Below are 72,089 nucleotides of genomic sequence, written 5' to 3'. Positions count from 1 at the left end.
CTTGGCAATTCAAGAAAATGATGGGAACGACACAGCAAGTTCTCCTCTGCCACAGCTGTAACATTAATGAATGGGTGAGTGAGGGCTGCCTCTGATTGGTCAGGCTGTGACCATTCAGAGGCATCTTATTCAGCAGGCGGGGATTTTAAATCCCCGGCTGCTGAATACTACTCACAGCTGTTCAGAGCAGTTCAGGAGAACTGCAGCCTGCTGCGCTGAACTCCGTCTGCCGGCACCAGGTGAGTATATATATATTTTTTATTTTTACACATTTCTGGATGAATTGCAGGAAAGGGCTTATATATTTAACCCCTTTCCGACAATTCATCCCGCGATCGCCGGCAGCCCATTGCATTCAGTGGAGTCGGCTGTATTGCCGGTTCCATTGAATTCAATGGGCAAACATCGTTCTTCTCTGTCACAGCTGTTACAGCTGTGGCAGAGAAGAATGATTTGTCTTCTATATGTTCTCAATGGGGTTGGTGCTGCTGCCGCCAGCCCCATTGAGCGCATATAGAAAAGATTTCTCAGGGAAGAAAGTTAAAGTAACCCGAACATCCGAACATCATGTGGTGTTCGTTACGAATAACGAACATCCCGAACACCCTAATATTCGCCCGAGCATCAAGCTCGGACGAGTACGTTCGCTCATCTCTACTAATAAACATTGACAAAAATGAGTCTATTTTTTTCAACTTTTTCCTGTTACATTAAAAATCTCTTCACATCTGGTGTGTTTTTTAATATACATTTTTTCAAGTTAAAAAGCCTAAAACATCCTGTGAAAACTCTGCGTATGAACAGAACGCTGCTGTCTTCCTTTAATCTTGCTATATTGCGTTACACTTTAGTGGAGTGTAAAGTAGGATCATCTACAACAAAATTGGCATATGTAACCTGAATATTGTGAAATGGATCCTGTTAACTTTTTGGCTATGAAATCGGGACAGAAATCTGCAAAAGGGAAATGTGAAAATGTTCTGAATTTCTAGAATCTTCCTTTTTATTTGTTTCTAAACATAGTTTGTTAGAATGGGTTACTGTAGGTTCAGTGCAGATTCCACCAAACCGAAATGCGAGAAGACACAACATGTGAACCCACCTTGTCTCTGACAACACTTACCTCAGGCCTCTTCATGTTCTTTTTCCTTGTGATGAAAGTGAATGAGTTCTCTTTATATTATTCTGAGAAGAAGAAGGATCAGTAGAGATTTGTAGACGCTGCCCATAGAAATAAGTAAAAGACATTGCTGCTGCAGATTTTCCTTTGGAACTTTCCTATTACAGAACTATAGATCCATGATACCTTATAATAAGAGTGGTTGAAACACATTAAAGAAGCCACCTGATGAAGATGACCCCTGTCTACATTCCCTATTGGGTTATATGTATGGCAAGAGGTTTATTACTCAGCAATAACCCTTGTGAGTCACAACAGCTCTGGCAGAGATGCCCCCTGAACCATCAGCTGTTCTGATGACACAACCTCTTTAATTCAGATACATTTTTAGCTTTTATTGTTTATACAAGGATAACTACTGTTTTACCTAAAGTTACTTACGGGATTTTGCTTTCAGCATTCACTTGGCATCATAGTCTTCTAGTGAGCTCTCATGAGGCCAAGTTGTTCCATATCTATCATCTCTCAGCATGTGCATGCAGTGTATATGTGTAGTCTAGATAATGTACGGCAGTGTTTCTCAAATCCACTCCTCAAATACCCGAATAGTTCTTGATAAGAGGATTCCATAAAGAGAACATCCTGAATCCCAGAAATGAATTGTATTAAATGTGCAATAATAAGGGAGCCCTGACGACATGACCCGGGGAAGCTTGATAAATGGAGTTGGCACACATTGGGCAAATAGATGATTTTAGGTAATTTTAACATGGAAACTTAAGCAGAAGTTTCACACCTTATATGTAGCATCTTACAGATAACTCTTGGTTGGTTGATTTGTACATCTTCTGTGTTTTCGACCCACTCTAAATGTTGATGCAAAAATACTGACCAGAATACGACCGTGTAAATCAGGCCCAATGCTCACAAACTGATCCTAACTCTTCTACTGGTCTCAGCCATCTATCATGCAACTACTCCACCTCTCATCTACTATCTCCACCAGATATCTACCAGTTCATCTACCACCTCTCATCTAGATCCTCCACCACCTATCCTCTAGCTCCTCAACCACATATCCTCCAGTTCCTCTATCACATCTCATTTTACATCACCTCTTTTCTAGCCTTTCTACTTTCTATACTTCAGCTCCTTCCCCATGTCTCCTCCATATTCTCTGCCATCTATCCTGCCATCTGTACCTCCACTGAGTTCTATGTGACCACTAATACACTTTAAGGTTCATACAAAGCCCTTTATAACATGACCCCTCAGTGCACTATATTTTCTTACTCATCTCCAGAATGCAACATCAATTAATTCTTTTCTTTCCTGTAATCTATCATTAACATAACTTACTTGTATTGCTAAGCTTTAGTTTGTACATTTATCTATCAATTCTAATCATGCATAATCGCTTTTTCATAGTTTGTGTTCCAATGTTACTTATTGTGAATGTTCTCAGCAAGAGAAACCAAGTATTCTTGTAGATATGATACTCTTAATGGCTACAGCTCTCATATCTACAGGATTACATGGTTTCTCTTGCTGAGAACAATCACACTTTGCTCCCCTTCTAACACATTACTGAACATGACAGCATTAAGTGTACGCTGGTAAGAAATTAGTGGCGATCAGCATTTACCATGGTGTCACATACATGTTTCTAAAATCAGCGAGATTTCTCACAATCAATAGATAGAAATTAACTTACTCCGCATCAGATTCTTCTATTTTCCTGCCAAGTCATTTCTGTACTGATGAGAATCATTCTTCTACGTCCATGAAAATATTCTTATACGTAAATGGGAAAAAGATAAAGTAATCAGTCAGATGTGAATGCGATGCAGCAGTCTGGCAAGGCAGAGGTCCTCTGTGAGGTGATCAGGCACACAATAACTGCAGGTATATATACTGTATACACACAGTAAAGTGAATGGGCTTTGGAAACTAACCAGATTAGAAACTTTGTGATTACCTCATGTGTCCCCTGACGATTATCTGATGTAAACTTATCACAAACATTGTCAAAGTAAAAAAAAGGAAACTTTATGAAAAAAAAAAAAGTTTTAAGCCTCCTAAACACTTAAATGAGTTTTCCAGTTGTAGACTATTAACACAGCCTATCCTTAGGTTAGGCCAGCATTAGAAAATGGGTGGTGGTCCACCACTTGGGACCCCCACTGATTAGCTGTCCTCCATCCTGGTGTGTCTTGTGCACTGAGCTGATCTCTGCAGGTAGCAGAAAGCTCCATTCCCACTGCAGTGGCCAGTCTTGGTACTACATGCAAAGTTCCCATTCATGTCATTGGGAACTTTACCTGCAATATTAAGCTTGGCCACTGCAATGGGAACTGAGCTGTCTGCTTCCTGTAGAAATCAGCTCAGTGCACAAGTGCTTTGGCCTGGTGAACAGCTGATCAGTGGGGATGGTGGGCAGCATAACCTCACTGATATATTACTGATGGCCATCCTGCGAATACATCATCAGTAATTTACAACTGAACAGCCCCTTTAAAATAATAAATGACCTATACTTACACCTTGTTGCCGGCTGCAGTCCCAGTGATTGTTGTGACAGATAATGTCACAGGAGATGAGATGACTGCTACAGCTAATGAGAGGCTGCAGTGTCACATTATTGAACTTGTGGCAAACTCTACTACATCTGTAGCATGTTAGTTGGTGGTCATTAAAATATGTTTATATATTAGTATTACGCGATCATCATTGGTATAGTCATTCATCCCTAACCAGACTACATCCAAAAGAATTGCTGACTTGTAGGGACCTGTGCTGAAGAAAGAAGATCTGGCCATTACGGAGGAGACCCACACGGCAGCCGAAGGGGTAAGAACCTATCTTTTAATGCCCATGTCTGCGGGCACAAGCGGATTCCACTGCAGGATTCAGGATGTGCATGAGGCCTTATCGTGTCCAGCAGAAAGAAACAAAAACGCTGTCCGTGATTTTTTTTTTCCTGGAATTCGTACAGTGCATCCCCCAAGACATGATGACATGCTCAGCACAACAGAGAGAGGCAACCAAGCATCGCCTGTGGGAGAGGAAGGGCTAACAATGCCACAACAAGAGAGAGGCAACCAAGCATCGCCTGCGGTAGAGGGAGGGCTAACAGTGCCACAACAAGAGAGAGGCAACCAAGCATCGCCTGCGGGAGAGGAAGGGCTAACAACATCACAACAAGAGAGAGGCTACCAAGCACCGTGTGCAGGAGGGGGAGGGCTAACAGTGCCACAACAAGAGAGAGGCAACCAAGCATCACCTGCGGGAGAGGAAGGGCTAACAGTGCCACAACAAGAGAGAGGCAACCAAGCATCACCTGCGGAAGAGGGAGGGCTAACGACGCCACAACAAGAGAGAGGCAACCAAGCACCGTGTGCAGGAGGGGGAGGGCTAACAGTGCCACAACAAGAGAGAGGCAACCAAGCATCGCCTGCGGGAGAGGAAGGGCTAACAGTGCCACAACAAGAGAGAGGCAACCAAGCATCGCCTGCGGGAGAGGAAGGGCTAACAGTGCCACAACAAGAGAGAGGCAACCAAGCATCACCTGCGGAAGAGGGAGGGCTAACGACGCCACAACAAGAGAGAGGCAACCAAGCATCACCTGCGGAAGAGGAAGGGCTAACGACGCCACAACAAGAGAGAGGCAACCAAGCATCGCCTGTGGGAGAGGAAGGGCTAACGACATCACAACAAGAGAGAGGCAACCAAGCATCGCCTGTGGGAGAGGAAGGGCTAACGACATCACAACAAGAGAGAGGCAACCAAGCATCGCCTGCGGAAGAGGGAGGGCTAACAACGCCACAACAAGAGAGAGGCAACCAAGCATCGCCTGCGGAAGAGGGAGGGCTAACAACGCCACAACAAGAATGAGGCTACCAAGCATCGCCTGCGGGAGAGGAAGGGCTACCGACATCACAACAAGAGAGAGGCAACCAAGCATCGCCTGTGAAAGAGGGAGGGCTAACAACGCCACAACAAGAGAGAGGCAACCAAGCATCGCCTGCGGAAGAGCGAGGGCTAACAACGCCACAACAAGAGAGAGGCAACCAAGCATCGCCTGCGGAAGAGGGAGAGCTAACAACGCCACAACAAGAGAGAGGCAACCAAGCATCGCCTGCGGAAGAGGGAGGGCTAACAACGCCACAACAAGAGAGAGGCAACCAAGCATCGCCTGCGGAAGAGGGAGGGCTAACAACGCCACAACAAGAGAGAGGCAACCAAACATCACCTGCGGAAGAGGGAGGGCTAACAACGCCACAACAAGAGAGGCTACCAAGCACTGCCTACAGGAGAGGGAGGGCTAACAACGCCACAACAAGAGAGAGGCAACCAAGCATCGTCTGCGGAAGAGGGAGGGCTAACAACGCCACAACAAGAGAGGCTACCAAGCACTGCCTACAGGAGAGGGAGGGCTAACAACGCCACAACAAGAGAGAGGCAACCAAGCATCGCCTGCAGGAGAGGGAGGGCTAACAACGCCACAACAAGAGAGAGGCAACCAAGCACCACCTGTGGAAGAGGAAGGGCTAACGACGCCACAACAAGAGAGAGGCAACCTAGCATCGCCTGTGGGAGAGGAAGGGCTAACGACATCACAACAAGAGAGAGGCAACCAAGCATCGCCTGCGGAAGAGGGAGGGCTAACAGCGCCACAACAAGAGAGAGGCTACCAAGCATCGCCTGCAGGAGAGGGAGGGCTAACAGCGCCACAACAAGAGAGAGGCAACCAAGCAACGCCTGTGGAAGAGGGAGGGCTAACAACGCCACAACAAGAGAGAGGCTACCAAGCATCGCCTGCAGGAGAGGGAGGGCCAACGACGCCACAACAAGAGAGAGGCAACCAAGCACCACCTGCGGAAGAGGGAGGGCTAACAGCGCCACAACAAGAGAGAGGCTACCAAGCATCGCCTGCAGGAGAGGGAGGGCTAACAGCGCCACAACAAGAGAGAGGCTACCAAGCATCGCCTGCAGGAGAGGGAGGGCTAACAGCGCCACAACAAGAGAGAGGCAACCAAGCATCGCCTGCAGGAGAGGGAGGGCTAACAGCGCCACAACAAGAGAGAGGCAACCAAGCATCGCCTGCAGGAGAGGGAGGGCTAACAACACCACAACAAGAGAGAAGCTACCAAGCACCGCCTGCGGGAGAGGGAGGGCTAACAACATCATAACAAGAGGGAGGCAACCAAGCAACGTGTGCAGGAGGGGGAGGGCTAACAACACCACAACAAGAGAGAGGGAATTTCACTCAACCAATTCCACCCTCATTACAACATCTCCACTGCCAGTCTAGGTCCCCTCGCATCCTTAAAGGAGATGTCCCGCGCCGAAACGGGTTTTTTTTTTTTTAACCCCCCCCCCCGTTCGGCGCGAGACAACCCCGATGCAGGGGTTAAAAAAACCACCCGCACAGCGCTTACCTGAATCCCGGCGGTCCGGCGTCTTCAATACTTACCGCTGAAGATGGCCGCCGGGATCTTCTACCTTCGTGGACCGCAGCTCTTCTGTGCGGTCCACTGCCGATTCCAGCCTCCTGATTGGCTGGAATCGGCACGTGACGGGGCGGAGCTACACGGAGCTACACGGAGCCCCATAGAGAACAGCAGAAGACCCGGACTGCGCAAGCGCGGCTAATTTGGCCATCGGAGGCCAAAAATTAGTCGGCACCATGGAGACCAGGACGCTAGCAACGGAGCAGGTAAGTAAAAAACTTTTTATAACTTCTGTATGGCTCATAATTAATGCACAATGTATATTACAAAGTGCATTAATATGGCCATACAGAAGTGTATAGACCCACTTGCTGCCTCGGGACATCTCCTTTAAGTACAGCTTTGTGGCTATCTGTAAATAGGCTTTTGACTATAGAATGACTATTAACCATATGAGTACGGAGGGGAGAGAGTTAAGGTATATGGCCGTTGGTAAATTCTGAGCGATGGTACAATTTAAAAATGCCAACATTATATTATACTTATTTTTTATTTTTTTTTGCATTGCCGCATTCAAAATTGCATACCCTCTTAATTTTTCTATTGATGGAGCTCTATGTTGGCTTTTTTTGCATGACAAGCTGTATATTACATAGGGGGTCACTTTCTTTTGCACTTAGAATTGAATAATCAAGTTGTGGCCACTTTACATTTCCTACTTACAACCTAAAGAAAAAAGATAATATCTGAAACATACATACATGGGACGGGTTCCCCCATATTATGGTTTTTATACCTCAATGTCCATATTCACATGAAACCCTCACAAGAGCAAAACCCTATTTGTAACGGAACAGGCTTTAGAGACTGTGATAAAAATATACCCTTGCATCCTCCCATTCAGAACCAGGAGGGGATTCGCACATATGGGGTGCTTATAACTGAAAGGCTAGACCAGGCAATACAGCCGCAGTCACTTCCCAAAAAAGAGATCCCCTCCATCTAAAACAGGATCAATAAATCGCATACATGTAATAGCTGGATAAACAAAAGTCAGCAAGAAAAAAAGCTAACAAATTGCAACATAGGGTGTTGTAGGGTTAATTAGGGCACTGATAGGGTTAACCTGGAATGCTTTCAATTATTTCCAGTCCAAAATGCCATACTCAATACAACCCCATATCAAGCTAGCAAGTAAAAACTGGCTATGTGATCTAATATGCGACCCAAAAGCCCAGCTAGCAGCCCTGATAGTTGCTGGACAAGGTTGTGTTACTAGCCAGTTACACATCGGTCTAATTACTGACTGTCCCTATATAAAACACAGTCGCATTCTAAGGCCTCGGTCAGACGACCGTTTTTTGCCGCAATTTGTGGATCGCATGACGGATGCGCATCCGCAAATCGCGTGACCGGGCCGACGATTTGCCGAAAAATCTGCAGCTAGCAGCGTTTTCGGCGAAACGGGCCCGATCAAAGGAGCGCTGTCCAACCCATTGAAATTCAATGGAGCCAGCAATACAGCCATTAATTTTCGAGAGAGCTGCCTCTGATTGGTGAGGGCTGTGACCAATCAGAGGCAGCCCATTCAGCAGGCGGGGATTTTAAATCCCCGCCTGCTGAATACTACACAGAGCAGTTCAGGAGAACTGCTGGCCTGACGCGGCTGAACTCCGGCTGCAGGGGCAAGGTGAGTATATACATTTTTTTTATTTTTACACATTTTTGGATGTTTTTCAGGGAAGGGCTTATATTTTAAAGCCCTTCCCGAAAATTCATGCCGCGCTCGCCGGCAGCCCATTGCTTTCAATGGAGCCGGCTGTATTGCCGCCTCCATTGAATTCAATGGGCGAACATCGTTCTTCTCTGCCACAGCTGTTACAGCTGTGGCAGAGGAGAATGATCTTTGTAGTATATGTTCTCAATGGGGTCGGCGCTGCTGCCGCCGGCCCCATTGAGCGCATATATAGAACACAAGGAATCGCAGAACGCAGATAGGCGCGATCTGCGATCTGCGATTCCTCGTGTCCTATAATTTATCGGACATCTGCATAAAAAGCGGCCATGTGACCGATCCCATTGCAAAGCAATGATTCTATATATGCGCAGATCGCATGCGCAAATCGCGCGAAAAAACGCCCGTCTGACCGAGGCCTAAATAGTCACTTCATCAGGAGACAGTTTTTCAACATCTAAACTATAAAAATAATAAACACCAGACTGCCATGATGCTTGACAGCCGTCTTCCATGATGACGCTGGGTGCCCCAGCCCTGCTGGGTTTAAATGTTCCAGACCCCGCCTCCCTTATGTGGGGGCGTGGCACTGCTCACCAATGGGATGGCAATCAGAGGGCTGAGACCTGCCCCCTCTCCTGCAAATCCTCAAGTGAGACAACTGAGCCATATTCAGCTGCAAAGGCAGCCAGGGAAGGCGCAGTAGTGAAGGGGATGGGGGGACCCCAAGCCCTTCTAAAAGCTGGTTTCCCTAACGCTGAGGGCTCAACAGGGAGTTCTTAAATTATCCCAAATGAAATCTCACACACAGTAATGATTGTGTGACTAATATGCGGTTCACCTTATGTCACAAAGGGGTTAATCAAAGGGGTTAATTATATGGCTGTCATCTCCAGGCCAAAGGTGCATAAAATATGGAGTACTTATAGGCGCAGGTATGCATGTAGTCTTGTATATGAAAGGTTTAATCCACACCCATAGTGATGGTTATTTGGCAAGTATGTGGTTAACCTTATGTCATAGCAAAAAAAAAAATCATTCTTTCCAGGTCAGAGATGTTTGCAGGAGAACATAGGCCCATAAGGGCATATACGCATAGGGACAGGTATACATACCATCATGCACCATGGTGATGATTGTGCGGCAGATGTGCAGTTAGGCCTTTTTCACACGGGCAACGGCGATATCACCACTACAAAATAGTGCAATATCACAGCTCTGTATCTGTGATTTTGTAGCAGCAGTGATGAATTTTTCTTGTGAAAAGTCGCGCATCACATCACTACTGCCCGCAATAAAATCGCGTCATTTTATTGCGAGAAGGTTAAGCCCTCCCCCTGAACTAAGCTCTAGCTGCATTTGCTTAAAAAAAGGCATACTATCTAGCAGGCTCGGTCCAGGTCCTTCGCCATGCGCTCTGCAGTCTTTGTTCACAGAAGATCCCTTCCATTGATTGGTTCATCTAGCGCTACTCAGCCAATCAGAGCCATCGCTTCCTGGAGGCAGGATTTATGAAGCCCGTAACCAAGATGTGATCTTCTTTGGCCCAACAAAAACTGCAGGATGCACAGTGGAGCTCCAGACAGCAGTAGGAGGACCCGGATCGGTAAGTATTCATTTTTTTAAGGGAGTGCAGCTAGAGCTTAGTTTAGGGGTGGGGAATGGGGTAGGAATCTTGAACTGAGCAATTTGACCCACTTCAACTAAGGAACATCCTTTGTCCCCACAACCAAATATAACTCTTTCAATTAGGTGAAGGATATAGTGTTATTTACCTGCAAACTATAATGGTCTAAGTTTTTTAGTTCAGATGACCGTAGTCATGGACAGATTAACGTACCCAATGTGGTGTCAGGCGTCCATTGACTCCCATTGGGCTCCTTCCCATTTGCCCACTCTAGCAGGGGGCTAGTCCTTCTTGCCACCACCTTCTTTGTACTGGTGACGTAGCCATCTTGGGCTGGTCGCACTGCCTGGAGTTGCAAGAGTGCCCTATCTGTGTCTTCTGGTTAGGCACCTGTGGAACTTTTGTGTTCATGCTTCTCCCTAGCGTGGGGTGCTGCACTCAGGCTGAGAGTCGCTGCATGGAGGCTCACTAAAACTGCTTGCTGGCACCTGTGTGAATATGGCCTCGGGTGCGCTGCGGCTCCTGGAATCTATAGCCCTGCAATGCACAAAGAGAATGGAGAGATAAGAGACTATTACCCCCAGCAGTTTGAAACGTGGAGCTCTAGGTAAAAGTAGCTTAGGTGCTGCAGAGAAATCATTTTTCCCGGTCTTATTCTGCCTTATTCTTCCTCAGGGCTCAGTCACACGGGCGCCCGTACACGGCCGCCGATGCACCCCTTCAGGAACGACGACTCCTTGCAGTGCCGAAGAAAGAGCACATGACTGGCAATGGAGCTGGTCACATGTTCTTTCTTCCGGCGGTGCAGAGAGACGTCTTTTAGTGCAGGAACACGGGCACATTGACAAGCCCCTATGCACATTTAGATGCCATATTGAATATTGATTACACTAGGCAATGCGATTTTTGTGTCTAAGAAAAGTTTATTTGTTCCTGTTGGCTTATTGTAAAATATAATGGAAAATAACTTTCATTTAAAAAAAATATATGATTTTGAATTTTGAATGTTTCAAGGTCATACACAGTGAGACAAGAAATGACTTCCAATCATGAGCCATTAAAGTCGTTATACAATGCAGAGTATGTCCTTACAGTTCATAATTAATAAAAATTCTGGTTTATTTTGTTTGACGATTGTGTATTTGGTCACTCTCATGGACCGGCCCCCAGATGTAGTCACCCATCATATTCTCGTTGTATTGTCCTTGATAGAAATACTCAAACTGCTGCATATCTTGGTGGAAGCCTTCTCCTTGTTCCTCTGAGTATGCTGCCATATTCTGCTTAAATGTATGTAGATGAGAATCCAGGATATGAACCTTGAGTGATATCCTGCAGCCCATAGCGGGGTATTACTTCTCCATCGTTTCCACCAACTCCACATAGTTATCTGCTTTGTGATTGCCCAAGAACCCCTGAACCACGGCAAACTGTTCCAAGCTGCTCTCTGTACTTCTGTGAGCATGTCAGGACATTTCGGACATTTTATGATCCACTTGATTTGTGGTCCCACAAATATGCCAATTTTTACCTTGGCCTCAGTCAGCTTTGGGAAGAAGTTTAGTAGATGTTTGGGGGGTATGGCTTGGAGAGACACTGAGATGGCGGCAGCAGAGTGAGCTCCTCTCGGCTGAGGCACTGCATTAGCCATCCTAAGTGATCTGCAGGTGACAACGTAACACAACGAGGCTTAACACTCATCCAGGACAGCGGAGATGACTAGGACAAGGATTTCTAAAGCAAATCTAAGGAGGTTAAGCATTCTTTATGGCGTGCAGGTCCCCTCCAGCAATGGCCATGAAAGACACAGCCACTGCCGTCTCCCCGTTGGGAAGACAGCATCGTGGTGCAGAAAGGAGAGGAAAAGGGAACTCCAACAGTGCTAATAAGGTGGGTGCAAGCACTCGATCAGCTTTTTTGGCAGCAGATGGAGAGATGTGGAAGTGGAGGAGGCTGCATCAGCAAGGTATGAAAAAAAGAAAATGGCAGCGGCCACACTGGCACATGACAGTACCTCCCCCACTAGCAGCCCAGAGAAGCAGAAGGCAAGTGTAGAAAATGACACTGATGAGTCTGGGAGAGAAGGGGAAGGTTGCATTGATAACCGCTCCTCATTAGATAATAGTAATATATACAGGAGAGCACCAAATGGATTATTTTCATATAGCAGAATCTTACTAGAAATAAAAGTGACCCACCTGGCACCGAGCAGGGACCCCCAATGGAGGGATTTGCCCTCGGCACTTGTAATCCAGGTGTACTTGTCAATATTAAAATTTCCCTTGTTCCTCTGCTGTCCAGTAGTTCAAGGTGGCAGCAGAGAGAAAGCCCCAACACTCCAGAGTGAAAGGGTTAAATCTAGAAAACCATGTGAAGTTTGAAACTGCCTCAGCAGTTTTCAAAAAGACTCCTGCGCTCCAAAAAGTTGATGGCTACACAATTTAATATCCCCACTAGCAGGGGTTAAAATAGCAGAAAAAACTATTGACAGTCACAGTTTGGCAGAATAGACATAGGCTGCCGATATCCTCCATGCAATGCGGTTCTGCGCCTATAGCGCCTTTTTAATATCCCTGCTGATGGGGATATTAAATTCTGCCCAATAAGGGCTCAGTCAGGCAAGCGTTCTTGTGCATGCATGTTAGGCCCGTTTGCGATTTGCAACCATAAGGACCAATGCTTTCCAATGAAAGCTGTCCCATGTGCATTTTTTACATGCAAATAAAATTTGCACCTGCAAAAGATGGGACATGTGAGTTCCAGCGCAGCCTGTCACATGATTTTTTTCTACACGTGTTGTGCAATTTTTTTTTCCTGCACCTGTAATGTGTGAAAAATGTACTCGTCTGACTGAGGCCTCAGTCAGACGGGCGCTTTTTCGCGCGTTTTGCGCATGCGCATGCGTTTCGCGCATATATAGAACCAATAGTTCGCTATGATATCAGTCACATGTCCGCTTTTGCGAAAAATTATAGGACACGACGATTCGCAAATCGCGCCTATCTGCGTTCGCCGTTTTATGTGCGCACCAAAATCATTTTTTTCGCTGGTCAGACGAAGTTTCATGCGCATTTTGATGCGCACGGCGATTTTTCTCCGGTCAGACGGGCGTTTTGCAGCGACGATAAACGCGGGTAGGTGCAGATTTTTCCCGTGATTCTTCGCCTCCGGTCACGCGATTTGCGCATGCGCATCCGACATGCGATGCGCAAAACGCGCGAAAAAACGCCCGTCTGACTGAGGCCTGAGCCCTAAGACATTTCTATGTTTTATGATGTTTCTTTATCCCTGACTTTTTAATGTAAGTCTTTGCCATGCAACTATGGGGAAAATATTTTAGACAACAATTTTATAGAGATGAGCGAGTACCTTGCCCTTAGCGAGTACCTGCCGTTCGAGACCAAAGGTTCGGGTGCCGGCGGCGGGCAGGGAGCTGCGGGGGAGAGCGGGGCGGAACGGAGGGGAGATCTCTCTCTCCCTCTCTCCCCCCGCTCCCTCCTGCTGACTGCCGCTCCCCCGCGCCGAACCCCAAACCTTCAGTCTCGAGCAGGCAGGTACTCGCTAAGGGCAATGCTCGCTCAAGCAATTGCCTTTAGCGAGTATACTCGCTCATCTCTACAATTTTAATTAGAAGAGAATAGAGAAGAGCTCTCTTTTGAACTTAAAAGTTCTCCAATGGCAAAGGCATCGGGAATCCTTGCAGAAAATATTCATCTGTTGGTATCTAACTCCTACCAGACTTACCAAAATGAGCAACTCTATTCCACAACATGCCGGAGGGGATGCAGTTTAACAGGTGCTTATTTCCATATGGGGTGGTCTTGTTCTGTTGTTTATTTGTTTTGGAACATGACTCTGTTTATTCTGTAACACATGACTCTGTGGCCCCGGAGCAGGGGTCTTTGTGTTTTTTGTCTAGAAATAACTCCCATCTTCTTACTCAGTTCTTATTTCCCCCTTTGTTCTTGCATTTCAACTGGCCATTGCTAAAAAATTATTGGATGCACCTTCTTTAACCCCTTGAGTGGAACGCCTGGAAATTTTCCGGGACGAGCTCCACTGCTGATAGTGATATAGCCCGGAAGATTTCCGGGCTATGTATCACTATGGGAGCTGCAGAGCACAATACCACAAGCTGTGACATTGTGCTCTGCCTGCACTGACCCACAGAAAACAAAGCAGGACATTGAGAAGCAGGAAGATATTGCCGATATGCCGGCAATCTCCTGCTTCTAAGTCTCCTGCTTTGTTTGCAGGTTGCTATAGAGACCATGGGCTTGTCAGAAGCAAGCCGAGGGTCTCTGTGGCAGGGAGAGCTGGTGCTTGGCTGTTAGAGGACAGTCAGGCACCAGCTCTTACAGCAGAGATCAGAGAAAACCTCTGATCTCTGCTGTGTTAACCCTTTACATGCTGCAGTCTATGTGACTGCACCATGTAAAGGGCTGTCACAGCAGCATGTAAAGGGCTATCACCATCGGACCCCCCGGAGAGTGATGAGGGGGTCCTGTTGGATCCCTGTGGAAGTCCCCTAAAGGTACAAAAATAAGAAAAAAAATAAAAAAAAAAAAAGTAAAAAAATTATAAAAAAATAAAGTAAAAATAAAAACACTTATCTCCCTTTACTTTGTAAAAAATTTAAAATAAAATTACACATGTGGTATCCGTGCGTCGTAATGACCCAGAGAAGGAAGTTGGTACATTATTTAACCCCTTAATGACATGGGCTCTTTTTTCTTTTTTCCCCCATTTCTTTTTTTTTCTTCCCCCCGTTTAAAAAATCATAACTCCTTTATCTATCCATTGACGTCGCTGTATGAGGGCTTGTTTTTTGTGGGACGAGTTGTATTTTTCAGTGGTGCTATTTAAAGTACCACATAATGTACTGGAAAACTTTTACAAAATTCTAAGTGGAGTAAATAAAAAAAAAAATGACATTCCACCATCTTTCAGTGCGTCTTGTTTCTACAGCACACAAACTGCAACAAAAATGACCTGATAGCTTTATTCTATGGGTTAGTGCGATTACTATGATACCAAACTTGTATAGTGTTTTTTTTTTTTGGCTGTAGTACTTGTATTTTTTTCAAAGACATTTAATTTTTTAAAATTAGTTTCTGCTGCATCTTCTGCACACAATAACTTTTTTATTTTTCCATCTATGTAGTTAAGTGAGGGCTCATTTTTTGCAGGATGTCCTGTAATTTACGTTGGTACCAATCCGGAATGCATACGTCTTTTTGTTTGCTTTTTATTGCATTTTTTCTGGGAAACAGGGTGACTGAAAAAGTGCATTTGTGGCGTTCTTTATTTTTTTTTCAGACTAGGTTCACTGTGCAGGGTAAATAATGCACTATTTTGATAGATCGGACATCTATGGACGCGGTGATACCAAATTTGTATTTTTCTTTTAGGATTTAGATTTTTTTTATTATAGATATAGCAAAAGGAGGGTGATTTAAACTTTTATTATTTATTTATTTTTTTGTGAAAAAGTCGTGAAAAAGAAAGAAAACCTATTACAATTTGGTCTTGGTATAATCGTACCGGACTGTAGAATTACTTTAATACATTATTTATACTGTTGAGAGAATGCATTGAAAAATAAAAATAAAAGACATGCCAAAATTACAGATTTTGTTAATCTTGCCACTAGAAAAAATAGAATAAAAAGTGATCAAAATTTTACATGTTCCAAAAAAAAAAGGATAAATAAAGACTAGAGTTCGTCCCGCAAAAACCAAGCCCTTCTAGGGCTCTAGCAATGGAAAAATAAAATAGCGAAACATAAAAACTTGGTATCGCCAGAATCATGCTGACTCAGAGAATAATGATATCACATTATTTATTCTGCATGTTGAAAGCCGTAAAAATGAAATCCAAAAAACAAAAAGGCACAATTTCTCTTTTTCTCTCCAATCTCCGTACAAATGTTTTTACAAAAGTTATGCAATACATTATATATACCCAAAAATGATGCCATCAAAAAGTACAACTTGTCCCACAAAAAAACAAGCCCTCATATGGCCGTGTTAATGAAAAAATGAAAAAGTTATGGATCTTGGAACGCAACTGCAAAATTTGTTGAAATTCAATGATTAGACCATTTAAAAAACCTGCCCTGGTGGGTCTGACAGCGTGGTAGGAAATCCGCCACTCAAGGGGTTAAGGGAAGTTATTATTCCATTGATCTCATGTATCATATGTAGGAATTGTATTTCTATAAATAGCTTACTAAAGCTTCCACATTTACTTCCCGGTCACTCTGGACAGAATAGCTTGCCCCCTCATAGTTATGCTTACTGTTTATACTGCTCCATTACTGAGGGTGTGTTGTTGTTGGTCTGTAGACTGCATGAGATAATATGGTACATTATTTGTATACCCCTGTTTCCTCTATTCATTTTGTTTTCTTATTTCTTTACATGACATTAAGACGTGGTGAACACCTTACTTTTAACCTGTCCATTTTTTCCCTACATGCACATGCGTTTATTTCATATGTATACTTTCTTTTAGACATGCATCTGTTTAAACATTGTGGTATGTTTATTAAGTCTACATTCTGTTACATCTCTCGTTTGTTTTGTTACATATTTCAAAATAATGTCAATAAAAGAATTATTAGAAAAAAAAGAAGCAAAGAATGTCCAATAACAAAAAAAAAACCTGAATAAAACAGCGTTCACCTCCTCAGTCTCCCTCCGATCCAGCACCGATGCTTTGGTGGTTGTCTGCTGGTCTTTGCTTACAGGCTGCCATCATTGAACTGTGGCAGCACCGCTGATCACGTCCCATTTTTACTGCTATTGTCGCACGGCAGAGAGGAGGTTTTTCATTTCAGGAAAAATCTTATGCTGCTTTATTAACTTCAAGACAACAACTCTGTGAGACAGCACCACAACTTCAAGGTCTGTGCTGTATGCCAAGCCACATTGTATAGTTAGAAAACAGGCTATTGAGCACTCCCAGGCATTGTTCTAGGAGTACAGCGCCACTTTCTTTCACTGCCTTCAAAAATAACATGTAAACACAACATAGGGAATGTGTTGGTTGTAATAGACGCACCCTAAGGCATTACCATACCACAGAACTGGCTCAAAAGTATTATATATCGTTACATCACTTCAATACAGAAGCAGCTACCTAACAGTCATAACTTTACACCTGATATTACCTCTTGATGAAGAGTTAGACACTAAACATGACTTAGTTATCACAGAGGATGACCAGCTTTATATGACAATGACTAATGGGCTAAAAACCCGCACATAATTTTTTTTTAAGACAGGGACATAACTGTCTACTGAAAGCCAGGTTCAAGCTGAAACTTCCAGGAATGGAGAAACCTCAGATCCTGGCAGTTTAAGCCTTAAGATTCCACAATCTACAGCAACTGCAGCATGTAAGGAGATGATTAGAGATAAGCGAGCACCAAAATGCTCGGGTGCTCGTTACTCGAGACGAACTTTTCGCGATGCTCAAGGGTTCGTTTCGAATAACGAACCCCATTGAAGTCAATGGGTGACCCGAGCATTTTTGTATATCACCGATGCTCGCTAAGGTTTTCGTTTGTGAAAATCTGGGCAATTCAAGAAAGTGATGGGAACAACACAGCAACGGATAGGGCAGGCGAGGGGCTACATGTTGGGCTGCATCTCAAGTTCCCAGGTCCCACTATTAAGCCACAATAGCGGCAAGAGTGCACCCCCCTCCCAACAACTTTTACTTCTGAAAAGCCCTCATTAGCAATGCATACCTTAGCTAAGCACCACACTACCTCCAACAAAGCACAATCACTGCCTGCATGACACTCCGCTGCCACTTCTCCTGGGTTACATGCTGCCCAACCCCCCCCCCCCCCCCCAGGACCCAGTGTCCACAGCGCACACCAAACTGTCCCTGCCCAGCCTTCAGCTGCCCTCATGCCACGCCACCCTCATGTCTATTTATAAGTGCGTCTGCCAGAGGAACCGCAGGCACACACAGCAGAGGGTTGGCACGGCTAGGCAGCGACCCTCTTTAAAAGGGGTGGGGCGATAGTCCACAATGCTGTACATAAGCAATGAGAAATCCAATCCTGTGCCACCTCCATCTGGAGCTGCACACGAGGGCATAGCAATGGGGAACCTATCTGCCACACACTATTCATTCTGTCAAGGTGACTGCATGCCCCAGTCAGACCGCGTTTTTTTATAAATAGTCACAGGCAGGTACAACTCCGCAATGGGAATTCCGTGTGCACCCACAGCATGGGTGGCTCCCTGGAACCCACCAGCTGTACATAAATGTATCCCATTGCAGTGCCCTGGACAGCAGAGCTAACGTCAGATTAAATGCAGGTGGGCTTCGGCCCACACTGCATGCCCCAACCTGACCGGGGTTTTTAATTCATAGACACAGGCAGGTACAACTCCCTATTGTGAAGTCCCTGTGGACCGACAGCATGGGTGGGTGCCAGGAAGCCACCGGCGGTACATAAATATATCCCATTGCATTGCCCATCACAGCTGAGGTAATGTCATGTTTAATGCAGGTGGGCTTCGGCCCACACTGCATGCCCCAGTCAGACTGGGGTTCTTTAGAAGTGGACACATGCAGTTACAACTCCCTGTGGACCCACAGCATGGGTGGCTCCCTGGAACCCACCAGCGGTACATAAATATATCCCATTGCATTGCCCATCACAGCTGAGGTAATGTCATGTTTAATGCAGGTGGGCTTCGGCCCACACTGCATGCCCCAGTCAGACTGGGGTTCTTTAGAAGTGGACACATGCAGTTACAACTCCCTGTGGACCCACAGCATGGGTGGGTGCCAGGAAGCCACCGGCGGTACATAAATATATCCCATTGCATTGCCCATCACAGCTGAGGTAATGTCATGTTTAATGCAGGTGGGCTTCGGCCCAAAATGCATGCCCCAGTCAGACTGGGGTTCTTTAGAAGTGGACACATGCAGTTACAACTCCCTGTGGACCCACAGCATGGGTGGCTCCCTGGAACCCACCGGCGGTACATAAATATATCCCATTGCAGTGCCCAACACAGCTGATGTAACGTCAGCTGTAATGCAGGTGGGCTAAAAATTAATTTGATTACACTGTAGGCGAGGGCCCCCCAAAATTGGTGTATCAACAGTACTAATGTACCTGAGAAAAATTGCCCATGCCCAACCAAGAGGGCAGGTGAAACCCATTAATCGCTTTGGTTAATGTGGCTTAATTGGTAACTAGGCCTGGAGGCAGCCCAGTTAAAATAAAAATTGGTTGAGGTGAAAGTTTCAACGCTTTAATGAGCATTGAAACGTATAAAAATTGTGTACAAAAATTATATGACTGAGCCTTGTGGGCCTAAGAAAAATTGCCCGTTCGGCGTGATTACGTGAGGTTTCAGGAGGAGGAGCAGGAGGAGGAGGAGGAATATTATACACAGATTGATGAAGCAAAAAGGTCCACGTTTTTGATGGGGATAGAGAACGATGCTTCCATCCGCGGGTGCAGCCTACGTATTGCTTAGGTATCGCTGCTGTCCGCTGGTGGAGAAGAGAAGTCTGGGAAAATCCAGGCTTTGTTCATCTTGATGAGTGTAAGACACTGTCGGTTGACAGGCGGGTATACGCTTATCTGTGATGATTCCCCCAGCCACACTAAACACACTCTCTGACAAGACGCTAGCCGCAGGACAAGCAAGCACCTCCAGGGCATACAGCGCGAGTTCAGGCCACGTGTCCAGCTTCGACACCCAGTTGTTGTAGGGGGCAGAGGCGTCACGGAGGACGGTCGTGCGATTCGCTACGTACTCCCTCACCATCCTTTTACAGTGCTCCCGCCAACTCAGCCTTGACTGGGGACCGGTGACACAGTCTTGCTGGGGAGCCAGAAAGCTGGCAAAGGCCTTGGAGAATGGTCCCCTGCCTGCGCTGTACATGCTGCCTGATCTCCGCGCCTCTCCTGCTACCTGGCCCTCGGAACTGCGCCTTCGGCCACTAGCGTTGTCGGATGGGAATTTTACCTACAGTTTGTCCGCCAGGGTCCTGTGGTATAGCATCACTCTCGAACCCCTTTCCTCTTCGGGTATGAGAGAGGAAAGGTTCTCCTTATACTGTGGGTCAAGCAGTGTGTACACCCAGTAATCCGTAGTGGCCAGAATGCGTGTAACGCGAGGGTCACGAGAAAGGCATCCTAACATGAAGTCAGCCATGTGTGCCAGGGTACCTGTACGCAACACATGGCTGTCCTCACTAGGAAGATCACTTTCAGGATCCTCCTCCTCCTCCTCCTCCTCCTCCTCCTCAGGCCATACACGCTGAAAGGATGACAGGCAAGCAGCATGTGTACCCTCAGCAGTGGGCCAAGCTGTCTCTTCCCCCTCCTCCTCATCTTCCTCCTCCTCCTCCTCACCGCGCTGAGATATAGACAGGAGGCTGCTCTGACTATCCAGTGACATACTGTCTTCCCCCGGCTCTGTTTCCAAGCGCAAAGCGTCTGCCTTTATGCTTTGCAGGGAACTTCTCAAGAGGCATAGCAGAGGAATGCTGACGCTAATGATTGCAGCATCGCCGCTCACCACCTGGGTAGACTCCTCAAACTTTCCAAGGACCTGGCAGATGTCTGCCAACCAGGCCCACTCTTCTGAAAAGAATTGAGGAGGCTGACTCTCACTGCGCCACCCATGTTGGAGTTGGTATTCCACTCTAGCTCATAGAGCCTGGCCAACATGTGGAGCGTAGAGTTCCACCGTGTGGGCACGTCGCACAGCAGTCGGTGCACTGGCAGATTAAACCGATGTTGCAGGGTCCGCAGGGTGGCAGCGTCCGTGTGGGACTTGCGGAAATGTGCGCAGAGTCGGCGCACCTTTCCGAGCAGGTCTGACAAGTGTGGGTAGCTTTTCAGAAAGCGCTGAACCACCAAATTAAAGACGTGGGCCAGGCATGGCATGTGCGTGAGGCTGCCGAGCTGCAGAGCCGCCATCAGGTTACGGCCATTGTCACACACGACCATGCCCGGTTGGAGGCTCAGCGGCGCAAGCCAGCGGTCGGTCTGCTCTGTTAGACCCTGCAGCAGTTCGTGGGCCGTTTGCCTCTTATCTCCTAAGCTGAGTAGTTTCAGCACGGCCTTGCCCACCGCTGTGCTGCCACGCCGCGCGACACCGACTGCTGTCGACGTGCTGCTGCTGCTGACACATCTTGATTGCGAGACAGAGGTTGCGTTGGAGGAGGTGGAGGAGGAGGAGGAGGGTGCTTTGGTGGAGGAAGCATACACCGCTGCAGATACCACCACCGAGCTGGGGCCCGCAATTATGGGGGTGGGTAGGACGTGAGCGGTCTCAGGCTCTGACTCGGTCCCAGCCTTCACTATGTTGCTGGAGACGTGGTCGTGCAGGGCTGGGACGGCACATCGGGAAAAGTAGTGGCGACTGGGAACTGAATAGCGCGGGGCCGCCGCCGCCATCATACTTTTGAAGGACTCCGTTTCAACAACCCTATACGGCAGCATCTCAAGGCTGATGAATTTTGCTATGCGGACGGTTAACGTTTGAGCGTGCGGGTGCGTGGCGGTGTACTTGCGCTTGCGCTCCAACAGTTGCGCAAGCGACGGCTGGACGGTGCGCTGAACTACACTGGTGGATAGGGCCGAGGACAGCGGAGGTGAGGGTGTGGGTGCAGGCCAGGAGACGGTAGTGCCTGTGTCCTCAGAGGGGGGTGGGATCTCAGTGGCAGGTTGGGGCACAGGGGGAGAGGCAGCAGTGCAAACCGGAGGCGGTGAAAGGCCTTCGTCCCACCTTGTGGGGTGCTTGGCCATCATATGTCTGCGCATGCTGGCGGCGGTGGCTCCCCAGCTGATTTTGGCGCGACAAAGGTTGCACACCACTGTTCGTCGGTCGTCTGCACTCTCAGTGAAAAACTGCCAGACCTTTGAGCACCTCGGCCTCTGCAGGGTGGCATGGCGCGAGGGGGGGTTTGGGAAACAGTTGGTGGATTATTCGGTCTGGCCCTGCCTCTACCCCTGGACACCGCACTGCCTCTTGCAACCTGCCCTGCTGCTGCCCTTGCCTCCCCCTCTGAAGACCTGTCCTCAGTAGGCGTAGCAAACCAGGTGGGGTGAGTCACCTCATTGTCCTGCTGCTCTTCCTCCGAATCCTCTGTGCGCTCCTCCCTCGGACTTACTGCCCTTACTACTACCTCACTGATAGACAACTGTGTCTCAACGTCATCGTCCTCCTCACCCACTGAAAGGTCTTGAGACAGTTGCCGGAAGTCCCCAGCCTCATCCCCCGGACCCCGGGAACTTTCCAATGGTTGGGCATCAGTCACGATAAACTCCTCTGGTGGGAGAGGAACCACTGCTGCCCAACCTGAGCAGGGGCCCGAGAACAGTTCCTGGGAGTCTGCCCGCTCCTCAGAATGTGTCATTGTAATGGAGTAAGGAGGCTGGGAGGAAGGAGGAGCAGCAGCCAGAGGATTCTGACTTGCAGCAGTGGACGGCGCAGAACTGTGGGTGGACGATAGATTGCTGGATGCACTTTCTGCCATCCACGACAGGACCTGCTCAGACTGCTCATTTTCTAATAAAGGTCTACCGCGTGGACCCATTAATTGTGCGATGAATGTGGGGACGCCAGAAACGTGCCTCTCTCCTAATCCCGCAGCAGTCGGCTGCGATACACCTGGATCAGGAGCTCGGCCTGTGCCCACACCCTGACTTGGGCCTCCGCGTCCTCGGCCGTGTCCACGTCCTCTAGGCCTACCCCTACCCCTCAGCATGTTGTATTACCAGTAATGCAGAAATAGAACGCTGTAATTAAATGTGCCGCTTATTGGCCTGTGGTTGGAGGCTGACTTCGCTTACGGAATGCCAGGAAATAATTTTGCGCAAGCCTGCTGTAACACTTAGCTGGCTGCATATGAATTTGGAGAACTACTACACCCAGCAGAGACCCAGAACACTGAGGACAGTGACAGGCAGCCCAAATAGATTTTTTTCCCCAAATTTTTTTGCAAAGGCCCACTGCCTATATTCAATCAATATGTCTTCTGTCCCTGCCTAAGCGCTTCTGGCCCTGGAGTATGTCAAAGAACTGCAGAGTGTTGCACTGTGAACTGCAATACAGCGGTGATTTCACAGCCCAGACAGAGCCAGGAAATAATTTTGCGCAAGCCTGCTGTAACACTTAGCTGGCTGCGTATGAATTTGGAGAACTACTACACCCAGCAGAGACCCAGAACACTGAGGACAGTCACAGGCAGCCCAAATAGATTTTTTTCCCCAAATGTTTTTGCAAAGGCCCAATGCCTATATTCAATCAATATGTCTTCTGTCCCTGCCTAAGCGCTTCTGGCCCTGGAGTATTACTGCAGGGCGCAATGCTCTGCACGGCCGATATACCAAAAAAAAAAAAAGTGCAACACTGCAAAAAGCAACCTCCACAGTACTGCACACGGTTAGATGTGGCCCTAAGAAGGACCGTTGGGGTTCTTGCAGCCTAAAATACTCCTAACACTCTCCGTATAGCAGCTCCACCAAGATACCACTTTCCCTCCTCTATGTCAGAACGCATCTGTGGCGAGCCGCGGGAGGGGCCGATTTTTATACTCGGGTGACACCTGATCTCGCCAGCCACTCACTGCAGGGGGGTGGTATAGGACTTGAACGTCGCAGGGGGAAGTTGTAATGCCTTCCCTGTCTTTCAATTGGCCAGAAAAGTGAGCTAACGTCTCAGAGATGAAAGTGAAAGTAACCCGAACATCGCGTGGTACTCGTCACGAGTAACGAGCATCTCGAACACGCTAATACTCGAACGAGTATCAAGCTCGGACGAGTACGTTCGCTTATCTCTAGAGATGATAAGGGAGGGGGCTCCTCCTGTCACCAATCGCAAGGTACCAATGTGTTCCTATGGCAGCCAGAAGCCTTCATGTCTGCCATGTAACTCAGCCTATTAGACCCAACCTTTGGCATCTAATAAGCTGATGTCAAAGGTTTAGTAGAAAATGCTACATAAAAAATGCACCATACTATCCTAATGATCGAATAATCCCATCTATTTTTGAAGGACTAAAAATATTGTCAAAAAAATTTATTTTAATGAAGTTTAAAAAAAATACACATTTTTGCCCCAAACCCCATATTAAAAGGATAAAAACAAAAGAAAAAAAATTAAAATCAGCACATAATATGTATTACTGTGTTTGTAATTATCCAAACTATATAAATATTTGGTTATTTATTAGAGATGAGCGAGCACTAGAGATGAGCGAACGTACTCGTAATGAGTACTTACGCACCCGAGTACCGCCATTTTCGAGTACTTCAGTACTCGGGCGTAAAGATTCGGGGGGCGCCGGGGGGCAGGGAGAGGCGCGGCGGTGCGGGGGTAGCAGCGGGGAACAGGGGGGAGCCCTCTCTCTCTCCCTCTCCCCCCCACTCCCCACTGCTACCCCCCGTGCCGCCACGGCGCCCCCCGAATCTTTACGCGCGAGTACCGCTGTACTCGAAAATGGCGGTGCTCGGGTGCGTAAGTACTCGTAACGAGTACGTTCGCTCATCTCTAGCGAGCACCCAAATGCTCGGGTCTGCGTTATTTGAGTCGAGCTTTTCGTAAAATTCGAGAGCTCTACTCTAGTAACGAACCCCATTGACTACAATGGGAGACTCAAGCATTTTTGTATGTGGAACGCCGGGTGCCGAGCTTTTTCTTTGTTTTTTTTCTTGGTTCGTGTTTCTCTCTCTCTCTCTCTCTGTCTCTCTCTCTCTTCCCCTTCGCCTTCCAGCTAGACCAAAAATTTTCAAATGACGCGCGCTACGCCGTGGCAGGGAGGGGCCAAAACAGGCACGTCACAGCAGGGAGGAGCCAAAAGCTTGGGCGGGGTCGAACGGGATTTGATGCTCGTTCGAGTAACGAGCACCATCGAGTACGCTAATACTCGAACGAGCATCAAGCTCGCCAGAGTATGTTCGCTCAACTCTACTATTTATCTCAAATGATGGCCATAAAAATATTTTAAAGTGTAATGCCAGATTTTTTCTTTTGTTTGCCTCCCAAAAAATCCTAACGTCACATGGTACAATTATACATTGCAACTCTTCATACAAAAAACAAGATCCCACTTTGCTCCAAAGCTAGAAAAATAAAAGTCTTATGTATCTTAGAATGCGCTAATGCAGATTCAATTATTTTTCTTTAAAATGTGATGTTTTTTTGTGCTAAAGTAAAAAACTTCTATTTGAATTATATAAATTTGGTTTGACAGTAATCATGCTGATGCAGATAAGAAAATTAGCATAATGTTTTTCCCAAATGGCGAACAGCATGAAAAAACAAAAGCCCAAAATATTTGTGGAATGTTTGGGGGGTTTTCCATCATCAAAGGAGAATTAATAAACATTATACGATATATTACATGTACCCCAGAGTGGTGCTATTAAAAAATATAACTTGTCACACAAAAAACAAGCCCTCATACGTCTATGTCAACGAGTTATGGTTCTTGCAAAGCGACTATGAAAATTGCTTGGTCCCTAAGGCATAAAATTAGCTAGTTACTAAGGGGTTAATAGTATAAAGAAAACTGTTAAGTGTTCCCACTTTACTGAAATTGTAAGATGTCCACACCAAGGTTCTGGTAAACTATCTAAAGATACAGGCTAAAAGGAACGTTTTATCGTAAAGCACACTCCAGGAATACAGCAAGAGGATGTTCATGATGTTGAGCCATTTGTATTGCACACAGTCAGATACCGGGTGGGTATGTGTATAAGAACACAGTTTAGGAGTCAGTTCAGGGTCAGTGGAGCAAGTTGATGTTTGTGAATAAGAACAGTAAAATTCAAAAACAGTGGCCCAAAAGAAGAGGCCCCCAAAAGATCCCTTCCGCGCTCCAAGAATCAGGGAAAAAAAGGCTTACCACTGTGTCTATATATTGATAATCCACATTTATTAGCTATGTATCGCAGCGCTTTCATGCGCCTTTTTGAGGGATTCTAGACATGGTAGCCAGCACACATTTATATATAAAATACATCAAACTTACTTTGATAGTGGACTTTTTCCATGCAGAGGATGCCAGGCTGTTGCTGCTGTGCCATTTTCTGGGTTTGGGTAGGAGGAGTTTGTGCCAAGCACATAGCTTGTAGTTGGAAAGCATGTTGCATTTCACCTGGATTTAATATAGAAGGAGCGCGAACGTACACTTCATACTTGCATGATGACATCACGCACGAGCACTGAAGCAAAAGTGAAATCTGTTCTGTGATCAGATGAATCAAAGTTTAAAATTCTTTCTGAAAACCACAGAGGCCATGTTCTGTGGACTGCAGAGGGGAGGAACCATCCAGCTTGTTATCAGCGCACAGTTGAAAAGCCTGCATTTCTGATGGTATGGGGTTGCATTAGTGCCTATGGCATGGGCAGTTTATACATCCTGAGAGGCACTATCAATGTTAAGCCATATATAGAGGTTTAGAACAACATATGCTCCCATCCAGGCAGCGTCCCTCAGGGAAGGCCTTACATATTTCATCAAGACAGCGCTAAACCACATACTGCATCCATCACAACAGCATGGCTTCACAGAAGAAGAGCCCAGGTGCTGAACCAGACTGCTTGCAGTCTAGACCTTCTACCGAATCCAACATCAAACAAGAATGGGACAGCATGCTCTCTAAAAACTCCTGCAATTGGTCTCCTAACTTCCCAGATGTTTACAGACAGTTGTAAGAGGGGATGCTACACCATGGTAGACATGGCCCTGGCCCAACGTTTTGAAGATGAGTTTCTGCCATCAGTTTCTAAATGAGTAATTTTTTAAAATAAAATAAAAAAATGTCTCCCTTTCACTTTTTGATGTATTCTATTGTGAATAAAATATGGTTACATGAGATTTTCAAATTATTACATTACCTTTTTCTTTTCATTTATTTAGATTCTATCTATCTATCTATCCTCTATCTATCTATCTCTCTATCTATCTATCTCCTATCTATCCTCTCTCTCTCTATCTATCTATCTCCTATCTATCCTCTCTCTCTCTATCTATCTCCTATCTATCTATCTCCTATCTATCTATCTCATATCTATCTATCTATCTATTTATCATCTATCTATCTATCTATCTATCTATCTATCTATCTATCTATCTATCTATCTATCATCTATCTATCTATCTCATATCTATCTATCTATCTATCTGGGTTATTGCATACAGTCTATCTATCTATCTATTTATCATCTATCTATCTATCTATTTATCATCTATCTATCTATCTATCTCCTATCTATCTATCTATCTCCTATCTATCTATCTCCTATCTATCTATCTCCTATCTATCTATCTCCTATCTATCTATCTATCTATCTATCTATCATCTATCTATCTATCTATCATCTATCTATCTATCTTCTATCTATCTATCTATCATCTACTATCTATCTCCTATCTATCTATCTATCTATCTATCTATCTATCTATCTATCTATCTATCTATCTATCTCATATCTATCGATCTATCTCCTATCTATCTATCTATCTATCTATCTATCTATCTATCTATCTATCTATCTCATATCTATCTATCTATCTATCTATCTCCTATCTATCTATCTCCTATCTATCTCATATCTATCTATCTATCTATCCCATATCTATCTATCCCATATCTATCTATCTATCCCATATCTGTCTATCTATCTATCTATCTATCTATCTAATCTATCCCATATCTATCTATCCCATATCTATCTATCCCATATCTATCTATTCCATATCTATCTATCTATCTCATATCTATCCCATATCTATCTATCTATCTATCTATCTATCTATCTATCTATCTATCTATCTATCTATCTATCTATCTATCTATCCTCTATCTATCTCTCTATCTCATATCTATCTATCTCTCTATCTCATATTTATCTATCTATCTCATATCTATCTATCTATCTCTCTATCTCATATCTATCTATCTCCTATCTATCTCCTATCTATCTATCATCTATCTCATATCTATCTATCTATCATCTATCTCATATCTATCTATCTATCTATCTATCTATCTATCTATCTATCTATCTATCTCCACTTGCTCTCTGCTCCCTGGGAGGTTCTGTCCTCCCTGAGCTCACCTGTATTGAATACTAATAAAGTTTGGTCTGATGGTCTATTATTGGGACATAGATAAATAACACAATGTAAGTTAACCAATACAATGCAAACAATTTAATGTTCATGTATTTTATTGAGCAGAAAAAGTAACTTGCAAAGTTTAGAGAGAAAAAGTAAGTAAACTTCTTTTAATGACTTCTTCAACAGCCTACTGACAAAAGATGTTTCAAATAAGAATATAAAATCAGAATTGGAGGTTTCACAGATGCATTGGCCATTAAATAAAGACACACATAGCCTGGTTACTGACAAATCTGTTCTTCTCAAGAAAAACTAATTAGTGAAAACCATCATACTTACTGATGTAGTGATACAAAGATACACAAGGGCAGGTATGAACATCACTTCCCAAAATAATATGGACAGGCACATTGGCTATATTGCATAGGTTGGCCCAAATAGTAACTACTACCTCATATTTATTGCTATTTATCAGTGTTTTTGCAAGGAAGTAATCTGGCTTTAAAATGCTGCAGTAGCCTGGAGTGTCAATGTTAGTGTAGTTAAATTGTGAGGTGCAGAACTGCCTGCTGGGCTTCATTGTATACGGGGTCCTTTATAGGCTGTTAGCTTGAATGGTGCACTACATATATGATTGACTGACACCCTTTCTATGCCTTATCTATGAGCAAGTATAATACTAATCAGCCAAATATCTAATATCTGGTAGGTATGGGAGTGGCTGTTAATCAGTATATTGCACTTGTGCAATGATCCTCCATATAGCAATCTTCCTTTCTGCAATATTTTGGGGAATAGTGTTGGCTCTACTCTTGTATTTTGTATCAGTATATCACTATGACCACTTCCTGGGATTTTTGAATTGATTTGGCCTTTTTCTGTAATGTTTGTAATGATAATGCAGGTACTAGCAAGATAACAAGGACCCTTGTTGTGGGTTGTGAGCCTGCCTATTTTGGCCAAAATCTAATTTTTATCATTATTAATTATTATCTTTGCAGGAAGCAATCTGACTTCTAAATTCTGCGGGAGCCTAGGGTGTTAGTATTAGTGAGATTAACTTAGAAGGTGCAAGGTACCCCATCAGCCTTTTTTTTATGCGGCATCATTGAAAGGCAATAAGCCTGCATGGTGCACATTAGGTATCTGTGGGGAACCCCTTCTATTTCTTATCTATATGCAGATATAATACTAAGCAAATTACACTGTCCTTCCTGCAGGCAAAGATGTTGCAGGTGTTAGCTGCTCATGCTCAGTTGATCTTCACATTCACCACCAGTCCACCATCAGGGCTAGTGGTGCATCTTTTCTCTATTTCTTGATAGGCATATTAAGCTGCTTACGTGAAACATTTTTATGTATAGCCTGATAATCTTCCTATACACTATAATATCTTGGTCAGTAGTTGTAATTTATTAATTTTTGCTCTTGAAGAACTCCGTAGTGAGGGAAACTTGCTAAGCAGTCTTGGTTATGGACAGTTAAGAGCAGACATATCTATGATAGGACACTAGTACTAGACTATCAGTTAGGAGGGACAGAAAGTTTTTGGCATTTTGACTTGATTTGATTATGTGCCAACTTTGCCTCAGTATTAGTAATAAGAAGACCATTTTGGGTCCATATTTAGTAATGTGGAGGCCTAAGTTGACTATTTAGGTGGATGTAAGTTTTATCAACACTTCTTAGTAGCCATTTGACATTCCGCACATCACCTTTTTTATGAGCTTATATTAAATATTTTCTAGGGGGATCTATTTAATACACTAAGAAAACAGTTTATTATCTTTTTCTGTTGAATTCTCCTTTAGTTTTTCATCTTTTTTTTTAGGGTTAGGCTATTTGATTGGAAGGTATTTTTATGCCCCTAGCCTTGTTTGATGGGCTGTCCTTCCATCGCTGGGATGAAGTGGAATTCCAGATTAGTTTTTATTCACTTAGCGGGGCCACCCTGTCCTTGACTATCTTTTATCTTTAAGGCATAGTGTGGTGGAAATATTTTTAGAACATTAGTCTAATATTTTAAAGGGGCCTTCTCAGTGGTTTACAATCCTGTGGTGTTGTGCTGATGCATCTTGAGATTGATTGCACAAAATAGTGAAATAGAAATCATAGAGAAATCTCAATATTGAAATGATGCCTAATAAGTATCAGACAGGAGGCTGCATTGCATGAAAGTGACTGCAATATACATAAGATACCTCCAGAGTGTGACTGGCAATCATTTGAGGGGTGCAGGGATGAAATAATGAGTTTTCTTAAGCATGGCCCTTTAGGCACAGGAGACATTGGGTGAGACAGCAAGGAAATGTTCCAAAGCACACATGTAAATCAACTGAAGAAAGGTTTTAGAATGATCAAATACTTTGTTTAGAGGATTAGAGAATTGTTGCCAAAGGAGCAATAATAACTACTAAACTCAATGGTTCACTTACTTTTTTTCCCCTGCACTGTGGATTAATACTCAATGTGCTCAATAAAAGACATGAAAGGTACAACTAGGCATTATATGTTTTGGGATTTATAAAACAAGCAGACCACATTTTATTGGTCAATGTAAAAAACCAAGTACTTCCAAAGCGCTCTCTATGGGATAGATAGTAAAACTTCTTCATGTCAACTTTTTACTTTGCTTGGTAACTAGAGATGAGCGAGCACCAAAATGCTCGGGTGCTCGTTACTCGAGTCGAACTTTCAGTGATGCTCGAGAGTTCGTTTCGAGTAACGAACCCCATTGAAGTCAATGGGCGACTCGAGCATTTTTGTATATGACCGTTGCTCGCTAAGGTTTTCATTTGTGAAAATCTAGGAAATTCAAGAAAGTGATGGGAACGACACAGAAACGGATAGGGCAGTCGAGGGGCTACATGTTGGGCTGCATCTCAAGCTCCCAGGTCCCACTATTAAGCCACAATAGTGTCAAGAGTGAGAACCCCCCCCCCCACTGTCAGCATAAAGATCGTTCTCCTCTGCCTGCTGAATGAGCTGCCTCTGATTGGTCACAGCCGGACGAATCAGAAGCAGATCTCACTCACACCCATTTATGAATTTATGAATGGGTGAGTGAGTGCTGCCTCTGATTGGCTCAGTGCAGGGCCAATCAGGGGCAGCTCTCAGCTGAATACTACTCACAGCTGTTCAGAGCAGTTCAGGAGGACTGCAGCCGGCCACGCTCAACTCCGTCTGCCGGGAGTTGAGCGCGGCCGGCTGCAGTTCTCCTGAACTGCTCTGAACAGCTGTGAGTAGTATTTAGCAGCTGGGGATTTAAAATCCCCGCCTGCTGAATGAGCTGCCTCTGATTGGTCACAGCCGGACGAATCAGAAGCAGATCTCACTCACACCCATTTATGAATTTATGAATGGGTGAGTGAGTGCTGCCTCTGATTGGCTCAGCGCAGGGCCAATCAGGGGCAGCTCTCAGCTGTCATTCAGCTGAGAGCTGCCCCTGAGCCAATCAGAGGCAGCACTCACTCACCCATTCATGAATTCATGAATGGGTGTGAGTGAGAGCTGCCTCTGATTGGTCAGGCTGTGACCAATCAGAGGCAGCTCATTCAGCAGGCAGGGATTTTAAATCCCCAGCAGCTGAATACTACTCACAGCTGTTCAGAGCAGTTCAGGAGGACTGCAGCCGGCCACGCTCAACTCCGTCTGCCGGGACCAGGTAAGTATATATATATTTTTTATTTTTACACATTTCTGGATGAATTGCAGGGAAGGGCTTATATATTTAAGCCCTTCCCGACAATTCGTCCCGCAATCGCCGGCAGCCCATTGCTTTCAATGGAGCCGGCTGTATTGAGCATCAAGCTCGGACGAGTATGCTCGCTCATCTCTATTGGTAACCTATACCTAAATGCAAGCAGGGAGAGACCTGTCAATCTATATGATGTGGGTGGTAAGAGGCTGGCAGGACTCCACGACCATGACTCCAAGTATCGTTTCATGTTAAAACAGCACTTCAAAATAGGACATACACCCCTCCAATGTATGTTCCTGTCCTAGGTTTATGCTCTCTCTGAATCTCATGCCAGGTTCACTTTAAGGTCTCTTCATTATGGTAATTAGACAAATAAATTGCAGAATGAAGTCATTATTCCATTGTTTCAGCTATGAGAAAAACTCATCTAACCGAATGTGAAGTTAAAAAACAATGCATTTCTCATCAAAAGAGGAATCTTAATTAAAATATATCCCTAAAAAGCTATATATTAGAGATGAGCGAGCATACTCGTCCGAGCTTGATACTCGTTCGAGTATTAGGGTGTTCGAGATGCTCGTTACTCGTAACGAGTACCACGCGATGTTCGGGTCACTTTCATTTTCTTCCCTGAGAAAGTTGCGCGCTTTTCTGGCCAATAGAAAGACAGGGAAGGCATTACAGCTTCCCCCTGCGACGTTCAAGCCCTATACCACCCCCCTGCTGTGAGTGGCTGGCGAGATTAGGTGTCACCCGAGTATTAAAATCTGCCCCTCCCGCGGCTCGCCACAGATGCGTTCTGACATAGAGGAGGGAAAGTGGTGTTGATGCCGGAGCTGCTATGAATTGTCGGGAAGGGCTTAAATATATAAGCCCTTCCCTGCAATTCATCCAGAAAAGTGTTAAAATAAAATATATATATATATATATGCTCACCTGCTCCCGGCAGCCGGAGTTCCGCGCAGCCGGCCTGCAGTGGGTGTGAAGGGGGTGTGAGTCAGACCTGCCCCCTGATTGGCTCAGCGCTTCGGGCGATTTTCGGGCACCGATCACGCGATTTGCGGATGCGCATCCGTCATGCGATCCGCAAATCGCACGAAAAAACGCCCGTCTGACTAAGGGTGCCTACCCACTAGCGTTTTTTTTCCCTGCGAAATTCGCAGCATTTTTTTCTCTGCAGTGGTCTATGGGACTTGTAATGTTAAAATCGATTTTGAGCGATCGCGATTTTAACATTACAAGTCCCATAGACCCCTGCAGAGAAAACAATGCTGCGAATTTCGCAGGGAAAAAAAACGCTAGTGGGTAGGCACCCTAAGGCCTTAGGCCATAGAAATCGCAGATTGCACCTATGTGCGATCTGCGATTTCTGTTCTCTTCTCTATATGCGCTCAACGGGGCCAGCGGCGGCAGCAGTGCCGACCCCATTGAGAACATATAGAAGACAAATCATTCTTCTCTGCCACAGCTGTAACAGCTGTGGCAGAGAAGAACGATGTTTGCCCATTGAATTCAATGGAGCCAGCAACACAGCCGGCTCCATTGAAAGCAATGGGCTGCCGGCGATCGCAGGATGAATTGTCGGGAAGGGCTTATATATTTATAAAGCCCTTTCTCTACGAAGGGCTTTAAATCCCCGCCTCCAGAAACACACGTGCCTTCAGCCAATCACAGCTAATGACAATGATGTCATTGAATGGCTGTGATTGGCTGTGTTTCTGGAGGCGGGGATTTCAAGCCCTGGGTCCAGAAAGCAATGCTCTGCCGGGAACCAGGAAGGAGCGACAGCCTGCAGCAGCGCCGCAGAACGTCAGAAGAAGTGAGTAATGATTTTTATTCTTTGCTCCACTGTATTGCCGGCGTATAAGGTGACAGTTGGGGGGTCGTCTTATACGCCCCGTCGCCTTATACGCCGGTATATATTTTTATTGTAACACATTTCTGGATGAATTGCAGGGAAGGGCTGATATATTTAAGCCCTTCCCGACAATTCATTCCCGCGCACGCCGGCAGCCCATTGCTTTCAGTGGAACCTGCTGTATTGCTGGCTCCATTGAATTCAATGGGCAAACATCGTTCTTCTCTGCCACAGCTGTTACAGCTATGGCAGAGGAGAACGATCTTTACGCTGACAGTGCGGGGGGGGGGGGCACTCTTGCCGCTATTGTGGCTTAATAGTGGGACCTGTGAACTTGAGATGCAGCCCAACATGTAGCCCCTCGCCTGCCCTATCCGTTGCTGTGTCGTTCCCATCACTTTGTTGAATTGCCCAGATTTTCACAAACGAAAACCTTAGCGAGCATCGGCGATATACAAAAATGCTCGGGTCGCCCATTGACTTCAATGGGGTTCGTTACTCGAAACGAACCCTCGAGCATTGCGAAAATTTCGTCCCGAGTAACGAGCACCCGAGCATTTTGGTGCTCGCTCAGCTCTACTATATATATCTCAACAGGGACCTACACATTTTGGCAAAAAACTAAGCCTTGGTCATGTGAAAACCTTAGATAGATAATTTATCAGATCACACACTTATAAAGTGTTTCCTGTACGGCTTTCCTAATGTCTTTATTTCTCAGACTGTATACAATAGGATTGACCAGAGGAGTAAGCACAGTATATAGCAGTGATAGGATTTTACTCATGGTAAGAGTTAGGCCTTTTGTTGGGACAACATAAACACAGAATATAGTCCAGTAGAATATGGAGACCACAATGAGGTGGGAGCTGCAGGTGGAGAAGGCTTTATGTCTACCAGTACTGGATGGGATCCTTAAGACTGTTAGAACAATATAAGTATAAGACATTACAATGATTGAAGTTGGAATGAGGATGATTGGAACACCCATAACATAAATCTCCAAGTGGATAATAAAGGTGTCAGAGCAGGAAAGATCTAGTAGGGGGACGATGTCACAGAATAAATGGTCAATGATATTTGGTCCACAAAAATTTAGCTTTGCTGTTTTTATGATGTAAATCAAAATAATAGAAAATCCAAACAACCAACAGATTATGGCCAATATCACACAATGTCCACTTGTCATTATGGTAGAGTATCGTAGGGGGTTACAGATGGCCACATATCTGTCATAAGACATCACAGCGAGAAGGAAACACTCAAATGCTTCTGGAGCACATAAAAAATAAAACTGAGTGATGCAATTAATCAAAGTAATGGTGCCCCCATTATTCAGTAGGATGTGGAGCAAGTTGGGGACAATATCTGTGATGACCAAGATGTCACTGATGGACAGTTGTGCGATGAAGAAGTACATTGGGGTGTGGAGGGTCTTGCTGGTGGACACCAGAGTGATGATCAGGAGGTTCCCACATATTGTCCCAAAGTAAATCACAAAGAAAAGACAAAACAGGGAAATCCTAAAACATTGGCTGATTTGAAATCCTAAGAGGAAAAACTCAGTGAATGCAGTCTGATTGCTTTCCTGTAAGTAGGACAGATAGCAGTTGTACTAATGTAAGCCAAAAAGAGAAACTTAAAATAACTAGATATTTATGTCCTTGACCAATATCGTACTATCTATTGCTAAATATTCTGTAATATGCTTATTCTTTTATATGTAACAAATTATGAAGCAATTGCCCCCCTAAAAATTATCAATATGAAGAAATTACATATTCTGCACAATTTTGTGTTACTGTGCAAAAGTTTTAGGCAACATAAGAATTTATTTTCAAAAATAGAAGGTATCTGAATCCAATTTTCTTTTCTGTAGCAGGACAAATACACCAAACATCCAGCCAATGTCACCAATCCGTTAGGGACTACCCCATAGTGTTTTTACATTCTGCTTTAGTGGGCTTGTATGCCCAGGGATGTAAAAGCATGTTGTCTCTGAGGATGTGGAAATGAGAGCTCCATGCTGTCAGTCCCTGGAGGTAGCTGACAATCTGGAGCTGCCATCGGGGGCCAGGAACCCCCCCCCCCCCACACACACACACACACACCTGTCACTCTACCGCATTAAAGTAAACATAAAGTTAAAGAAATTCAATATTCAGCTGCCCTAATGGATCGGCGTACTCACCCCCATCCTATGCGATGTCCCACAGTGATCTGGTCCTCCAGGACCTGACGCTGGCCTTCTGCAAATGCACACCAGACGTCATTACAGCAGCAGTATGCTTCGAAGCTGGGAGGCCTGGGAAATTTGAAATCTCTTGGCTCTCGGCTACTGAAGGTACCTGGGAGGCAGGAGATTTTACTGGGGACTACAGTGACCGATTCCCAGGTCGGAAAAAAGTTTTAAAAAGTTAAAGTTTCAGCTGCCTTCATGGATCGGATCTATGAGGGCAGCTGAAAATACTCACCCCTGTCCTCCATGATGTTCTGCGGCGGTCTGGACCTGCACATGGTTTGATGTGGTGCATATGTGTAAAAGGCCAGAGAGCCCGGCAAAATTAAAATCTCCCTGCACCCAGCTGTCAGAAATAGCCAGGTGCGAGAAGAAAAGTTAAAGTATTCCTAATGAGAGATGAAATCAAATACCTAAGGTGCCTGGATTTGTCCCCGATCGGATCTTTATCCGCAGACCCTTCTCAGCTTCAGTGCATGTGCCCGTCAGCAAAATGAGGGGCGCATGTGTAAAATTCAAGAATTGTCCGGTAAATTTAAAATCTCCCTGCTCCTGGCTACCAAAGGTAGCCGAGAGCCTAGTAATGTCATGGGGGCCGCGGTATAATGAGTAATGGAAATCACGTAAAAGTTAAAAAAAAGTTGAGGTTTCATCTCCCCTCACCAATGCGATCGGTAAGAAGAAATGAAACTTCTTACCAGAGACATCCACATTTGAACGCTGATGCGATCATCCTTCATGGACCCTTCTGGCTTCTGCACATGTGCCCACCGGCAAAATGTCAGAAACATGCGTAGAAGCCGGGGAGACCTGGAAATTTAAAATCTCCTTGCTCCTGGCAACTAAAAGTAGCCAAGAGCCGGGAGCAGTGACCGATGGCCTCATTATATTAAGGGGTGTCGTTTTTAAAATGCAGTAATTTCTGAGGGTATCTATCATTCTGACACCGATGAGCCTTTGCAATCTTGGCTTGGTGTAGAAAAACAAAGTGTTCCTCAAAATGTTGAAAATCAATGTTAAATTTGTACGTCTCCTAAGTAGTTAGAAAAAACTAACGTTTTTCTAAAGTGCATCCAGAATAAAGTAAATAGATGGAAATATATATCTGAGCAAACATGTGTACAGTATGTTTGCACATATTTAAGATATTTTCCAATTTTGGTGCTTTTAATAAATCTGCACAAATTCTATCAGTCTATTTTTACCACCTAAATGAAGTACAATATGTGTCGAAAAAACAAAGTCAGAATCACTTGGACATGCAAAACTCCGACTCAGTTATTATATGTTAAAGTGACTTATTAGATTTTCAAAATTTGGCCTGGTGATAAAGGAGCAAACAGGCTTGGTCACTAAGGGGTTAAGAACTATCTTCAGTGTAAAGAATAGCAAGGAGCCCTGTAAGTGATGATATGGCCCACACAAAGCCCTGATCTCAATGCCATCCAGTCTGTCTGGGATCAGATGATGAGATGGAATGATTAGTGCTAGCCGAACGTCCACAAAAGATCTGTGCTTAGTTCTCCAAGATGTTTGGAATCACCTACCTGCTGAGATCCTTATATATCTAATATTGATGGGATTTTCATTTCTCTTTTGTTCAATCATTTGCATTTTGTTAATTGACAAAAATAAACCATTAGCACTTCTTTTTTTAAAGCATTCTTATGCTGCAGCGTTGTTTCCACTCCTGCCTAAAACATTTGAACAGTACTGTATACATTGGCTAGAAAATATAACACTGACCTACAATATTGTAGAAAAATCAGTCCATGTCAATGATTCAACTTTTTCTTTTGAAAACCCAGTTTTACAATATTCACTTAATAATAAGAAAACATTTGGCCATGAGTCTTAGAAGTCTCCAGTACTTCTCGTTACACAGAGGCTACTAACCGCACTTACATCAGATAATTCCTTCTTGATTGCCATGTTCTGTATTAATTTTTATGAATTCCAATTAGTTTTTGAAAAAATATCCCAGAAGAGATGAAAAAGCCTCCCAGTCATGTTGTGCGGTCAGAAGCGTGACTATGAAGCCTAATGAGATGAAGGCTGGATGTTTATATACTAGATACGAGCTAACACAAGCGTTTGGAGATTTGATGTCATCGTCTCAGGAGTCCTCTTTGTTTAAGGCTATTAAATAATATAAATATACAACTATAATTAACAGCTTATTTGAAGAACAGGCAAATCAATAAATTAGTTTCAAAATTTGTGTAATTAACATGTAAGATGTAGCATAGATTAGGAGGATTAAAGACACAAGTCAAATGTTATGTGAGGCCTCATGTCCACGGGGAAAATCAGGCCTGCTACGGATTCTACATGGAGAATCTGCAGCGGGTCCCTCCTGCCCCGCGGACATGAGAGCTGAAAATAGGAATTTAAAAGAATTTACCCATCCGTAGCGGGCGGGGAAAGTCTTCTTTTCCTCACGGCTGGATCTTCTTTTTCGGCCGGCAGATAAACTCGTCACGGCTGCGGCACGTCACCGACGTGCCGCGCGCATGCGCCGGGCACATCCGCCGAGCCGAAGCAAGAAAGATGCGGCCGTGAGAAAGAGAAGACCTTCCCGGTCCGCTCCGGATGGGTAAATTCTTTTAAATTCCTATTTTAGGTCTCCCGCGGATCCGGACGACTTCCATAGGCTTCAATAGAAGCCCGCGGGAGCCGTCCCCGCGGGAGACCCGCATGAAAATGGAGCATGGTCCAGATTTTTTCATGCTCCATTTTAAAAAAAATCCCTTTTATTGACCATCCGCGGGTATTTATCTACCCCGCGGGTGGTCAATGCATCCCTATGGGGTGCAGATCCGCGGGCAGGAGAAGAGTTAAAATCTGCTGCGGATTTTAATTCTTATTTTGCCTGTGGACATGAGCCCTAAGTGATTTTTTTTTTCAATTTCCGATTGTTATTATTAATCATTTACAATTAATAATTTATTTTACACAGTAGCATATTATGCTGGGCTGAAAGAAGACAATATCCAACTAATTCAACCTGTTTCCACCCCCCACCCCCCTTGTTGATCCAGAGGAAGGCAAGCCAATTCCAATGAGGCAGAAGCCAATTTAGTGCATTTGGTAGAAAAAATTCCTTCCTGACTTCATAAAGGCAGTCAGAACATTCCCTGGATCAACTTTAAAGTTCTTACCTGACAGAGGTTCTCCTCTGAAGAGGGGTGGTCAGAAACGTGTGTCAGGGATCTAGTCTCCACATGTGGACCTCTGGGGAGCCTTATACTATTAATAGGTATTTCAAATGCTTTGCATTATCTGTGACATGCACTTTACTCTTTCCTGGAGATGCGTTGATGGCTATTGCCCTGGACATATCTAGTAGTATACATCTATCTGGATTTGCAATATCAGGATTTTTTTTTGCTTTAACATTAGAGATGAGCGAGCACCAAAATGCTCGGGTGCTCGTTGCTCGAGTCGAACTTTCAGTGATGCTCGAGAGTTCGTTTCGAGTAACGAACCCCATTGAAGTCAATGGGCGACTTAAGCATTTTTGTATATGACTGGTGCTCCGCTAAGGTTTTCATTTGTGAAAATCTTAGCAAATTACCAAAGTCATGTAAAAAACACAGAAATGGATTGGGCAGGTGAGGAGCAACATGCAGGGCTGCATTTCGGGCTCTGAGGTCTCACTATTAAGCCACAATAGTGGCAAGAGTGAGACCCCACCCCCCCGCACTGTCAGCATAAAGATCATTCTCCTCTGCCACAGCTGTAACAGCTGTGGCAAAGAAGAACGATGTTAGCCCATTGAATTCAATGGAGCCGGCAATACAGCCGGCTCCATTGAAAGCAATGGGCTGCCGGCGAGCGCGGGATGAATTTTCGGGAAGGGCTTAAAAATATAAGCCCTTACCTGAAAATCATCCTAAAATGTGTAAAAAAAAAAAAAAAAAATTATACTACTCACCTTTCCGCTGCAGCCGGAGTTCAGCCGCGTCTGCCGGCAGTTCTCCTGAACTGCTTTCTGTAGTATTCAGCAGCCGGGGATTTAAAATCCGCGCCTGCTGAATGAGCTGCCTCTGATTGGTCACAGCCTCACCAATCAGAGGCAGCTCTCACTCACCCATTCATGAATTCATGAATGGGTGAGTGAGTGCTGCCTCTGATTGGCTCAGTGCAGGGACCAATCAGGGGCAGCTCTCAGCTGAATGACAGACGTGGCTGAACTCCGGCTGCAGCGGAAAGGTGAGAATACATTTTTTTTTTATTTATACACATTTTAGGATGATTTTCAGGTAAGGGCTTATATTTTTAAGCCCTTCCCGAAAATTTATCCCGCGCTCGCCGGCAGCCCATTGCTTTCAATGGAGCCGGCTGTATTGCTGGCTCCATTGAATTCAATGGTCAGTGCTCGTTTAATCGAGACAAGTACCGCGTGGTGCTTGTCTCGAGTAACGAGCATTTCGAGCACCCTAATACTCGAACGAGCATCAAGCTCGGACGAGTATGCTCGCTCATCTCTATTTAACATGTTTTTATACTTATATGTGTGCTTCTGTGTTTTTCTTTTTTGTATGACTTTTCTATGTTTAATAAACATATTTGTATATGTCTGGCACTGCAGTTTGTTTTTCTTCTGTTTGATTATATATATGGGGGACTTTGTGCTATATGTATGGGTTTTATGAACTAGATATTATCTACTCCAAACATATGATTTATGATGCCCTGTGGTTTTTGTTAAACTGTTCCTTATAGGGGGCGGAGCCTGACCACTGACCAAGATGGCTGCCTGAGCCCGGAGCTCCGTCAGCACGGCGCCCACCAGAGTCTCTAACTATCTCCTATAAGCGCGGACATGAGAGGGGGCACAAAGGAGAGGAGCGGAGAACAGCTGAGCACTCCCCGCTCAGCCAAAAACCTGATAGGAATGCAGAAATACCTTAAGGAGCACGGCTCCCGGTCTCCACACCCTGCGTCCAAGATGGCCCCGGCCCGCGGAGCTGCTGCATCTCACAGTAAGGAGGGGGAAGAGGGAGCTTCATCAGAGGAGGAAGATGAGGAAGTGATTTCAATGGGATTCATGAAAGAGCTTATCATGAATGCCCTTCACCCAGTCATTGCAGATCTGGCTGAGATCAAAGATGACATTAAGCAGATGGGGCGCAGAATTGAGGAGCTGGAGACAACTTCTGCATCTGTTACTTCTCATTCTCTGGTAATAGCCCAAGTACCCGGAGACCAGCATAACCACCTTAACCGGGCACTTACACTCCAGGAAGATTTAAAAAATTGCAACCGCCGTATCAAGATCCGTATCATAAATCTCCCAGAGTTCTGGGCCTCTGAATCCCTAACTAAGGTGGCTACTGAAATTTTTGAAAGCTTACTGGGGGCAGACAGAGTGGCCTCTATAACAGTGGAACGCATTCACAGAGCGCTCAGACCCCCCCTCCCCTTGCAGCCACAGATCCCCCTAGGGACATCATCTGCACGTTGTTGTCCTACCAGGACTCCTCCGCCATTTTAAAAGCAACTAGAACCTGCAGAAACCTTAAATACGGCGACCAGTCTATCCAAATATACCAAGATCTCTCCCCCTCCACCCTGACTAAAAGACGGCTCCTACGTCCACTTCTAGAAGCCCTCAGGGCAAGGGACATCAGATACATGTGGCTCTTTCCCTTTGGGATAGGTATCACTTATAAGGGACGCAGGCTCACTATCCGATTCCCAGAAGACCTCCGCAACAGCTGGGAACATCTGGAGCTTGACCCCATTGAACTCCCATGCTGGCTCCTTCTACCAGAGTTCCCCAAACTGCCGAAACTACCCCCGCCAGAGGTCTGGCAACAAGCTGGAAACCTAAAATCTCCAAGAGGAAAGAAAAAGAAGCCTAAAGATCCCTCTAACAACATGGACACCTGATGGGACTGCCCCTCACCTTTTTCTCTCTCTCGGACCCACACTGGACTAGCTTCTCTCGGACTTTTGTCACCTGAGTCCCCGGGAGCTTTGCTCCAGATTTCCAGGGTCACCTTTTACGGTCCTATCCCCCTGACCGCTTGTTCATCCTAAAGTTCCAGGATTACTGATGGTGTCTGCAGAAGCCCGTAGCTGATCTCCATATGTGCCGTTACTTATTGCCGTATGACAGACCGCATTGTTTGAGGTCTTAGCTTATTCCGTTATAATAATGAAAAAAAGAAAAAAAGTTTTTTCTACCTCAATATATATATATATGCTTAGATAAATGCATACTGTTTTGGAAGACTCGGTGGGCGCCTGTTTGTACAGGCTGTTTTGATAGTTGACTGCCCTTCGTTAACTCGAGGCCCAGTCAACTCGCCCCCACCTGAGAGTGGGCCCACGATTTCCGGGCTTGCCCTCTAGCAATTACTGTGTCTCTGACCGGTTGTTTTTGTCTGTTACTGTCTTGTACTCTCTCTTACCTGCTGTGTACTACCCACCCTCCTCTTCACAGATCCACTCCTTTCTCCTGCGAGGCCCAATACTCCGACGAGGAGGGCAGGGTCCTGTTCGTAAGGGGAACCTTCAACAACAACAAAATCCCCCTAGCCAATCTCTACGCACCAAATACTGACCAAGTACCCTGGCTGATTAGGCAGTTAGAGGTCCTCAGACATTTTGCCAGTGGCCAGATTCTACTGGGCGGCGATTTTAACCTCACTATGTGCCCCTTAATTGACTCATCAGTGGGGAAATCCCAGACCTCCCAAAGGAAACTAAAAAGGCTTCTCCATGCACTCTCGGAGATGGGTTTGGTCGACACCTGGAGACCCCTAAACCCCTCTTCAAGGGACTACACCTTCTACTCCCCTGTCCACTCCTCCTTCCAACACCTCGACTACATCTTCGCCTCCTCCTCCCTTTTACTCTCCACAGTGAAATCCTATATCGGACCTATCAGCATTTCGGATCATGCCCCCGTCCACACCAATCTTTCCATACCTAATACCCCGCCTCGGGAATGGCGCTGGAGACTTAATCCCTCCCTTCTTGACCTAGAAACTGACAGAGTGCATCTCGCCAAGCAGATAGAGGGATTTTTCCTACTCAACAATATAGAGGGCTCGCCGGTTCCCATTGTCTGGGAAGCTCGTAGCGAAATTGGTGAACCCAGAACAGACGGGCTTTGTTAAAGGGAGAGAGGGTAAGGACAATTGTCTGAAATTACTTCACGCAGCAAGATACGCCCAATCCTGCAAGGTTCCACTGGTTCTGGTTGGAACCGACGCCGAAAAGGCGTTCGATCGCGTCAATTGGCTATATATGGAATCCGTCCTCCTACACTACAATATCCCCCCAAATTTGTCTCAGCAATCTTGTTGTTATATGCTATGCCCCACGCACGACTCCAAATCAATAACTCCCTCTCCCCTCCCTTTGACATAAGTAATGGCACTCGCCAGGGCTGTCCCCTCTCCCCCACCCTGTTCATCCTAGCCCTTGAGCCCCTCCTCCAAAAAATTAGACTAGATCCCATGATTAAGGGCCTGAGAATTGGCGATAAGAACTTGTCTACTGCCGCATACGTGGATGATATAATCTTTCTGATAACAAACCCAGAGAAGGGCCTCCGCCGCCTAATCTCAATACTAGAGGACTATGGAACGCTCTCCAATTTTAAAACCAACCTAACTAAGTCCACAGTGCTTAACATATCATTACCATACAAAATCCTTCAGCATAACTCCCCCTTTACTTGGTCCGATACGGACATGGAATTTCTTGGCATTAAATTCACCAAAAACGCAGAGGATCTATTCAAGGTCAACTTTCTCCCCTTGATCCCTAAGATCAAAAATCTCTTGCGATCATATGACCTCCCATTCATCTCCTGGCTAGGTAGAAAAAATATACTAAAATCATACGTCACACCTATCATCCTCTACAAAATCCGTCTTCTCCCAATCTCCATCCCATCCAGCTTCTTTAAGACCCTCCGCACGATCTTCTCTAGGTACCTGTGGGTGGGGAAGAGACCCAGACTTCCACACTGCCTGCTAGTTAAAAGGCGCTCGGAGGGAGGAGTGGACCTTCCTTGTATGAGGGATTTCTACCTCGCCACCCAGATAAACTACTGGCTAGAACTCTCCCACCCGGTGGGAGACTCCATAACCCAGGCGCTGGCTGCTGGATCCTATGGTCCCTCCTTACTTGCGGACCTATGGTTCCCCAATACTAGAATCCTCAGAGGCAAGAAAATTAACCCACTCCTGAAGGGACCCCTTGAGACATGGGGAGCGCTGAGAGAAATATTGGCACCTAGACCTTCCCCATGCACTCCACTGTGCGCCCTTTATAAATTGATGGACCTCCCCCTGGAAGCCTGCTCCGCCTGGAAAGTCTTCATGAATAGATGCTTACAGGAGGTTATCTCCCTGTCCCACAAACCCCCCCACACCATTTTACAGGAACTTCTACCCAATCACCCACTACCGTTTCTGGTATCTAACCACGACCTAGGTGTAATTAGGGACTTTCTTAAATTGTATAAGTCTTCGAGACCTATGACCCCCTTTGAGAAGGTGATTATATCCAGCTCCTCCTCCACGAGAAAAATATCTTTTACTCGAAAAAACTTTGTCTCCCGCCCTGTGGACACGAAGCCTGCCTTCCCTCTCCCCGACTGAGACTAAACTAATCCTCAAGACAGCCCTTGGCCTGTCCCCGTGTGTCATCGCACAAGAATCCCATTATAAACTCTTAACGAGGTGGTACAGAACCCCACAGTGGCTGTCTGACCATAAACTGACCTCGCAGGACAAGTGTTGGAGATGTGAAGCCTCTTCTGGCACCTATGTACACATATGGTGTGAGTGCCCCCTAATATTGCCCTTCTGGAGGGATGTCGAGAGGGTGCTGAGAAAGCTCTCCCCCGGGCTATCGCTGACCCCTGAGGTGGTTCTCCTGTGGAGACCCGCTCCTGCCTTCCATCCTCTTAAACATAAGCTGATAGCCCAGCTAATTGACACTGCTAAGGCCCTGATCCCTGCGCTGAGAGCTGCCCCTGATTGGGCAGCTCTCAGCTGAATGACAGCGTGAGAGAGAGATCTGCCTCTGATTGGTGAGGCTGCAGCGGAAAGGTGAGTATACATTTTTTTTTAATTTTTACACATTTTAGGATGATTTTCAGGTAACGGCTTATATTTTATAAGCCCTTCCCGAAAATTCATCCCGCGCTCGCCGGCAGCCCATTGCTTTCAATGGAGCCAGCTGTATTGCCGGCTCCATTAAATTCAATGGGCTAACATCGTTCTGCCGGGACAAGGTGAGTATATATTTTTTTTAACTTTTTACACATTTGTGGATGAATTTCAGGGAAGGCCCTATATTTTTAAGCCCTTCCCGAAAATTCATCCCGCACTAGCCGGCAGCCTATTGCTTTCAATGGAGCCGGCTGTATTGCCGGCTCCATTGAATTCAATGGTCAGTGCTCGTTTAATCGAGACGAGTACCGCGTGGTGCTCGTCTCGAGTAACGAGCATCTCGAGCACCCTAATACTCGAACGAGCATCAAGCTCGGATGAGTATGCTCGCTCATCTCTACTGTTCAAGCTTGTCTAGGTCTTTTTGAATCCTCTTTCTTTCTTCTCTAGTGTTAGCTATCCCTCTTAGCTTTGTGCTGTCTGTAAATCTGATCAGTTTCCCTTCAATTCCCTCCTCTAGATCATTTATAAAAATGTTGAGCAACACTGGGTCCAGGAGAGAGCCTCGTGGTACCCCATTTAACACAGTCTTCCAGCTGGATGTGCAGTCATTTATAGCTACTCTTTGAGTATGATCACTCAGACAGTTGTGAATCCACCTAACAGTTGCCTTGTAAATCTCATAGTCATTTTTTTTTAATAAGGATGGTTTGTGATACTTTGTCAAATGCTTTACTAAAGTGAAGATATGCTATATTTACTAGAGATGAGCGAACGTACTCGTCCGAGCTTGATACTCGTTCGAGTATTAGCGTGTTCGGGATGCTCAGTACTCGTAACGAGCACCACGCGATGTTCGGGTTACTTTCACTTTCATCTCTGAGACGTTAGCGCGCTTTTCTGGCCAATTGAAATACAGGGAAGGCATTACAACTTCCCCCTGCGACGTTCAAGCCCTATACCACCCCCCTGCAGTGAGTGGCTGGCGAGATCAGGTGTCACCCGAGTATAAAAATCGGCCCCTCCCGCGGCTCGCCTCAGATGCGTTGTGACATAGCTGAGGGACAGTGCTGTTGGTGCCGGAGCTGCTATAGGGAGAGTGTTAGGAGTTAGTGTAGGCTTCAAGAACCCCAACGGTCCTTCTTAGGGCCACATCTAACCGTGTGTAGTAGTGTGGAGGCTGCTTTTAGCAGTGTTGCAAATTTTTTTTTTTTGGTATATCGGCCGTGCAGAGCATTGCGCCCTGCAGTAATAGTCCAGGGACAGAAGTGTGGAGGCAGGGAGAGCGTTAGGAGTTATTGTAGGCTTCAAGAACCCCAACGGTCCTTCTTAGGGCCACATCTAACCGTGTGCAGTAGTGTGGAGGCTGCTTTTAGCAGTGTTGCAAATTTTTTTTTTTGGTATATCGGCCGTGCAGAGCATTGCGCCCTGCAGTAATACTCCAGGGACAGAAGTGTGTAGGCAGGGACAGAAGACATATATTATTGATTGAATATACGCAGTGTGGTCCTTTTCAAAAAAATATTGGAAAAAAAATTATTTGGCCTGCCTGTCACTGTGCTCAGTGCTCTGGGTCCGTGTCTGCTGGGGGTAGTAGTTCTCCAAAATCATACGCAGCCAGCTAAGTGTTACAGCAGGCTTGCACCAAATTATTTCCTGGCGTTCCGTAAGTGAACTCAGCCTCCAACCACAAGCCAATAAGCGGCACATTTAATTACAGCGTTGTGTTTCTGCATTCCTGGTAATACAGCATGCTGAGGGGTAGGGGTAGGCCTAGAGGACGTGGGCGCGGCCGAGGACGCGGAGGTCCTAGTCTCGGAGTGGGCACAGGCCGAGCTCCTGATCCAGGTGTATCGCAGCCGACTGCTGCGGGATTAGGAGAGAGGCACGTTTCTGGCGTCCCCACATTCATAGCACATTTAATGGGTCCACGCGGTAGACCTTTCTTAGAAAATGAGCAGTGTGAGCAGGTCCTGTCGTGGATGGCAGAAAGTGCTTCCAGCAACCTATCGACCACCCAGAGTTCTGCGCGGTCCACTGCTGCAACTCAGAATCCTCTGGCTGCTGCTCCTCCTTCCTCCCAGCCTCCTCACTCCATGAAAATGAGACATTCTGAGGAGCGGGCAGACTCCCAGGAACTGTTCTCGGGGCCCTGCTCAGATTGGGCAGCAGTGGTTCCTCTCCCACCAGAGGAGTTTATCGTCACTGATGCCCAACCATTGCAAAATTCCCGGGGTCCGGGGGATAAGGCTGGGGACTTCCGGCAACTGTCTCAAGACCTTTCAGTGGGTGAGGAGGCCGATGACGATGAGACACAGTTGTCTATCAGTGAGGTAGTAGTAAGGGCAGTAAGTCCGAGGGAGGAGCGCACCGAGGATTCACAGGAAGAGCAGCAGGACAATGAGGTGACTGACCCCACCTGGTTTGCTACGCCTACTGAGGACAGGTCTTCAGAGGGGGAGGCAAGGGCAGCAGCAGGGCAGGTTGCAAGAGGCAGTGCGGTGGCCAGGGGTAGAGGCAGGGCCAGACCGAATAATCCCCCAACTGTTTCCCAAAGCGCCCCCTCACGCCATGCCACCCTGCAGAGGCCGAGGTGCTCAAAGGTCTGGCAGTTTTTCACTGAGAGTGCAGACGACCAACGAACAGTGGTGTGCAACCTTTGTCGCGCCAAGATCAGCCGGGGAGCCACCACCACCAGCCTCACCACCACCAGCATGCGCAGGCATATGATGGCCAAGCACCCCACAAGGTGGGACAAAGGCCGTTCACCGCCTCCGGTTTGCACCGCTGCCTCTCCCCCTGTGCCCCAACCTGCCACTGAGATCCAACCCCGCTCTGAGGACACAGGCACTACCATCTCCTGGCCTGCACCCACACCCTCACCTCCGCTGTCCTCGGCCCCATCCACCAATGTCTCTCAGCGCACCGTCCAGCCGTCGCTAGCGCAAGTGTTTGAGCGCAAGCGCAAGTACGCCGCCACGCACCCGCACGCTCAAGCGTTAAACGTGCACGTAGCCAAATTTATCAGCCTTGAGATGCTGCCGTATAGGGTTGTGGAAACAGAGGCCTTCAAAAGTAGGATGGCGGCGGCGGCCCCGCGCTACTCAGTTCCCAGTCGCCACTACTTTTCCCGATGTGCCGTCCCAGCCCTGCACGACCACATCTCCCGCAACATTGTACGCGCCCTCACCAACGCGGTTACTGCCAAGGTCCACTTAACAACGGACACGTGGACAAGCACAGGCGGGCAGGGCCACTATATTCTCCCTGATGGCACATTGGGTGAATTTAGTGGAGGCTGGGACAGAGTCAGAGCCTGGGACCGCTCACGTCCTACCCACCCCCAGAATTGCGGGCCACAGCTCGGTGGTGGTATCTGTAGCGGCAGTGTATGCTTCCTCCACTAAACCACCCTCCTCCTCCTCTTCCTCCTCCAACGCAACCTCTGTCTCGCAATCAAGATGTGTCAGCAGCAGCACGTCGCCAGCAGTCGGTGTCGCGTGGCATGGCTGCACAGCGGTGGGCAAGCGTCAGCAGGCCGTGCTGAAACTACTCAGCTTAGGAGATAAGAGGCACACGGCCCACGAACTGCTGCAGGGTCTGACAGAGCAGACCGACCGCTGGCTTGCTCCGCTGAGCCTCCAACCGGGCATGGTCGTGTGTGACAACGGGCGTAACCTGGTGGCGGCTCTGCAGCTCGGCAGCCTCACGCACGTGCCATGCCTGGCCCACGTCTTTAATTTGGTGGTTCAGCGCTTTCTGAAAAGCTACCCACGTTTATCATTCCTGCTCGGAAAGGTGCGACGGCTCTGCGCACATTTCCGCAAGTCCCACACGGACGCTGCCACCCTGCGCACCCTGCAACATCGGTTTAATCTGCCAGTGCACCGAATGCGGTGCGACGTGCCCACACGGTGGAACTCTACGCTACACATGTTGGCCAGGCTCTATGAGCAGCGTAGAGCTATAGTGGAATACCAACTCCAACATGGGCGGAGTTGGTATTCCACTATAGTCAGCCTCCTCAATTATTTTCAGAAGAGTGGGCCTGGTTGGCAGACATCTGCCAGGTCCTTGGAAAGTTTCAGGAGTCTACCCAGGTGGTGAGCGGCGATGTTGCAATCATTAGCGTCACCATTCCTCTGCTATACCTCTTGAGAAGTTCCCTGCAAAGCATAAAGGCAGACGCTTTGCACTCGGAAACAGAGCTGGGAGAAGACAGTATGTCGCTGGATAGTCAGAGCACCCTCCTGTCTATATCTCAGCGCGGTGAGGAGGAGGAGGAGGAGGAGGAGGAGGAGGAAGATGAGGAGGAGGGGGAAGAGACAGCTTGGCCCACTGGTGAGGGTACACATGCTGCTGGCCTGTCATCCTTTCAGCGTGTATGGCCTGAGGAGGAGGAGGAGGATCCTGAAAGTGATCTTCCTAGTGAGGACAGCCATGTGTTGCGTACAGGTACCCTGGCACACATGGCTGACTTCATGTTAGGATGCCTTTCTCGTGACCCTCGTGTTACACGCATTCTGGCCACTACGGATTACTAGGTGTACACACTGCTCGACCCACGGTATAAGGAGAACCTTTCCACTCTCATACCAGAAGAGGAAAGGGGTTCGAGAGTGTTGCTATACCACAGGACCCTGGCGGACAAACTGATGGTAAAATTATGATACGACAGCGCTAGTGGCCGAAGGCGCAGTTCCGAGGGCCAGGTAGCAGGGGAGGCGCGGAGATCAGGCAGCATGTACAGCACAGGCAGGGCAACACTCTTTAAGGCCCTTGACTGCTTTATGGCTCCCCAGCAAGACTGTGTCACCGCTCCCCAGTCATGGCTGAGTCGGCGGGAGCACTGTAAAAGGATGGTGAGGGAGTACGTAGCCGATCGCACGACCGTCCTCCGTGACGCCTCTGCCCCCTACAACTACTGGGTGTCGAAGCTGGACACGTGGCCTGAACTCGCGCTGTATGCCCTGGAGGTGCTTGCTTGTCCTGTGGCTAGCGTCTTGTCAGAGAGGGTGTTTAGTGCGGCTGGGGGAATCATCACAGATAAGCGTACCCGCCTGTCAACCGACAGTGCCGACAGGCTAACACTCATCAAGATGAACAAAGGCTGGATTTCCCCAGACTTCTCTTCTCCACCAGCGGACAGCAGCGATACCTAAGCAATACGTAGGCTGCACCCGCGGATGGAACCATTGTTCTGTATCCCCATCAAAAACGGGGACCTTTTCGCTTCATCAATCTGTGTATAATATTCCTCCTCCTCCTCCTGCTCCTCCTCCTGAAACCTCACATAATCACGCCGAATGTGCAATTTTTCTTAGGCCCACAAGGCTCAGTCATATAATTTTTGTAAACAATTTTTATACGTTTCAATGCTCATTAAAGCGTTGAAACTTTCACCTGAACCAATTTTTATTTTAACTGGGCTGCCTCCTGGCCTAGTTACCAATTAAGCCACATTAACCAAAGCGATTAATGGCTTTCACCTGCCCTCTTGGTTGGGCATGGGCAATTTTTCTGAGGTACATTAGTACTGTTGATACACCAATTTTTGGGGGCCCTCGTCTACAGTGTAATCAAATTAATTTTTAGCCCACCTCCATTACATCTGACGTTACCTCAGCTGTGATGGGCAATGCAATGGGATATATTTATGTACCGCCGGTGGCTTCCTGGCACCCACCCATGCTGTGGGTCCACAGGGAGTTGTAACTACATGTGTCCACTTCTAAAGAACCCCAGTTTGACTGGGGCATGCAGTGTGGGCCGAAGCCCACCTGCATTTAATCGGACGTTAGCTCTGTGTCAGGACAGTGTCCGGGATATGGGGGTCCCTGGGATATCCCGCAACCCCTGTCCCTGCCTACTTGCCCCCCTGGGCTAACCCCCAGGGCGACAACTGGGCGACGGTCCCTACCCTCACTAGGGAAGCGGGACACGGGAGACAAACAGACACTGAGACAAGCAACGGTAGAATGGTCAGACAATCCGGGTCGGCAACAAGAGGGTACGCAGTACGGAGGGGTCAGGCAAAAACGTAGTCAAGTCCAAAAGCAGGTGTCAGAAAAGCCGAGGTCACAAGAGCAGTCAGGATAAACGCGGGTGCAGCTGGAGAACCAAACTAACACTGGCGAGGCCTGAGAGGAAAACACACCTATTTAAATGCTGTCAGCGCTCCCGCCCCAGAAGCTGATTGGGGCGGGGAGCCTGACAGCAGCAGGGCTAATCAGGGCGGTGCTGGGGACACGCCCCCAGTCTAGCTGCACAGACAGTTACTAGGGAAGCCAGCCTGGTAGTCAGGACACTAGAAGCACCAGCTGCCTCCCTAGCAACCCGGCGGCGACCAGTCTTACAGCGGCCCGGGGAGATCACAAGAACCGGGGTACCTCTGCGCCGCGCTCCTGCACCCCGGGTGGCCGGACCGGTGGTGCGGGCACGGCGGCCCCGAGAGTTGCCGGTTCTGACAGTACCCCCCCTTCTACGGGGGTACACCGGACCCCCATGGCCAGGTGCGGGCTTAAGCGGGAAAGCCCTGTGGAATGCCTGGACTAGGCGTGGCGCATGAACGTCCCTGGCAGGGACCCACGTCCTATCCTCAGGGCCAAATCCTCTCCAGTGGACCAGGTACTGCAGCCCACCTCTAACCCGTCGGGCATCCACAAGCCTTTCTACTTCATACTCCAGTTCCCCCTGTACCAGAGAGGGAGGAGGCGGGTTCTGGGTGGGGAGAACTGGAGTCACATACTTCTTAAGCAAGTTCTTGTGAAAAACCTTGTGGACCTTCCAGGGGTCAGGAAGTGCCAACTTATATGACACCGGGTTGATAACCTGAGAAACCGTAAATGGGCCAATGAACCGAGGAGCAAGTTTCAGGGAGGGAACCTTAAGTCTCAGATTCTTAGATGATAATAAAACCTGCTCCCCGACCACAAAAGGTGCAGAGATAGTACGTCTTTTATTTGCGTATTTACGCAGTTTCTCTTGGGAACCCTGAAGGTTCTTACGAACCTGGGCCCAAACTGTGCACAGTTCTTCGGCGGATATGTCGGCGGCCGGATTGTTCGAGACCAAAGGAGTAGAAAGCGAGAACCGGGGATGGAACCCATAGTTACAAAAAAAAGGTGACAGTTGGGTCGACGAGTTACCATGGTTGTTAATAGCAAATTCGGCGAGAGGTAAGTAGTTGGCCCACTGATGCTGGTTATCCGAGACAAACAGTCGCAGATACTGGATAAGTTCTTGGTTCATCCGTTCCGTTTGTCCGTTACTCTCGGGATGGAAAGCGGAGGAAAAGGACAAATTAACGTTTAGATTTTTACAGAAGGCTCGCCAGAAGCGAGCGACGAACTGAACCCCTCTATCAGACACAATATCCTCGGGGATCCCATGTAACCGAACAATCTCCTTGATGAACATCTCAGACAAAAGTTTGGCGTTAGGCAACTTGCCAAGTGGAACAAAATGAGACATTTTGGAGAAACGGTCAACTATTACCCAAATGACCGTATTCCCCAGCGAGGATGGCAGATCAGTAATAAAATCCATGGACAGCTGGGACCATGGCCTGGACGGAATGGGCAAGGGCAGAAGAGGCCCCTCAGGACGTCTCCTGAGGTTCTTCCCCCTTGCGCAAACCGGGCACGCGGACACAAATACCCGTACATCCTTGGCCATGTGCGGCCACCAATAGAGTCTGGCCGCTAACTCCAGAGTACCCCTGATACCGGGGTGTCCAGCTAGGACTGAAGCATGTGTCTCCTCTAACACTTTCAATCTCAGTGACAACGGGACAAATAATTTGCCTTCCGGAAGGGCTTCAGGAGCAGATTGTTGAGCGGCGTGAATGAGAGGTGAAAGGTCGGAGGAGACAGCAGCGAGGACCACCCCAGGGGAGAGAATGCTCTCAGGCTCGGGCTCGGAAGGTTCCGGAGAACCAAAACTCCTAGACAGGGCATCAGCCTTGACATTCTTAGAACCGGGTCTATAGGTAACAACAAAATTGAACCGAGAGAAAAACAAGGCCCAGCGGGCTTGCCGAGCATTTAACCTCTTAGCGGAATCTAGATAAGTGAGGTTTTTATGGTCAGTGAGTACCGTAATCTGGTGATGGGCTCCTTCCAAAAAATGCCTCCACTCTTCAAAAGCCCACTTAATCGCCAGCAATTCCCGGTTGCCTATATCATAGTTCCGTTCGGTGGACGAAAACTTCCTAGAAAAATAGGCACACGGTCTAAGGTTGGTGAGAGTGGAGGGACCTTGGGACAGTACCGCTCCCACACCAAACTCAGAGGCATCTACCTCCACCACAAAAGGACTGGACAGATCCGGTTGTACTAGGACAGGTGCAGACGAGAACGCCGCCTTTAGGGTATTGAAGGCCCTCAGAGCCTCAGAAGACCAGGTCCTCACATCTGCCCCCTTTCTGGTGAGGTCCGTTAGAGGTTTAGCCACCACGGAGAAGTCTTTAATGAATTTGCGATAGTAGTTGGCGAAGCCGAGGAAGCGTTGAAGGGCTTTCAACGACCCTGGCTGGGCCCACTCCGTGATGGCCTTCACCTTTTCAGGATCCATCTGGAAGTCGCATGGCGTGATGATATACCCCAAAAATGATATCCTTTGTACCCCGAAAACACATTTCTCGAGTTTAGCAAACAGCTTGTTATGTCTGAGTCGAGCTAGCACAGTCTGAACGTGAGTATGGTGACTCGGCAAGTCGGAGGAAAAAATCAAAATGTCGTCTAGATATACAACCACGAACACCCCCATGATATCCTGAAACACTGAGTTCATGTACCCCTGAAAAATGGCGGGGGCGTTACACAATCCAAAAGGCATAACTAGGTATTCAAAATGCCCGAGGGGCGTATTGAAGGCGGTTTTCCACTCATCCCCCTCCCGAATGCGGATGAGGTTGTATGCTCCCCTGAGATCAAGTTTGGAAAACCATCGGGCACCAGCGACCTGGTTGAGGAGGTCAGGAATGAGTGGAAGAGCATACTGGTTTCGGACTGTGATTTTATTTAGCTCTCTATAGTCAATACAGGGCCGGAGACCCCCATCCTTCTTCTCAACGAAGAAAAACCCGGCACCCACCGGGGATTCTGAGGGCCGGATGTGCCCCTTGGCCAGGCTGTCCTGGATGTAGTCCCTCATGGATTCTCTCTCTGGAACCGTAACGTTATAAATGCGGCCCTTAGGAAGTTTGGCCCCAGGAATCAAGTCTATTTTACAGTCCCATTCCCTATGAGGGGGCAGAGCTTCAGATAATTGTTTGGAGAACACGTCAGAAAACTCGGAGAGGTATTCTGGTAGGGGGCTCCCCTCGCAGGTGGAGATTCCCACCTTCACCGCACGAAGGTGGTTGGCACAGCGGGGACCCCACTTTACCAGTTCCAACGTGTCCCAATTTACTACCGGGTTGTGCTCCCGGAGCCAGGGGAGGCCTAGGACGACGTCCACAGACAAATCTCTCATCACTAGAAAGGTGCAGGTTTCCACGTGTAAGGCTCCTATAGTAAACCTTACTTCAGGGGTCACCAGATTAACCACCCCTGCTTGCAAAGGAGTGGAGTCCACTCCTGAAACCAGAATCGGAGTTTCTAAACGTAACAAAACCCCGGACAGTTGAGCAACGAAATTAAAGTTAACGAAATTAGCCGCAGCCCCCGAATCAACAAAGGCTTGCCCAGTACGGTGGAAAGCATGAAATTCTAGGGTGCAAGGCACTAACATTTTGGACAACACAGGGAGTACCTTGGCTCCTAGACAGTCCCCCCGACAACTGCCTAGGAGCGGGAGTTCTTCCTGCCGTGGCTTCTTAGCGCAGGTAGCAATGCGGTGACCCGGCTCCCCACAGTAGAAGCAGAGGTTCTTCTTCAGGCGGTGTTCCCGTCGTTGCTCGGGGTTCACGGCTCCCAGCTCCATGGCCTCGGTGGTGGGAGGGTAACAGGTCGGGTCAGTCGAAGAAGTAGACGTGGGGAGTGGGGTGGTCCGAGCGGCGTGTCTGGCCCTCAAACGTCGGTCGGCTCGAATAGCCAGCGACATGGCTTGCTCCAGGGTTTTAGGCTCTGGGTGGGCCACAAGTAGGTCCTTGAGACCCTCAGACAGACCGGTCAAAAATAAGTCTTTTAGGGCGGCATCGTTCCACCGGGATTCCGTACAATGTTGACGGAATTGGGAACAGTAGTCCTCCGCCATCTTACAACCCTGGCGCAGGGCCAGAAGTTTGGAGACTGCGTAGCCCGCCCGGTCGGGTTCGTCATAAATTTGACCCAGGGCGGAAAAAAAGGCGTCAAGGGATAGTCGGGCTGGAGAGCCAGCTGGTAGCGAGAAAGCCCAATTTTGGGGCTCTCCCCTCAGGCGGGTAATTACGATTCCCACTTTCTGGTATTCAGTACCAGAGGAGTGGGGGCGGAGATCAAAGTAGAGCTTGCAGCTCTCTCTAAATGCAAAAAACTGATCTCTCTCTCCGGAGAAGCAATCCGGAAGCGTGGCTCGAGGTTCTGACATCGTTCCTGGAGCGGACGAGGGCTGCATGGGACCTGCAGCTGCCACTTGTTCCCGTGGCTGCAAGCGGGCTGTTAGGTCCTGGGCAAGGGTCGTAAGGACCTGGACCTGGTTCGCTACAGCCGCCACGGCCTCCATCGAGGGGCTCAAAGTTGCCGGGCGGATGCAAGGGTCTGACCTTAGTTCGGCCAGTGTTACTGTCAGGACAGTGTCCGGGATATGGGGGTCCCTGGGATATCCCGCAACCCCTGTCCCTGCCTACTTGCCCCCCTGGGCTAACCCCCAGGGCGACAACTGGGCGACGGTCCCTACCCTCACTAGGGAAGCGGGACACGGGAGACAAACAGACACTGAGACAAGCAACGGTAGAATGGTCAGACAATCCGGGTCGGCAACAAGAGGGTACGCAGTACGGAGGGGTCAGGCAAAAACGTAGTCAAGTCCAAAAGCAGGTGTCAGAAAAGCCGAGGTCACAAGAGCAGTCAGGATAAACGCGGGTGCAGCTGGAGAACCAAACTAACACTGGCGAGGCCTGAGAGGAAAACACACCTATGTAAATGCTGTCAGCGCTCCCGCCCCAGAAGCTGATTGGGGCGGGGAGCCTGACAGCAGCAGGGCTAATCAGGGCGGTGCTGGGGACACGCCCCCAGTCTAGCTGCACAGACAGTTACTAGGGAAGCCAGCCTGGTAGTCAGGACACTAGAAGCACCAGCTGCCTCCCTAGCAACCCGGCGGCGACCAGTCTTACAGCGGCCCGGGGAGATCACAAGAACCGGGGTACCTCTGCGCCGCGCTCCTGCACCCCGGGTGGCCGGACCGGTGGTGCGGGCACGGCGGCCCCGAGAGTTGCCGGTTCTGACACTCTGCTGTCCAGGGCACTGCAATGGGATACATTTATGTACAGCGGGTGGGTTCCAGGGAGCCACCCATGCTGTGGGTGCACACGGAATTCCCATTGCGGAGTTGGGGATTCCCAGTTGTACCTGCCTGTGACTATTTATAAAAAACCGAGGTCTGACTGGGGCATGCAGACACCTTGACAGAATGAATAGTGTGTGGCACATAGGTTCCCCATTGCTATGCCCACGTGTGCAGCTCCTGATGGCGGTGGCACAGGATTATATTTCTCATTGCTTCTGTACAGCTTTGTGGGCTATCGCCCCGCCCCTTTTAAAGAGGGTCACTGCCTAGCCGTGCCAACCCTCTGCAGTGTGTGCCTGCGGTTCCTTTGGCAGACGCACTTATAAATAAACATGAGGGTGGCGTGGCATGAGGGCAGCTGAAGGCTGCGCAGGGACAATTTGGTGTGCGCTGTGGACACTGGGTCGTGCAGGGGGGGTTGGGCAGCATGTAACCCAGGAGAAGTGGCAGCGGAGTGTCATGCAAGCAGTGATTGTGCTTTGTTGGAGGTAGTGTGGTGCTTAGCTAAGGTATCCATTGCTAATGAGGGCTTTTCATAAGTAAAAGTTGTTGGGGGAGGGCCACTCTTGCCGCTATTGTGGCTTAATAGTGGGACCTGTGAACTTGAGATGCAGCCCAACATGTAGCCCCTCGCCTGCCCTATCCGTTGCTGTGTCGTTCCCATCACTTTCTTGAATTGCCTTGATTTTCACAAATGAAAACCTTAGCGAGCATCGGCGATATACAAAAATGCTCGGGTCGTCCATTGACTTCAATGAGGGTTCGTTATTCGAAACGAACCCTCGAGCATCGCGAAAAGTTCGTCTCGAGTAACGAGCACCCGAGCATTTTGGTGCTCGCTCATCTCTAATATTTACCCCATTGCCCTGCACTTTGTTTCCCAGTCTGCTCCCTGTGTGAACACAATCTTATGTTCTTTCTGGGTGTGTCTTTCAGAGTGAACGTGACAGAGTATTCAAATTTTCATATTCCTGTATTTTTTGTTGCTTCAACATGGATTCAATAGAGAAATTATCTAATCAGCTTAGGGTCCTTTCCTAAGAAGTAGCCGGAATCAAGCAGCAATATTCAGGTAGAATAGACCCAATTAAGGAGCCTAAATTGGATTACCCAATCATTTTTCGGGCAAGAGGCAGGAAGTTTATTACTTTTAGAACGTCCTGTAGGATTTATTTTGAATTGTGCCTTACTTCTTAGGGTGATGAGTCTCAGAGGGTGGGGATTGTCATCTCTAGATTACAGGCTTGGTTCATCTCTTTGCTGCCCACCTCGGGGGCTCTGTTATCAGTTGAAGCCTGCATCAGGAGAAGTCATCTTTTGAAGATTTTTACATAGAGTTTCATTGATGGGCCATTCAGACCCAATGGAATGAGCCAGCTTTACAAAGTCAATTTAATTTTGCTTTATGCAATGACATTAAGCATTTTACATTGGATGAGGCTATGTCCTTGGCCATCCGAATTGGTTGGCGGATAAGGGAGCATACTTCTGAGCATACTATGGTAGCACCTGCCGAATCCTCCATTACTGAGGAATATAGATGAGCGAACATACTCGGTAAGGGTGATTTCGCAATCGAGCACCGCGATTTTCGAGTACTTCACTACTCGGGTGAAAAGTACTCGGGTGCGCTGTGGGTGAGCGGGGGGGTTGCAGAGGGGAGTGGGGGGTAGAGGGAGAGAGAGAGGGCTCCCCCCTGTTCCCCGCTGCTACCCCCCGCTCCGCTGCGCTTCCCCCTGCTCCCCGGCGCACCCGAGTACTTTTCACCCGAGTAGTGAAGTACTCGAAAATCGCGGTGTTCGATTGCGAAATCGCCCTTACCGAGTACGTTCGCTCATCTCTACTGAGGAACCTATGCAATTAGGTTAATTATCTATAGGACATAGCTACAGAGGAAGGCAGTTGGATGGTGGTCGCTGTTTTTTCTGCGGTCGCGTTAGACATTTTGTTCAGGTGTGCCTGCTCCAAAGGTGCCAGTCTGAAAACTAGCTGGCCTGGGGTTTAAGGGGGAGGTTCATCCAGGTCAGCAGGTCACCTGGGTATCATTTTCCAGGCTAGTTCTTCATGCTGAGATTATCCATATCACAGGTAATTCTCCATGGCAGTGTCTTTAGATAGTGGAGCTGGACTTAATTTGATTCAGCTTGATGTGGCTAAAAGTTTGGGACCAGGCTTAAGGACTTTGGGCTATCCCATTACTGTATCCGCTGTTGGTGCTACTCCACTGTCCCATGGATGTTTAAAATTCTGCATTCTGGAGGTTTTTTTGAAGAGATTGTTATTTCATGCTTCTCATGTCTGTCAGGTATTGGAAGCACTTTGGCAAAATGATTTTGGTTTTTTTCAGTGATTGTGAAACCTTTGACAAGCATGGCCAAGAAGGGTGCAACTTTTTCAAAGTGGTCCTCAAGAGGACTAAAAGCCTTCAATACTCTGAAGGTGATTTTCTCTTTGACTCCTGTTCTTATTCAACATGATTCTTCTAAACCTTTTGTAGTTGAGGTAGATCCATCGGAAGTGGGAAGGAGTTCTGTCTCAAGGCACTGATGACTTGAAGAGTCTCAATTAAGGATGAGCGAGTATACTCGCTAAGGCACTACTCGTCCGCGTAATGTGCCTTAGACGAGTATCTCCCTGCTCTTCCATAAAGATTCGGGGACCGCTGCGGCTGACAGGTGAGTCGCAGCGGGGACAGGGGAGAGTGGGCGGGAGAGAAGGAGAGAGAGATCTCCCCTCCGTTCCTCCCCGTTCTCCCCCACAGCTCCCCGCTCCACGGCGGCCCCTGAATCTTTAAGGACGAGCAGGGAGATACTCGTCTAAGGCACATTACTCGAACGAGTAGTGCCTTAGCGAGTATACTCGCTAATCCTTAGTCTCAATCCTTGTGGTTTCCTTTCACGGAAGTTTTTTTGGTTGAAGAAAATTATGATATTGGGGACAGGGAACTACTAGCTATAAAGTGGGCTTTTCAGGAGTAGTGGCATCTTTTGGAGGGGGCTCAACGTAAGGTGACAGTTTTTACTGACCTCAAAAATCTGGTGCATTTGGAGTCTGCTAAGAGATGTAATCAGAGTCATGAACAATTATTGTGGTGTTTTGTTTCTGACAGACAAGAGGACTGGTCACGATTTTTACCTTTGGCAGAGTTTGCCATGAATAATTGGTATTTGATCTCTCCCTTTTTCAGCAATTATGGTTATCATCCATGTTTTGAGTTTTTTTAGATTCCTTTCTGAGGTACGTAAAGAAAATACATTTTCATTCCAACTTGAGAATGTTTGGGTGGAAGAACAAAGAAACCACAGAAGATCTGTAAAAGACTACAAGAGGGGGGGCTGATAGCAGGCAGTCAGATGCATGTAACTTTCGAGCTGGTGACTTGGTGTGGTTATCTACAAAACAAATTAAGCTGAAAATACCCTCTTTTAAGCTGGGACCGTGTTTTATTAGTCCTTACAAGATTAAAGAGATTATCAACCCCATTCAGACCGGGAATTCTTGGTTCTTTTTAGATCATCAATGTTTTTCATAAATTACTGATTAGGAAGTATGTTAATCCAGTGACTGGAGAGTCTCCTCCACTTCCTCCACTTGATGTGGATGAAAATTTTTAAGCTAGTCAAATTATTGACTTTCATCATGTAAGGAATTCTTTGCAGTATGTAGTACTTTGGCGGGGGTTCGGATCTGAGGTAAAGATGAGGGGTCCAGCTGACTAACATCAGAACAGATCGTCTTGTTAAGATGTTTCATTAGCGGAATCTTAATAAACTGGGTCTAAAGGGTCCTATGGCCCCTCCTCAGAGGGGAGGTACTGCCACAGTTTGTAGTCTGCAACAGGGTTGTGGCACGGGGGTCTTGATGCTTAGATGGGCTGGCTACACTGTTTCAGTCTGTCCTACGGATTGATTTTTGTGTTTCTGTTCTTTGGCATTTCTTTAGGTGTTACTTGGGTAGTTTGTCTGAATTCCCTCAGTGGTTCTCCTTTCATTGATTTTGTTCCCCTGTGTCATATGTTGATTTTGTCCTGTTGTTTGTGGAACTTTGTCTGTCCTATTGTATTACCTCTGCCACTATACAAGGGTGCTTTCAGGTGTGGTTGTTGCTGAATATTGTCTCAGTCTTGGTGGAGTGAGTTCGTATTCCTTGCTAAACCAAGTAGTGCTTTTGTTATTTTTCCTGCTGTAATGCAAAGTTGAGTTTTTGTTGTCTGTTTTGGTTTTGCAATATATACATATATAATAAAACTGTCCAAGTGCCAATTTGAAACCTCCTTCTGGCTGCTGATTACATGTTTGGTGAAAGAGATATGTGTCCTTTGACCCAAGCAAAGGTGATCACAAACTATATAGTATAGGGTTTGTACCTTCTGAACATTTTGTCTTATTTTCTACCATGCCTGATGTCAGCAAATTTGTAGATTTAATAGCCCTACGTAGACATTTCTTCTGTCAAGGTAACAAAGAGGATGATGAATTGATTAACAACACTGCAACCGCCAGTAGGAATGATTTTGTGGGTCTGATGTTCCAAGAACAGGGTTCTTTATTGAATCTGTTACAACTGGAACATGAGAATCATCAGCGTGAATTGGGCAATATTCAGACTATCAATTTTTCCACACGCAATGCTTCTTATTATCCCACCCATGCAAGAGTACAGGCTATTGACAACTTCCAGACAGCTGTTGAGAGGAATCTTATTAAACTATATGATGCTTCTAGAATGCAAAAAATGCAGCACGACTTGTATTATCATAAGCGATTAGCACTAGAGATGAGCGAGCACACTCGTTCGAGCATTAGGGTGCTTGAGATGCTCGTTACTCGAGACGAACACCACGCGGTACTCGAGTCAATTCCATTTCCTTCCCTGCATGTTTAGCACCATTTTTTAGCCAATAGACATGCAGGGAAGGCATTACCACTTCCTCCTGTGACGTGCCAGCCATATCCCACCCCCCTGCAGTGAGTGGCTGATGAGATCAAGTGACCGCTGAGTACTTAAAGCGGTCCCGCCCGTGGCTCGCCTCAGACTCACACTGGGAGAGATTGGGGAGAGTGCTGCTGCTTATTCAGGGATAGTGTTAGTGTAGGATCCTGTCCTCAAGAACCCCAACGGTCCTTCTTAGGGCCACATCTGACCGTCTGCATAACTGTGCGGCTGGCTGGGAGCAGTTTTGTACTTAAAAAAAAAAAATCTTGGGCTGTGCAGGCTATTACAGCTATAGCGTTCTAAGTCTGCAGTCTGTAATACAGAGTATAGGGACAGTGCTGGTGAGACAGGGACAGTGGTAGTGTAGGATCCTGTCTACAAGAACCCCAATGGTCCTTTTTAGGGCTACCTCTGACCGTCTGCATTTTACAGGGTTCTGGTGGCAGTTGTAGTGCAATACTATTGCACAGCCAGCCCTTTTTGCAGCCTTCCGTATAATTTTTTTCTGGCTGCAGTTTGCGTTACAATACGGCTCTCAGCGTCAAACTGTACGCCAATAATTCCATAATTTTTTACACCGGTCTGTGTCTGCAGTGAACTTAACGCACAGCGTACGGCCACAGCCACTGATAGAGGGAAAGTCATATACACGCTATATAGCCTGTATTCTTTTAAAAAAAAATTTTTAAAAAAAGCTCCTTCATTGGGCTACCTCTGACCGTCTACATTTTACAGGGTAATTCCAAAATAGAGAAAGACAAGGCAGCACTTAGGAACCAATCTTCTTACGCATAGTAAATCATAAAATAATCTTTATTGCAGTCCAAACTTACGTGTAAGTGTCTGGTGGGAGTTATAGTGCATCACTATTGCACAGCTAGGCCTGTTTGTAGTCTTCCGTATTCTTTGTTTCTGCCTGGAGTTAGCGTTACAATGCCGCTCTCAGCGAAAGTGTACGCAAATATATCCATAATTATTTACACCGCATCTAGCAATGTATTGACCAACCTGTCTTCTAAGCAGTCCACTGCTGCAACTCTGAATCCTATGGCTGCTGCTCCTCCTTCCTCCCAGCCTCCTCACTCCATGAAAATGACACATTCTGATGAGCAGGCAGACTCCCAGGAACTGTTCTCGGGTCCCTGCCATGCTTGGGGAAAAATGGTTCCTCTCTCACCTGACGAGTTTGTCGTGACGGATGCCCAACCTTTGGAAAGTTCCCGGGGTCTGAGTGATGAGGCTGGGGACTTCCGGCAACTGTCTCAAGAGCTTTCAGTGGGTGAGGAGGACGATGACGATGAGACACAGTTGTCTATCAGTGAGGTAGTAGTAAGGGCATTAAGTCCGAGGGAGGAGCGCACCGAGGATTCTGAGGAAGAGCAGCAGGACGATGAGGTGACTGACCCCACCTGGTTTGCAACGCCTACTGAGGACAGATCTTCAGAGGGGGAGGCAAGTGCAGCAGCAGGTGAGGTTGGAAGAGGCAGTGCGGTGGCCAGGGGTAGATTCAGGGCCAGAGTGAAGAATCCCCCAACTGTTTCCCAAAGCACCCCCTCGGGCCAAAGCACCAAGCAGAGGCCTAGGTGTTCAAAGGTGTGGATGTTTTTCACTGAGAGCGCGGACGACAGACGAACAGTGGTGTGCAACCTGTGTCGCGCCAAGATCAGCCGGGGAGCCACCACTACCAGCCTCACCACCATCAGCATGCGCTGGCATATGATGGCCAAGCACCCCACAAGGTGGGACAAAGGCCGTTCACCGCCTCCGGGTCACACCACTGCCTCTTCCCCTGTGCCCCAACTTGCCACCCAGATCCAACCGCCCTCTTAGGACACAGGCACGAGCATCTCCCGGCCTGCACGCACACCCTCACCTCCACTGTCCTCGACCCCATCCAGCAATGTCTCTCAGTGCAGCATCCAGCTGTCCCTAGCGCAAGCATTGGAGCGAAAGCGCAAATACGCCGCCACGCATCCGCACGCTCAAGCTTTAAACGTGCGCATTGCCAAATTAATCAGCCTGGAGATGCTGCCGTACAGGCTTGTGGAAACGGAGGCTTTTAAAAACATGATGGCGGCGGCGGTCCCACGCTACTCGGTCCCCAGTCGCTACTATTTTTCCCGGTGTGTCGTCCCAGCCCTACACCAGCACGTCTCCCGCAACATCCATAGTGCCCTCACCAATGCAGTTACTGGGAAGGTCCACTTAACCACGGACACGTGGACAAGTACTGGCAGGCAGGGTCACTATACCTCCCTGACAGCACATTGGATGAATTTGTTGGAGGCTGGGCCCGAGTCACAGTCTGGGACCGCACCCGTCCAACACACACCCAGAATAGCGGGTCCTTCCTTGGTTCTGGTATCTGTGGCAGTCTATGCCACCTCCTTTAAACCCTCCCCCTCCTCCTACACAACCTCTACCTCTCAATTAAGAAATGTGAGCAGCATGTTGCCAGCAGTCGGTGTGGCGCGACAGCACAGCAGTGGGCAAGCGTCAGCAGGCCGTGCTGAAACTACTCAGCCTAGGTGACAAGAGGCACACGTTGCAGGGTCTGACAGAGCAGACCGACCTCTGGCTTTCGCCGCTGAGCCTCCAACCAGGCATGGTCGTGTGTGACAACGGCCGTAACCTGGTGGCGGCTCTGCGGCTTAGCAGCCTCACACACGTGCCATGCCTGGCCCACGTCTTCAATCTGGTGGTTCAGCGGTTTCTGAAAAACTACCCCCACTTATCTGACCTGCTCAGACAAGGTGCGTCGCGTCTGCGCACATTTCCGCAAGTCCACCAAGGGCGCTGCCACCCTGAGGACCCTGCAACATCGGTTTAATCTGCCAGAGCACTGAATGCTGTGCGACATGCCCACACGGTGGAATTCTATGCTGCACATGTTGGCCAGGCTCTATGAGCAGCGTAGAGCAATAGTGGAATACCAACTCCAACAGGGCGGTGCAGTGGTAGTCAGCCTTCCCAATTCTTTACCGAGGAGTGGGCCTGGATGGCAGATATCTGCCAGATCCTCAGAAACTTTGAGGAGTCTACCCAGATGGTGAGTGGCAACGCTGCAACATTAGCGTTACCATCCCGCTGCTATGCCTGCTAAGAAGTTCGCTGCAAGGCATAAAGGCTGACGCTTTGCGGTTGGAACAGGAGACGGGGGATGACAGTATGTCGCTTGATAGCCAGACCACCCTCATATCTATATCTCAGTGCGTTTTGGAGGAAGAGGAGGAGGAGGAGGGGAAGAGACAGCTGGGCACTTTGGAGAGGGTACCGATGCTGCTTGCTTCTCATCTGTTCAGCATGTATGGCTGTAGAGGAGGAGAAGGAGGAGCCTGAAAGTCATCTTGCTAGTGAGGACAGCCATGTCTTGCGTACTGGCACTGACTTCATGTTAGGCTGCCTTTCTCGTGAGGAGAAACCTTTCCACTCTCATTCCTGAAGAGGAAAGGGGTACGAGAGTGATGCAATACCACAGGGCCCTGGTGGACAAAGTGATGCTAAACTTTCCATCTGACAGCGCTAGCGACAGAAGGCGCAGTTCCGAGGGCCAAGTAGCAGGGGAGGCGCGGAAATCAGGCAGCATGTTCAGCGCAGGCAGGGGAACACTCTCCAAGGCCTTTGCCAGCTTTATGGCTCCCCAGAAAGGCTGCGTCACCACTCCCCAGTTAAGGCTGAGTCGGAGGGAGCAGTGTAAAAAGATGGTGAGGGAGTACGTAGCTGATCGTACCACTGTCCTCCGTGATGCCTCTGCTCCATACAACTATTGGGTGTCAAAGCTGGACACGTGGCACAAAGTTGCGCTGTATGCCCTGGAGGTGCTGGCTTGCCCTGCCGCTAGCGTCTTGTCAGAGAGGGTGTTTAGTGTAGCTGGGGGAAACATCACGGATAAGCGTACCCGCCTGTCAACTTCCAGTGCCGACATGCTTACACTCATAAAGATGAACAAAGCCTGGATTTCCCCAGACTTCTCTTCTCCACCGGCGGAGAGCAGCGGAACCTAAAGATTCTTTTCACTGCAACCGCAGATAAAAGCACTGTTCTCTATCGCCGTAAAAATGGGGCATTTAGCTTTGCCAATCTGTCTCTGATATTATCCCTCCTCCTGCTACTCCTCCTCCAGAAACAACATGTCATCGCGCTGAACTGCCAATTTTTCTGCGGTCCAAAAGGCACATTTAAGAATTTTTTTACAATTTTTTAATGTTTCAAAAGTATTGATACTTTAACATGAACCAATTTTTTTAACAGAGCTGCCTCCAGGCTCTGTTACAAATTAAGCAACAGCGAGCTGTATCTTCCCAAAATTATTTATGGGTTTCACCTGCCCTCTCGGTTGATAAATTTTTCAGAGGTAAAATTGTACACTTGGTACACTAAACTTTCGGGCCCACGCCTACACTCTTATCCCACTAATTTTTCCGGCCTTCGCCTACAGTCATGGTACCCCAATTTTCAGATGTTCACCTATACTCTTGCTGCGGAAATGTTACAGGGGCCTGCCTATACTTCTGCTACAGAAATGAAGATAACGAAAAAATAGGGTTCCTGCGCTACTTTGTATGGAGCAAAAAAACAATCCTTCTTTTTTAAAGGGAATTCGCAGCGGTCAGTGATAATTCATAATAAAAACATTTATTAGGTATAACAAATTAAGGTCAAAACCTTATATAAAATAAGTAAAACAAGTAGATAAATACTTGCAACGTGAAATATGCGACGCGTTTCGACGTACTAGACGTCTTTCTCAAGCATACATAAACACAAATCAAGCCAGGTATATATAGCACCACACATAATTGCATACTTTACCCTGAAAGGTCACCGGTGTTGTACCACGTTACGGTGTCCGGCGCCATCTTGGGCCGTGGATGATGACGTAACTGGAGGCCGGCATACAGGATTACGTCCCTTGACCCCCGGTCAGGAGCTACGTTATATAGATGGCACGCAGCGCTGCGTTCCAAACCTCGGTGGTTTACCGAAGGCGGCGGCTGAATGCCGTACCCCGTCACATGACTCCCCACGTGGGGTCGCGCGGCGTAAGTGACACGCAGCGCTGCGTTCCATGGAGCGGGGACGGGCCGTGGGCGGCAACCAGGAGCCGTGTCACGTGACAGCTCAATAATGAAATCGAGCCAAGTCCCGGGACTCATTTCCTGCAGCCGACTAAGTAAGGAAAAGCTTATATATAAGTAGCCATCCACTTTATCAATGTGTTAAAAACTGATTTAGAAATAAATTACCTCAGTACACTAATTAGGGTCATGTTGGGCATAATAACCACAAAATAATGAGGAGGAAAAAGAAATAGACTAAATAGGGAAAGGGGAGAGGAAATAAAAAATATATATATATATATACACCTACATAATATATACATACATATATATAAAGAGTCCTTTAGGATAACTCGCGTATACAAACATGACCATGAACATGACCATGGTCGTGAGACACTGTGTTTTTGAAAACCCCTAACAATATTATACCTGTGTTGGTTAATTCTCGTCCTAAGTGTTTTGGTGGTGCGTCTTATTTATCTCTTAGAATGTCCGTGCGGCCTACAATATATTGGACGCACCACCAAAACACTTAGAACTAGAATTAACCAACACAGGTATAATATTGTTAGGGGTTTTCAAAAACACAGTGTCTCACGACACTTTTTAGAAAAACATCAAAAGAATGCTTCATTATTAAGAGTCACTCCGGTTGAATGCATCACTTCTAGGTCATTTTCTCGCCTTAAAACGAGAGAAATGTTTTGGATTTTCCGTATGGATACCCTTTATCCAAGAGGTTTGAATGAATCTTTGGAAAAGATATTTTAACAACTTGATAAATTAGTATCTTCTGTGAAGGATAGAGTCATTTATTCTGAAAAGTATTAGTTTCAGTTAAGTATTCATTGGTAACCACGAATTTATATTTTGTACAAATAGGGTCAGTAATGAATTTAATATTTTAATATTTTTATATTTATATGCATGTTTATCTCTATATGGTCATGTTTGTATACGCGAGTTATCCTAAAGGGCTCTTTATATATATGTATGTATATATTATGTAGGTGTATATATATATATATATTTTTTATTTCCTCTCCCCTTTCCCTATTTAGTCTATTTCTTTTTCCTCCTCATTATTTTGTGGTTATTATGCCCAACATGACCCTAATTAGTGTACTGAGGTAATTTATTTCTAAATCAGTTTTTAACACATTGATAAAGTGGATGGCTACTTATATATAAGCTTTTCCTTACTTAGTCGGCTGCAGGAAATGAGTCCCGGGACTTGGCTCGATTTCATTATTGAGCTGTCACGTGACACGGCTCCTGGTTGCCGCCCACGGCCCGTCCCCGCTCCATGGAACGCAGCGCTGCGTGTCACTTACGCCGCGCGACCCCACGTGGGGAGTCATGTGACGGGGTACGGCATTCAGCCGCCGCCTTCGGTAAACCACCGAGGTTTGGAACGCAGCGCTGCGTGCCATCTATATAACGTAGCTCCTGACCGGGGGTCAAGGGACGTAATCCTGTATGCCGGCCTCCAGTTACGTCATCATCCACGGCCCAAGATGGCGCCGGACACCGTAACGTGGTACAACACCGGTGACCTTTCAGGGTAAAGTATGCAATTATGTGTGGTGCTATATATACCTGGCTTGATTTGTGTTTATGTATGCTTGAGAAAGACGTCTAGTACGTCGAAACGCGTCGCATATTTCACGTTGCAAGTATTTATCTACTTGTTTTACTTATTTTATATAAGGTTTTGACCTTAATTTGTTATACCTAATAAATGTTTTTATTATGAATTATCACTGACCGCTGCGAATTCCCTTTAAAAAAGAAGGATTGTTTTTTTGCTCCATACAAAGTAGCGCAGGAACCCTATTTTTTCGTTATCTTCATTTCTGTGCGATCCGACCTCTTAGGAGGTTCGGATTCTTCTGGGTGATACCTGCAGCTCTCCATTGCATTATAATTCGGTGGATTTTTTGTGATAGCAAAAAAGAAAAATGCTATATGCCTGCTTGGATACTAGGTGCTGACATGTTCACCCTAGGGTGTCATGTCTGGCGCCAGGTGAGTGAATAGTAGTTACCAACCCACATTTGAAAAGTGTTTGGCGCTCTCCTTGACTTCCTTTCTTCTGCTACAGAAATGTTACTGGGGTCTGCCTATACTGCTGCTACAAAAATGTCACAGTGGTCTGACTATACTTCTGCTACAGAAATGTTACAGGTGTCTGCCTATACTGCTGCTACAAAAATGTTACTGGGGTCTGCCAATACTTCTGCTACAAAAATGTTACAGGGGTCTGCCTATACAGCTGCTACAAAAATGTTACAGGGGTCTGACTATACTTCTGCCAGATAAATGTTAATGGGGTCTGCCTAAACTTCGGCTAAATAAATGTTACAGGAGTCTGCCTATACTTCTGCTACAGAAATGTTACAGGGGTCTGCCTATGCTTCTGCTACAGAAATGTTACTGGGGTCTGTTTATACCTTTGCTACAGGAATGTTACAGGGGTCTCTCTATACTATGGGTGCACTATATAAGTCTTTCCATCGCGGTGTTTTACCTATATGGCACAAATAATACAGTGACGGACTAGGCCAGAATTGTGGGCCGAGACCAATTTCCTAGGCAGGGTGAAACTCTCCCATGGTTGGGCAGTCTGATTTCTTCCTGTGTAATACCATCTTTGTGCACCTACAGCGTAGACAAGCTCAAGGAACTCAAAGACTTTCCCTTGCACTGTTGAGTTATCTGTGTTGGGACACATGGATTAACCATTGCTATGTAACTCAGGGCACCTTGGGTCACATAAGGTGGAGACTGGGACCTAGCCTGACCCTGGGCCCACTAACGTGCTTACCACACAGACTATAGCGGGTCCTGGTCATGGTGTCTTGGCCTTGTAATGCCACCTCCTCCTCCTACTGTGTGGAGTCGGGGATCTGCTCTGGGCATCATGTATTTTCTTCTGTGTTACCACAGTTATTTGTGACACTGGTTTGGGCCAAAGAAGAGCAGCGTTACTGCATTAATGAGACGTTCACAGCTGTACTAGCATCGGAGTCCGCTCTATGCCCACGATTGCTGAGGGTGTATGCAGAGGCCTATGTCCTCTACGCAGTGCAAGTCTGCCATGTTCGGGCACTATCATTTCTACATGTTTATTACTGTCTTTGGGTTCCTTTATCTCGCCTAAGCTGTGGGTGCACAAAGACTTCCCATAGCGGTGTTTAAGCGGTCTACCACAAATACACTGACTGACTTGGGTAGGGTGCAGAGTGCAGATGGCTTTCCCCTTTGTGTTGTCGGTGAGGTATCCGGCACCCAAACAGAATGACTAGTGTGTGGACACATGGCTTCCTCATTGCTATGTCACTCGCGGCACCTTGGGCCACACAAGGTGTGTGCTGGGACCGAGCCTTACCAAGGGCCCGCCCACATACTTCCCACACAGGCTACAGTGGGTCCGGGTCATGGTTTCTTGGCCTTGTAAGGCCACCTCCTCCTGCTTGGGGTCAGGGGATCAGCACTGGGCATCATGTATTTGCTCTCGTGTTACCACAGTTATCTGATACACTGGTTTGGGCCAAAGAAGAGGAGCGTTACTGCATTAATGAGACGTTCAATGCTGTACTAGCATTGAAATCTGCTTCATGCCCGCGATTGCTGAGGGTGTGGGCTGAGGCCTATGTCCCAGGGGAACTGCAACTGTGCCAGGTTGGGCCTGTGGGCCTGTGGAACTTTTTCCTGGCTAATCCAGTCATTGGACTGGTGAAAGAAAACGTAACTGATTTAATGAGCCCATCGCAGATGAACTAGAATCGAAGTCCGCTTCATGCCCGCGATTGCTGAGGGATGTGGGCTGAGGCCTATGCCCTCAACGCAGTGAAAGTCTGCCTTGTTGGGGCACTCTGATTTCTTCATGGTGCATATCTTGAGTTGCCTAGGACCCACCTATGCCGTGGGTGCACACAGACTTCCCATAGCGGTGAATTACCTGTCTGGCACAAAGACACTGACTGATTTGGGTAGGGGGCAGAGTGCAGATGACTTTCCCCTTGCGGTGTCGATTGAGCTATCCAACACCAACACAGCATGAATAGTGTGTAGGCACATGGATTCCCCATTGCTATGTAACTCGAGGCACCTTGGGTCACACAAGATGGAGGCTCGGAACGAGCTTGACCCTGGGCCTGCTCACGTACTTCCCACACAAACTATAGGGGGTCCTGGTTAGAGTATTGCTGCATTGTGGAGATGTGTAGAAGTGCTGGCACCTGAGTCCCCTTTATGCCCACATTTGCAGCTCCTGGCAGAGGTGGCACAGGATTGGAATGAAGATCAAAAGTCAATTTCTTATCAATTGTCAACAGAATTGTGGGCTATCGCCACCCCCCCACCTTTCAAAGAGGGTCGCTGCCTGGCCCTGCCAACCCTCTGCAGTGTGTGCCTCCGGTACCTCCTCATCGCAGACGCACTTGCAAATAGACATGAGGGTGGTGTAGCTATGAAGCGAGCGTGTGGCATGAGGCAGCTGAACGCTGCGCAGGGACACTTTTGTGTGCGCTGTGGATGCAGGGTCATGAGGGGGGGTTGGGCAGCATGTAACCCAGGAGAAGAGGCAGCGGTGTGACCGCCAGGCAGTGATTGTGCTTGGTTGCAGGTAGTGTGGTGCTTTGCTAAGGTGTGCCTTGCTAATGAGGGTTTGTCCGAAGTAAAAATTGTTAGGGGGGGGGGGGGGGGCAGACTCTTGCCGCTATTGTGGCTTAATAGTGGAACCTGGGAGCCTGAGATGCAGCCCTGCATGCTGCCTCTGCCCTGCCCTATCCGTTTCTGTGGTGTTTCCATGACTTTCAGATGTTTTCTGGTTTTTCACAAGTGAAGACCTATCCGGAGCATCGGTCATATACAAAAATGCTCGAGTCCCCTATTGACTTCAATGGGGTTCGTTAACCCCAGGGGGAAAACTGGGCGCCGGTCCCTGCGCTGGCTAGGGACCTGGTGACTACCTAGCTGGAACTACTAATGGGGGACAGAGTGCCGACAGAAGAGGCAGGTGGAACAGACCAACAGAACTTACAAGCAGAGAAAGGCTGGAGATGGAGCTCACAGGCAAACTGAAAGGACACTGACGAGCAACTAGAGCAGACTGAGACAGACCTGACCAGAGGCTAGCAGAACCAATAACTGGCAGTGAGCTCAGGTCACTGCCAGCCACCGAAGGGACAAAAGGTTTCAATAGCGACCTATGGAATACCTTGTGAACCCTCCATGTGGCTGGCAACCCCAGCTCGTAGGCGAGTGGGTTCACCACACGTGTGATGGCAAACTGCCCCACGTAACGTGGCGCCAGCTTCAAGGACGGGACCCGCAATTTGAGATTTTTAGAAGACAGGTATACCTTCTGTCCCACCCTGTAAGGTTCAGACACAGACAGACTCTTCCCACTACGCAACTGCATACGGGTCCCCGCTGCCTCCAAGTTTCTCTGTACCTCTTTCCATACTCCCTGAAGCGTATCTGTGGCGTCATCAGCTGCCGGACAGACCGACGGAGTAGGGATTGCTGTAAGGAAGCGAGGATGCTGACCGTATACACTAAAAAATGGAGACACCCCAGTGGAAGAACAAAGGCGGTTGTTTAGTGCAAACTCTGCCAGCGGCAGGAACTCTGCCCACTGATGAGCCTTTTCGCTA

The 72,089-nt window shown here is 47.3% G+C and overlaps 1 protein-coding gene across 1 annotated transcript; it reads right to left on the bottom strand.

Moving 5' to 3' along the window:
- Positions 1-34,277: 34,277 nt before the first annotated feature.
- LOC136610409 (olfactory receptor 1500-like) lies at positions 34,278-36,595 on the bottom strand. Its single transcript, XM_066589639.1, has 2 exons — positions 36,554-36,595; positions 34,278-35,204 (listed from the first exon to the last, which is right to left on the bottom strand). Exons 1-2 carry the CDS (start codon positions 36,593-36,595, stop codon positions 34,278-34,280), a joined length of 969 nt encoding a protein of 322 aa, XP_066445736.1.
- Positions 36,596-72,089: the final 35,494 nt, after the last annotated feature.

This window comes from Eleutherodactylus coqui, chromosome 2 (genome assembly GCF_035609145.1).
Source record: "Eleutherodactylus coqui strain aEleCoq1 chromosome 2, aEleCoq1.hap1, whole genome shotgun sequence".
NCBI lineage: Eukaryota > Metazoa > Chordata > Amphibia > Anura > Eleutherodactylidae > Eleutherodactylus > Eleutherodactylus coqui.
Note: the sequence above shows the minus strand (reverse complement) of the source record. Positions and strands in the feature narration are given on the sequence as shown.

Bases quoted from the DNA above. Each gene is read 5' to 3' on its own strand.
- LOC136610409 (XM_066589639.1), bottom strand. From the start codon at position 36,595: ATGAAGGATGATCGCATCAGCGTTCAAATGTGGATGTCTCTG. The intron at 35,205-36,553 runs GTAAGAAGTTTC...TCCTACTTACAG, and splicing joins TTCAAATGTGGATGTCTCTG to GAAAGCAATCAGACTGCATT.